Consider the following 69,977-nt stretch of genomic DNA (forward strand, 5'->3'; position numbering starts at 1 on the left):
AGTTATTGCACATTTTTTGGCATACAATTCTTCTTCTTTTAGTTTCTTGTCCTCCACCTCTTAGGTTTTTGACACACAATGAAGAATTTAATATTCACCATGTGCAACCAAACTAGCAGCACCAAAAAATGTGTAATAACTACGTTTTAAAACCCACCACATTTCATTTGCATATTTGAACCGGTTTTAAAGCAATAAATAAATCGTCGGTTTGTAAGAAAAATTTTAACACCCCCTATCTCGAAGCGAAGCATTTACGGCCATACGTTTATAAAGCAAACTGTCATTTTTTCATGCAGACCCCTTAAAATTTGCCATACTTATTTAGAAACCCCTGTATTGGTGAAGAACATGTTATTTCAGTATTTTACAAATGCTAGAATATTCCACAGGATGATGCGAACTTTGAGAAAAAAACACAGTTTGATTCGTATACCCCTGAAAATTTACCTGTTCAGCAACAATATTATTACAGCGATATTGTTAAAGAATAAGGCTATAACATATTTAAAAAAATCACTTAAATCGGACAACAGCTTTAGGAAATTCGAGACATCAAAAATGACCAATTTTTAAGGTGGGCGGTTAATTTTGCCCCAGAGTGTATACTGTATAACGTCATCAGTTTACAGTTTGAGGTAAAGTGTGGTTGTTCATTTGGACTAATAGACATGTTTCTTTGCGATGAGAGAATGTGATGTGTATCGATTTTGTTTTGTTGGCTTTTATGCGTCATTTGGATAACAACTTGTGAATTTTGTTCAAACTAGTTAATGCCTTGATGGTTTCTTTTGATTCTTATAAATTAAGATCGGTCCTAGAACGGTGGTTCTAGGACCATTAAGGTACTCTAACTTGATATGTTTACCAACTAAAAAGTGAGGATACGGGAATATCTTCACGAGCAATAGCGTTTTCCATTGAAGTCACATTGGATTATATCAACTATTCTATGGACTTATTCTATGGTGTCCTGGTTACTACGAAACCCAAATTGATGGTTCGGAATTAGATGCTCAGCTCATAGCCTGTTGGCATAGTTTTTCGAAGTTTCATTGGATATAATTTGTAGCTAATGACTAATTGAGCTGTAAGAAGTAACGTAAAATGACTAACAAGAGAACAAGAAATAACCAAAGAACTTAAAGGGAATAATATTGACACCTGTGCATTTCAAGAGACAAAGAAAAATGAAAAGGCCAGATTATGTTAGATAACTACTTAGTGTTGTACAGTGACGTTGCAAAAGAAACCAGAGCCAAAGAAGGAGTCGCCCTGTTAGTATATCAGAAACTTGCAAACCAAGTAGAAGACTGTAAATATATCTGAGAAAGAATATTTAGCACAATATTAAACTAGACATAGGCCTTAAATGTGATAGCAGTTTATGCACCTGAGAATAAGAGAGATGTAAGATACAAGAAAAAGCTTTTATCGAACACCTCCAGAGCACAGTAGGTACACGAAATTTCACAGAATGAATATTTGTTCAATATTGGTGACTTGAACGTCCGTGTTGGTGATGACATAGTACCAGACATTCAGACATAAAACAACGATATAACAAGGATGTCAGAAATGAAATCGGTTATCTTCTGACGAACTTTCCCCCATAGAGAACTCACAAGTATACCTACCCTTAAAAATATGTACCAACCAGATAACGAAAATATATGATCGGCTCTATTCTTTTAAATACTATACTATACTAAATACAGAAAGAGCTACTTTCTTCCCAAATTTTCCCAAATCATTTTAGTATTTTCATACGGTACAAGTTTATTCACATTTAAGTTTTGCAATAGCCGTGAAGGAACAAATCAAATTATGGATGATAAGGCCTAATTTTCCCGAAGACGTCCAGGAGAAATATATGATAAGGGATGAAGAATTGAACTGTATGTGGAATAAAAACAGACATTCCACCTCAGTAATGATCTGGTCTGTTTTGAGTGGCAAATGAATAGAACGTTTATAATATATGTGGTAGAAGGAACCATGTGACAGGACCAATATAAGAGTCTTGCAGACAAGATTAGTTCCACAAATGAACAAATGGTTTGGTAATAGGGGAAGGGGGGGTATGATGGGGTAGCTAAGGAAAATAACAAAAATACAACATAATTACTACGTTTATTACTATTACTAATTGATGGCACGTTACGTCATTAATCTAACTATGATTTGGTACAATCTTTGGAAAATCAACCTATCACATTTTTCAACAATTAGTCATTAATAAGAACATTATGAAAAACCATCTTGCCATATACTATGGGGTATGATGGGGTAATGGAATTGGGGCATGATGGTGATGCTAATTAATTCTCACAAAACAAACAAAAATGTGTATTTGCTCTAGATCTTCATTGTCCACCCTAGCACAAGCATTGTGAGCTCAACATCCACAGATCTGGCAGCCTACCCAGGGTTCTGACGATGTCACTTTATCTATGGCTGTTTTCATAGCATCTCTTGACCATTCTCCTCTTTTTGTTTTTTTCTTGTAAGTACATACCATGGTATTATCTAAAATAATAATCCAATGTTATTTATTAATAAATTTAAATTAACCCAGACTTACCACCAATGTCCCATCATACCCCGCACCCAATACCCCATCTTGCATCAAAAGGTAACTTTGAACAAAAAAAAATTCACTAATTAAATGTTTAACGTATTCACACAAACAATATGCCATTATCAAAATAAGAATACTAGTAAACAACGATAAAAAAGACATTAATGAGGTGATCATAATTACCTTAAAATAACGATGGTTGTCTTTGCACAAAATTAGATCAACGGATCGCTAAAACAGTTTTCCGTTTGTAAACAAAAAACGCGTGCACTCTCATTCAAGGTTTCTCTTGCAGGGACCGTTAGTCGAATGACTCTTCCTATTGAGTTACTGCATGCTATTCACCAACGTGTAGTTTCTTGTTTGTGTGCGGTACCCCGTCTTACCTCGAGACCCCGTCATGCCCCCTATTCCCCTAGTCGGAAGATCTTTATGCATAATGGAGCACCTTGCCATTCGGTATTAAAAATTTTAGGGCTGGATCCCGCGTACCAAAAAAAGTTTATTAATAGCAAGTTGAAAATGTGTTAATAGCTTAACGGAGTCTAGTCGGACAAACTCTGATGTACAGGAACACTGGAACAGGGGAAGTTTTAATTGTGGAACAGTTTAAAAATTTGGAACGTCAGATTACGAAAACGTCCCATGTATTTTGTCGGACAGAACTTCCAATTGATTTGTTGCGCTTTCATTAAACTATCATGCAAAAATCAACTGCTATTTACCACCAACATAATTCCTGTCATTTGACATGTTATACGTGTCGGACTTATTAAAATGTCCAACATATTTGTCGGACAAACATTGTTTCATATATTATATAAAGTTTGCTATTGAATAAACTTAAAAACAACCTGCTAGTTTTCACAATCATAAACTTGTCAGAATGACACGTTCCACAATTAAAACTTCCCCTGTTCCAGTGTTCCCATACATCAAACTTTGTCCAACTAGACACCGTTAAGCTATTAACAAATTTTCAGCTTGCTATTAATAAACTCTTTTTTTGGTACGCGGGATCCAGGCCTATTTTTGATATGGTAAGAAATTCCTCTATTACCATGGCCCGGCAACTCAACAGACATGATCTCCATCAAAATACAGATTTCCAAAAATGTCTGGGACTGTCTAAAAATAAAATTGGCCAAGAAAGGAAAAGAAGTAATAAAAATGTTCAGTTAATAGAGAAAATCATTTTTAAAAGGTTAATACTATCATTTATCTAATCCTCATTTATAGCTAACATAGTTGTATTAGATTATGCAATAAAGAAAGGATTAACTAAGTGGGTCTAATAATATGAGCAAGGACTGTATCTTCCACATATACAGGGAAACACTTCTTTGTAGTAATGTAGTAAATTAAAGAATAATTTATATGCCACATTGAGTAGTGTTCTCCTTCTTGAGGATCATCATGACTATATGTGGGTTGAGGATGCTCTAAAAAGCTGGTTAGACGAGCAATGCAAACAAAGCAAAAATTCACACGTGGTGTTTGTTTTCGTTTTTATAATTGGAATATATTGCTTGTAGTATGTTTAATTTTTACATAATGTTAGGGCCGGTTGTTCGAACGCTAATCAACAATGATCACTATCAAATATTTAATTACTGTCAATGTCAATTTTGGTTGGGTTGTTAAAAACATAATTGATAATAATTAGGAGATTAGTTAATCAATTAACGTAAAATTATTAACATAATTGATTAACTAATTTCATAATTGTAATCAATAATTATGTTTTCAGCAACCCAATCAAAGTGACATTGACAGTTGTGACAGTAATTAAATATTTGATAATGATCATTTTTGATTAGCGTTCGAACAACCGGCCCTCGGGCCGGTTGTTCGAACGCTAATCAACATTGATCACTATCAAATACTTAATTACTGTCACAACTGTCAATGTCAACTTTGGTTGGGTTGCCGAAAACATAATTAATGGCTGCGTTCACCAGAAATAATCGGTTTAAGTTTCAACTGAACAGCTGTGTTTCAGCGCTTTAAAACTACGTTCAGTCTGGTGAATGGTATTTTTCCGTTTGACACTTTCATAGTTGGTTTTGTTTTGTGTTCTCGCATGTTTTATGAATTATGAACTTAACCTAAACGAGATTAGTTGTTTTTGTTTATTTTTATATCGTGCTATCGTTCAACGATAACTTGGACGTGTCTTATATTTGGACCGTTCACTCTTGTTAGAGTATAGGTCGCTCAAATACTATGAGCTCTTTTAATCCATTTCACGCGGTGGATTAGTCCGCAGTTTCCTTTAGGTTGTCGTTCACAGGTTGTGATGTTTTTTTGCCTTCTCTACTATCTTCTTTCACTCACTCCGCTCCTGAATCTTTTCTCTCCAGTTTGCAATTTCCATCTTTGGTCTAGCAGTTGGTCTTCCCATCTTATTTCTGGTCTTCCTCTTGGTCTATTTGTTACTGGTCTCCAGTTCATTATTTTCCTGATCAGTTCTTCTACCCCTCTTGTTTGTGTGTGCCCAAACCATCTGAGCCTTTGTGCTTTAATAAATTTTACTATAGCTTCTCCTTCAGTTATATTTATTAATTCATGGTTCATCCCCTGTTTCTGTCTTCACTGGGCCATGTATTCTTCTCAAAATTTTTCTCTCAATTATTCTTAACTTTTCTTCGTCTTTTTTCGTAAGGCACATTACTTTTGCTTCTACTTCTGGCCTAATTGCTGCTGTATATATTTTTTGTTTTGTTTTTTTGCTCAGGTTTTTGTCCTTGAGTAGTCGGTGATATTTCCAATATACTATATTACCTGCTTTAATTCTTTCGTTTATCTCTATACTCCTTCCGTTTTTGGACGTGTCTTACACAAATTTAATTCAAAAATGGATAATATAATACTATCTTTATTGTTGTTTGATAATGAAATGAATAAGAAATAATTTTTAGTGCTGCTGGCTGTGCTGTGTGCTGGACTTGGCAGAACCATTGGATGATGATGAAGTATTCCCACCATAAATAAATAATAGTTGTCACGAGAAATATGAACTATGTTGAAAATAGTGTTCCTAAATACACAGATTTACAATTTTGTGAACGTATACAATTATGTATCTCCTAAGTTTCAATTACTTTATAATTTAAACCATTGTAAAAGTAAATATTTTCAAATCAGCGCGCCATTACAATATATTTCTTAAACACGTTCAATATTGAAGCGATGCAAATACTTCGTTGAATAAAATGGCGACCGCTTCGTCAACACGTTGAAGTTAAGCCTAAATTGACATGACGTTCACCCGAAAAATCTTAAACAGTTTCAAAGCGCTGACATAGCGCACTGGTCTGGTGAACGCACCCATTGATGACAATTATGAAATTAGTTAATCAATTATGTTAATAATTGTTATGTTAATTGACTAACTAATCTCATAATTATAATTAACTAAGTTTTCAGCAACCCAACCAAAGTTGACATTAACAGTTGTGACAGTAATTAAATATTTGATAGTGATCAATGTTGATTAGCTCAATCATATAGAACTGGAAATTACGACTCTTTATAATAAAATTGCAAATTTAGGAAAAAACATCATTATATCATGGATAAAGGGACACGCAGGCATTAGGGGTAACGAAATAGTAGACAGGCTAGTCAAATCCGCCCTAGAAATAGGCGAAGAACTTCCCATGAACTTACTACCCATTTCGGATATTGATATTATTAGTAGACGACACCAAAAAGAAAATTGGCAAAGGTATTATCGAAACACGAGAACTGGTAGTAATTACAAACAAATGCAGCCTGAAATTCCCATTAAAAGATGGTTTCATTCTGTATCAAATCGCCATTTCATAAGAGTTATAAATAGATTGAGATGTAATCATGCTCTTACCCCCCTTCATATGTACAGTTTGGGTCTCACAGAGTCACCTAACTGTGAGTGTGGAAAAGAAGGTGATCTACTACATATTCTCCTCGAATGTTCACATCAATCAGTAAATATAAACAAATTTTATGATTATCTTAATATATTAAAAATTCCACTTCCCGTCTACCTGAACAATTTGATATTTTCTGCAGATATTAATATATTAAAAACAATTTACGAACATATCAAAAACTGTAAATATAGATTGTAGCATTAAAATTTACCCTGTATTTAAGAAATTTTGTTAAAACAAAGCAGGCATGTTTGTTAAAACAAAACAGACATGTGTGTTTTGTTGTTATTTTGTTTTAAACTCTGTAGATTTAAGTAATTATTGTATATTATAATTGAAAAAAGAAAAGAACAAAAAAAGAGAAAAAAAAAATAAAAAAAAAACAGAAAAAATAAAAAAAGCAACAAAAAAAAAGAAGAAAAAAAAACTAAGAAGATGTAAACCTCCGCGAGGTTCAATCCGGTTTACGTCTTACCGTAGTAAAAAAACAATTTATAAAAAATAACAAAAAAAAAATAATAAAAAAAAACAAATTAACAATATAAAAAAATGCAACAAAAAATACAAAAAAAAATGAACAACCAAAACAGAGTATTATTTAGATAATAATTGTAGATAATAATGTTAGTTTGTTATGTATTTAGAGTTAGAAATATGTACAGAAAAAATTCCTCTGATTGAAAAATCAAATTTGTTTGTTTTTAAAATAACAAAATGTCTGGCTAATTGGCTCGGCAAAGGCCATCAAATTCATTAAAAAAAAATGTTGATTAGCGTTCGAACAACCGGCCCTAAAAGTCAGATCAACATAAATATTTTTATTTTGGTCTGAGCTGTAGAAATAAAATATTAAGACGATGATTAATATAGCTTACCCTTCGATAAGGGCTTCCTTTTTTCCAGTAACTCCCGAATTCCCGCAAAAAGAATATCGAAAAAAATGGAAGAACTGTAACTTATTAATGAAAGGCTCTTTAAGATATTAATCAATTACGAAGTGAATTAAATATCTCCAACGAAAGAGTACAAAAATTAGAAAGAGAGGGAAGAAGGAAAAATATTGTGATTCAAGGACTGCAGATTGACACCGATCAACCACTCTTGCTAGGGAATGAGGTAGAAAAATTCATAGAAAAGAAAATGCGAGTAAAAGTAAACGGTAATGAAGCAAGAAATCTGTGAGACAAAATATATTTGGTAGAGAGGATAGCAAGACAGAAAAGACCAAAGTAATGCAAAATAAGATGAAACTCAAGCAACTGAGAGAAATAATATGCATAAATGATGATCTGACGAAGGACGGATAGGGAAATAATGGCCAAAATAAGAATTGCTAAGGAAGAGAAAATCAAAGGAAATAGCAGGATACCAAAGACCGACAATAAACAATGAATTGTGTGAACAATGAATTATGGAAATGGAATAAAGAAAACGAGCGGCTGGAAAGAATAGAGGAAAACATTGCAAAAAACTAGAAATGAATGCAGTATTAGGAGATCCAACAAAGATGACCCGGCAAAGAAAACGGAAACAAGAATCGAAAAATAATAAACGAGATAATGGCAATAAAGAAGAACTAGTTAAAATAGCGACGTGGAATATAAGAGGATCATTCCAGGGCCTAGATTCCGTGCACTGTAGATATCTACATGTCGCTTTCTATCGATATTTGAATATCAAAATATTTGAATTTTTAGCTTTAATTGAATTATTTTCTAGTTTTGCTAGGTTATACTCTAATTGATAAACTAGAAAATAATTCAATTAAAGCTAAAAATTCATATACTTTCGATATTCAAATATCGATAGAAAGCGAAATGTAGATATCTACAGTGCACGGAATCTAGGCCCAGGAAGGAAGACTGAAGCATCTAGTAAACGAAGCCAAAAAATATATATTTGATCTTGTGGCAACAAGAGACTAAGAAACTGGGACAGTGGAAGTTAGGAAATAAATGGCTATAGAAACAGTGGAGGCTGTTAAAGGGTTTCCTTTTTTCCAGTAACTCTCGCATCCCCTTCTCCTCAATTCGTTTTTCAACGTACAAACAGTCCCAAGATTCGTATTTTCTACCATAATTTATTATTTATTCAATCGTAAACAAAAACACCATATACAACCTTCACGAATTGTCAAAACGTTGAGCCCCCCGCCCCCCACCCCAACTATACTAGCGCCGCCAAGCGGGAGCAACGGCGTACCTGCCATTTTCAGAAGAAACAGAACTCGATTCCCGACCAAATCCCAGGTGCAAATTATCGGCCAAATTTCTTAAGGAGGTTATGATTTGAAATTTTCAATTTTTTTATTATTTTAGATGAAAGTGCGTAACTTAAAGAATGCTCTGAAAATTTCAGATTGATCGGAGTAAAATTACCAGAGAAACAGCATGTTAAATAGTTCTACCTTCGACTCATTTTGCCGCTGTTTCGCGCCAGCACGCTTGAGCGTAGTGAGAAACGTTCAACTGTTCCCCTTCTCTTTTGTAGATTATTCCGCGATTCAAAAATATACTCAGGTGTGCATTACTGTATGACTTGACGAACAAGACGACAAAGTTGTCAAAACTTTAAGGCCCTTTTCTCAAAGGTGGTGGACATTGTAACTTAAATACTACTTAACCAATCCACCTGAAATTTTGCATAGATTTTCCTTAGACATTTCTAGAAGTAACGCTATCGAGATATATTTGATTTTATGTTCATTTTTTGTTGAACAATAGTAAATATGTTGATTTTCACCCTTTTGTTACAAAGAATTTAGTTTTTTTTACTTCCGGCTGATACCAAGGACTTAAAAATCATTAAAAATAAAAAACTCGACAGCGTTACCCCGAGAAACTCATAAGCATATAAAATCTTTTTCAATTTTTGTTTCACATGATCCAGTGATGAGTTCTGATTTCCACAGCAAAATCCATTTTTTGGAGTTTAGAGGATAGTGTCAAAAAAAAACAAGAATGCACAAATTTTGATTTCAATTTCAAACCCCCCTCCTTAATATCTCGTTGAGCATTCTGATTCTTTTGGCTTATTTACATTCCACATTACCGTAGCCAACTTCTTTCATCTTCATCACAGATTAATCTGCGTCGATATTGCCATATTTACCATTTTATGAGAAGTCGGTATTTGATATCTTAGAATAATTCTTATTATTGTTGCTGCAGACTAAATTCTGTCATAGCAGAACACTCGTTAAGAAAAATAAAACAATGTTGCAGGGAATGCTTGATTTATTTTTTACAAATTTAAAATAATTTAGAGCAGAAAATAGAACCTAAGCCAAGAACACAATGATAACAGTTTCCCAAAACAGCTTTACCAATTAATCCATGATCACAGTAGCAAAAATTAAGTAGATATATTTGAAAGGCGAATCTCTTAAGTACAATTTGGTGAATATTATTTAATGATTTTACAGGTGTTAAAATTATTATTTTGTCATAAATATGTCTTCAAAATTTCTTCAGGTCAATAATAATTGTAGATGCTTACCGTTAATATTGTTTGTTCATTTTCGTCTATTTGAATTTAACCAGTTAAAAATTATTTTATTTTCTATTCACCACTCCCAAAATTGTATATATGGTGACGGTAGTTATAATACAATTCAAATATTTACAAAAATTTTTGTAAATATTTGAGTTGTTTAGTATTATAAACAAATTGTATTGGTAAACTTAAATCTCATACCAAACAGCCCACGAGATAGATGCTAGATAAAGGAAGATTCGGCCGGAATTGTAGATGGTGTATTCGATATTCATCATCATGAAGGCGTTTCTTTCTGGATGGAATGTTTGCCACTCTTACTTACAACTCTCCCATTCGCTTATTGCAGAGAATCACTCCGCATTCCTCTTGTATGTTGTCAAAGTTTGTTGTATAACTTGGCTTTCTTTCACTCATTTTAATATGTGCATAGTTCCCTCCAGTTTCTCACTTTCAGGATGTTGATATCTCTCTCTGGGTCTTCCCCTTGGTTTCTCAGATCTGGTGATCTTAATCAGTTCTCTCTATCTCTGTGTCCCAGCAATATGTATTCGATAATAATTTATTAAAATTCTGGAAAAACAAACTTGAAACCTGAATCAGTCAGCATGACAGTGGAAGATTCTGCAGCTTTAGTTGTTTTATTTCGTTCTTCTGGGCTGACAGCTAGTGACGAAAGCAGGAGCTACCTTCTTCGGATTCATTGCTCGTCTGTTTTTTTGCAAAAAAAGGGGCGCTAACTTAGTTCTAGAAGCAACTTTCGTATGTTCCAATAATTAACAATCTATGATTTTAATTTTGTTTTAATGAAGGCTTTTTTGTTATTAACTATGTTATACTTCCTTTTAGTTTGAGAGCAGGATAACTGTGCAGTAAAACAATATTTTAGGTATAAGGCAAGATGACAAAACAGAACAAGAATGCTCTCTTAAAACAATGAGAACAAATGTGGTTAAACTTATGATAAGCTATGACTGATACAGTCGTAATTGAATAATGATTATGATCTAATAATGAAATTTTTAGAAAATAGCTCCCTATAGTACCCTTTCGCGACGGCAGTTTTTAAACGTGCCGTGCCCCATATATGGTGTTTTTGGGCCTTGCTCTTCCGTGCGCTTCAGTTTAACACTTCCGCGCATCTATGCATTTCCCGACTTTTGTGGTAAACAAGTTCGTTAGTGTAGAATTTAATAAACAAGCACACAAGATAAACGTTTTATTAATTATTTATAGAAATGAATGTGTTTCTCGCTCTGAAGTACATTTTGATGCAAGTGAATATATGCGTCTCTACGTTAAAGGGTTAACAAATCCACGAGGAAAAAATTTCCTGTATACCATTTATTACAAAAAACCATGAAATCCTTTATAAAAGGTATATTTGTTAAAATCCCTATACAGGGCTAAATCATAAAACAAACAGAACTAGTTTTCAATCGGTTGACCGATCATCAGTGTTTTTTGAATCGAACATGCTAACCACCAAAGTAAAAATATTAGGGTAAAAACCCTTTAAACTTAATCCGTTCTTGCTTCTACACAGCCATGATGTGATCAAGTCAAATTTAGCTCAATGGTACCTCGAGAGTGAAACATTGGATATTTTATACATCCATGTGTAAAATCACATCATGGCCAAGTACCTAAGAGGTGGAGGCCATGAAACTACAAGAACAAGAAGAAATCACATCATTTTTATATGTTCCCATGACGGATTAAGTTTAAAGGGTTTTTACCATAACATTTTTACTTTGAACCGATTTCAACCAATTGAAAACTAGTTCTGTTTGTTTTATGATGTAGCCCTGTATAGGGATTTTAACAAATATACCTTTTATAAAAGATTTCATGGTTTTTTTAAAGGGTTAACACTTTCAGCTCCGGGCCAATATCAGATGTCTGTCTCATGTGCCCATTTATACAGCAATTCAAAGAAAGTGTTAAGTCAACGCTCTTAATATATTTTAAAAGTAATTCCTCCTTTTGGTAAACATAGTGTAAAACTATTACTAAAACTCGTCAGGGGCATAATTCAGTCCTCACTTGTATACAGAGTGTCCCCGAAAATAGTGCGTTCCTTAAAGGTATAGGTAGAAAGCACCATGTAGAGCAAAAAAGTCTACAACAAAAACATTTTTTTCTAAACGTAACCGTTTGGCTAAAAAACCAAAATACATTTTGGTATGCAAATTGAAATCTGGCAACTATGTATATAAAAATGTAAACATAGACAATCACAATTCAAAAATAGTTGCAGCATTTTAGCCAAAGTATTTACATTAATACTGTCTTCATCCTAAACAAACAAACAAATTCTTGTTTTGTTGGATTTTCAAACATGGGGTGGTACATTTATGTTGCAGGTGTACCTGTCTGACCTACATTTGTGGTGTCAATAAACTAAATCACAAACAGTTCTTGTAGAGTGATGCCAAATTAGTTAATTTTATGAAAATAAAAGTTCGCTTATATGGCGAACAATGTAATTTTTTTTTGGAAACGGTAAACTTTAGAAAAAAACGTTATAGGACTTTTTTGTTCTACATTGTGTATTATATCTATACCTTAACGGAACGCACTATTTTCGGGGACACCCTGTATATTTGTTAAGTTTTAAAAAGTTCTTCTTAGATAATATTGTACTAATAATCACCACAATAGAAATTTTAGACAATAGTGTATTGACAGACTATTTGTTGAAAATGTCTACCTAGTAAAGCTACTTTGGGAAAGTTGTACTGTAGTGTGTATTCATTATCAAACTTTACAAGATATGTATAATTAAGTTAACCAATTATAAAAAATCCCTGCTTTTTGTATTTTTTTGTAACAAAATTATGTTGTTATACCAATGCAAAAATCGTTACCCAGTTTGTGTGAAATAAATAATAATGATAAATGAAAGGAATTTTCGCATAAGTGTAACAACTTTACATACATTAACTTCCCCCCAGTAATAAAAAAGAATAAGTTGAGATTGTCTAGAAAATAACAAGAACAATTGAAAGGTTTTAATTTTGAAAGTTGAATTTATAACGTCCTCATAAATATCACAAAAAGGTGTTAAATATGTCTCGGATATTAAAAATATTAAAAAGAATGAAATCGTTTGAATTTTAGACATATTTAACGGTTGATCTTTTAATAATCACTAGTTAAGTAATAACCGAAAGATCTGACAGTTACTACACATAAAAATCTCCTGAAATTCATTACGTATGAGCGTACACTATCACATAATCCCCCATAAACAATTGTCACTTTTAATCACTTTTTTGGAGTCTCTTCTCTCCCCCACACTTTTTTATAGTCTTTCGTTCATAAAAAAAAGTGAAAATCCACCACTGATCACTATGATAATCGTAACACGATAGTACTGAAAAAACGGAGATTTTGTTGGACTAAATTTCTTCAGCAATATCATAAACAATTTTAAGTTAGCATTTTTCAAGAAATTAAAATAGAAAGTTTGAAACTACATGGGTAACTTTGTTGTTTCAAAATGACGATAGAATAATTGCTCATAATACATTATTATCATATATATCAAATTTTATTTAACATAAAATTTATTTAAAGTTACTTTTCTGTCAAGTTTATAGAAGCAAATGAAAAGTACGGATTTGTATTTGAACAAAATATCACATAAAATCTATTTTTTAATTTGCAACATTAATACATACCTACACAGCACTAGACCAAAAATTAAACATTAACTGGTCAATAAATAGAATGCACGCAAAGAACTATTTCTTGTATTCCAATCATTATTACAAGTTAGCAGTTCTTAGTTGTACTCAGAAAAGGTTTTATTTTTTATTATAAACCATGGGTCTTGTCTAACCCCCCAAACTGGAGGCTGAGTATCAATAAATCGCGGCTTGGAAATTGTTCTACGAGGTACAATACCTTGCCATGCACGTCGTCTATAGACAATTCCTAGTTCCAACATGAAAAGATTATAATATCCATGTTTGTCCGTCTAAAGATCTGGTCTACTGGCAAGGATCGATGCCACCGTAAACCAATCATCTCAGCGGAAATAAGGGCACATGCGACAATTGCCTAGTAAAGTCAGATTTTTTGAGCCTTTCGACTCTCAGAACTCTAAGAGATACTGCTGTCACCTTTGACTAGAAACGATAGAGCCTTAGAAGCGTTCAAGGATGATCGCAAGGATGGTAGCTTCACACCATTATCCGCTCAAGTAAGTACGTTAACCAAATGTCCGAACCTGCGGTTCCTCACGTACTGAGCATGATTACTATCGCAACAACGAATCATCAGTAGGGTAAAACTAACCTGTCTCACGTAGTAGTCAACAAAAATGTAAGTATACTAGTATTACTTACATTTCAAACATTTATAAATATTTAAGTTTGATCACAGACACAATAAATATTTTAGATAAAATAATCAATAAGACAATAAAGAATCAAATAATTGTCTAATTTAAAAAATTATCTTTTTATCTTGATTTCACTTTTAATAAATTTCCGGGGATATGTTATTAAATATATTAAATATGATAAATTAATAAATAATTATATTAAGTTATGTATGGATGTGTAAGTATGATTTAATATTTTTATTTTAATTTGATTAAAAAATAGTTTTAATACCAACAGGTAGAACCTCGAATTTCGACTATGAAGCAATTATTCATGTCACAGTCTATTTTTCAACTTCCTGAAAAAAATTAACCCCATAATGATATAAACAACCTTTAAATATTACTACAGATCGACGTTTTAGCTGCTACACATAAGCAAATAGCTGGAATTATTAAAGTTTTGTGTTTATTGACTTATTATTAAATCAAATAATTCTTACTTTAATCTTTAAAATGTACGAATACTTACATTTTCTGATAATTTAAACCTTTTTAAATAGTGGTATTCAGTCATTTTGGATAACCTTAATTTTTTTCAACATTTTGAAGTTCCTTGTAGACTGCTTTTTTTAAATTTCTATATTGAATCATTTTTATTGTAAATTTATTATCACAATAATTGATATATTACAATATATCTATTAAGTAAAGATTTTATATCAATTTAGAATCAATAAATTTGTTTATATGTAGCATTAATTTAACAATCGTTTTGTAATAAATATCACAAATGAATTAAATTATCATATTATCATTTATCATTCTGTATAAACATTCGAACAAAAAATATCTTCTTTGAAAAAGAAATTAAAGTTACTTTTTCAGTTTTGCTTTTGTGTCCTCTAAATATTTACACGATTTTGAGTCATCGAGTCACACTATTAATATTTGCCACACTTATTATTTTCCTGTTTCGATTTCTTCATCATCCACTTTTGGTACGTATAGTTTAGGATCGATAACTTTAGGAATGGGTTTGATTTCAGTACCAAGTTCTTGTTCAATACGGTGAAGGGAGAACCTATCGTCATAGGTGATCAAATTTATTGCAATACCCAGGTGACCAAATCTACCAGATCTACCTATACGATGTAGATACGTTTCAGCCATTTTCGGGAAATCAAAATTTATTACGACGTTAACAGCTTGTACATCGATACCTTGAAAATAATAAAAAAAACATTAAAATTGTATTTGAAATTAAATCGACGGTTGAAAGGCAAAAGTTACCAAACGCCAATTTGGGCGATATTGAGTTATATTATAGTGATATATTATATCACTGAAATCAGAAAATTTTTCTGCATCGATTGGTTATATCCTCATGTGGCTACGATAAATTTTTTGCCACTTGGTAATCTAAAATAATTGACATTTTTAACAATTTTCGGCGACCAAGCGAATAGAATTTTGTAAATTTAAGAACAACTTTCATTTGGTACCTATTCTAAGATTTTACGATTTTAAGAATGTTTAGGCTGAAAATTATTACTTTAACAATAAAGATTCATGGCCTGCCAGATAATAGATGGAAAACTCATTTAATTATCTGATTTTGAGAAAAGGTACTTGAGCAAAGGATAATATCTGATTTTGAGAGAAGGTACTAAAAAAAGTGAGCAAATGATAAAAAACGTGGTTTCTAAATATGGTCTTTGTCCTTGTAAGAGTTAAATAGGGACTTTTACAATAGGACTTGATAACGTGGAAAGAAAAATGTTGTAAAGCGTTTAACCCATTAAAAGAACGAAAAAAAAATCTATCTAAAAGTTGGCCAAAACATATAAACTAAAAATTTATTGAAATGTTCAATAATTTTTCCTAGGCCCAATTTTCAATATAAAAATCTGAAAAAAATCAAACTGTTTTGTAGGTACTCAAAAGATACATTTTCTTTTCTTGAAATTTCTCAGATTTTTTAAAGCAAAATTTCGCCAAAAAAAATCGAAAAAAGCTTCTTTCCTCAACTCAAGGGGTTCTATGTCTCAGGGAAGCTAAAAATTTGTATGAATGAGTGATTTTACATTCTTTATCGAAAACATAAGTCACGGGGCTGATCGGTGCGGGGGCATTTTTGACCATCTTATATCGCTATAGTCTTTCATTAACAATTTCTACCTGAACCTACCTCTTGTAAACAGATCAGAACAAACGAGATTCCGGCATAAACCAGACCTAAAATCATGAAACACCCTGTTTCTGTGTGCTTGTGCCATTTTTGCATGGATATAATAACATGAGTAACCCAGTTCTGTTATTTTCTTCGCCAGCAATTCTACTCGTTGTGTAGAATTGCAAAAAATAATACTTTGATTAATTTGTAACTGCAATAAAAAATAAATTATTAAGAATAGACTATCACTTATGATATACATAGATTCATGATACAGACTGTTTAATGTTTGATTAGATATACCCGAATGAAGGACGAGCTAAAATCGGCAACATTGCTTATGAGAATGAGTTGCATTGCCTTTGTAGAATGACGAATGACTGAATGAATTGTCGCGAATCTGGTGCATTAGATGGAGGGGAAACAGTGTTGCCATTTACAGTGCGTATATCTAATTTAAAACTAAACAGTCTTTATATAGGTAAAAATAGATTTCCTACCTTGGAAAATAGAGTATTTAAACAGTGCACTTTCTGTCTTTCCTGGACAAATGCATAATACTGTGTAACACCTTTTAATGTAAGTTCTTCCATGAGATTTATCTCGTACGGATCTCGTAAATGCTTTCTCATAAATTGTTCAACTGTCAAAGGGAAAGTTGCAGAAAATAGTAAAATTTGCCTCTCTTGTGGTAAATTTTTAATCACAGTGTCAAGCATTCCCTAAAAAAGTAAAATTTGCTTGTATAAAATTTTGTAATTTTAAAAGTAGGTATGAGTTACAACACATATCTAACTCAAAAATAATAAACAAAAACTAATGTATGTAATACATAAAATGCAAAAAGAAATAATTTGTTAAACTATCAAATAACTACTACAGTAGGAAAAATGAACGATCACATCAATCACTTATTTTGTATTTGCTGTCTTTTTCTATAAATAACAAACATTTGTTATAGAAAAAGACAGCAAATACACAATAATATAAGATGATGTAACAGAGATGTTTTTTGAATCGTCTGAATCAAAACTTGAATGCTCGTCAACTTTCTGCAGGTGCGGAAGTTGTATTTGCAAACTCTGAACGTCTAGGAGATGTACAATCAGACCTAGAAGCAAGTCATGATAACGATTTGAAAAACGTAAATAGTTCTAATTTAGTCAAATATAAACTAATACAAATCCCCGAATGGTAATTTCTCTGCCAGAATTATTGCATATAAACAGAATTTTCTTTTCTCGGCGCTAACGGGTTAAACTATCAAATAACTACTACAGTCAGAAAAATAAACGATCACATCAATCACTTATTTTGTATTTGCTGTCTTTTTCTATAAATAACAAACGTTTGTTATAGAAAAAGACAGCAAATACACAATAAGTAAACTTTGTATCTAGGGCTTTTCGTCTTCCTTGTATTACGAGAGATGTCACTGTTTTTGCGTCTCAAAGGTGGAATCATTGCATCGCGATGTTTTCCCTTAAATAGGCACGGTGTTAATATTTGGTTTAGAGTTGTGACTGCATAGCTTCACTGAAGATGCATAGATGCAGAAATAGCTATCTGGAGATGGTGGTCCAACTCTGAATAAAATAAAAACAAAAACTGCCTTTACTTTTTACAAAATAAGTTATTGATGTGATTTTCATGGTTAATCTTTTATTTTTCAGACTGTACATAAATATAGAGTATATGCAGGGGTGGGCCCATTGAGAAATCCCTCGAACAATTGTTTTAAGAGCGTAGGCACAATGCTTTAGAAAACTAATATTTTTGAAAAATTTAAACGCAGAATGAAATATTACATTATTACTGAGGGCCGAAAGTCCCTGAAAACTCCTATAATGTTTATTACAGAGTTAAAAAAAAGAGAAAATTTAGTATGGTTTTTAATTTCAAATATATCATTCAAAGAAACTTTTCGTTTATTCTAAGGGACTTTCGGCCCTCGGTAATAATGTAATTTTTCAAAAATATTTATTACCTTTCTCAGGATTGAAAAAAAATGAATGCATTTAAAAAGCATTGGTTCGAAATTTTGCGCCTACGCACTTAATCTCTTTTATGCGATTTTGCTGAAATCAACAGTATTAGTGTTCGTATAAATAATGCATATCTATCTTCTGCTTTCTTGAAAGCGTCTGTGTGTTTAACCCGGTCCAGTTGCGAATATTTTTCGGCCAGGGTATTTGTCGTCTACCAGGACCTCTTTTTCTTCCATTTACCCTTCATAATCAGCTGCTGCAACAATTTACAACAACTTACTTATGTTATCATTTCTAAGTATGTGCCCTCTCTCCTTGCTGTCTTTCTCCTTTTAATGATGGTAAAAAGTTCTCTGTTCCTTTTCCACTCTGTGTAATACCATTTTGTTCGGAATATGATCGATCCATGGTATTTTCAAAATTCCCCTAAAAAGCTACATTTCAAAAGCTTGCAGCTTTTTCATTAAGTCAGCATTAACAATCCAATAAAGAAGAATAGAGTGACATAATATTTTTATTATTATCCCGAATTTTTAGTGTTCTCCACCTTCCGGTTGTAAGTTTCCAGCTTCGTCTGTTGTTGCATTCGTCAGGATGAAGGTTCCTTTCCGACATTGCCTTCTGAATGCCGCCTAGCCAGGATTGTTTCGGCCTTCCTCTCTTCCTTCTTTTCCTTGGCGTCCATTTTAAAATTTGTTTTGGCAGCCTGTCATCTATTGACGTCGTACATGACAATACCAGATCAGTTGCCTCCTTTGAATTTCGTCTATGATGGTTGACTTGACATAACATTTTACCATTCGATATCAGATTTGCAAATTGAATCTTTGGTTACTCAAAAATTTCCTCATCTTCAAAAAGGCTGCTCTTGATTACTCTATTCTTGATCGAATTTCTGAAGTTCATTTTTTATCTGGATCCTTGTTATGGCTTAATAATGGACCATATTAAAAATTTCGTTATTTTACTGGGAACAAATTTTTCGCATGTACACACCAGAAAGACAATTTATTATTATTAACAGTCAACTGTCTTTATCCAAATGCTTTAAAATGATATTTATAGTATTTTTGTCAAAAAAATTTCTTAGTTAGAGAAAAATCTCCACAAAAAACATTAGCGTACATACTGGGTATTTATAGTCCTCCGGGCCAGGAGACATTTTGAAAATTTCATTTTGGCCCGCGCTTTAAAGTATTTGCCCACCCCTGGAGTATATGGTGCTTCTCAGAGACTTTTTTCAGTGCATCACAGTTTGTCGATTTCTTTCTAACGCATTAAGTTGGAAGTGATAGAAAAAACGGTAGGTACGTCGGTGATTATACCCATTTGTAACATTTATTCTAGTTGTTGAAAGATGGTGCTATAATAAAAAAATGATTTACATATTACCTATACAAATATAATCTGTACGATTTATACGACTATACAAATCAAAGAACATACCTTTTTATAAATTCAATAAACATGATTAATTTGATTTTTTACTAGATTGCAATCATATTACAATAAAGAATTTTTTTCCGATTATAGCGCCATCTATCAAAAACTAGAAAAAAGTTATAAATATGTATAATCATAGATGTACCTTTTTTTCTGTCACTTGTGACGCACTGAAAAAAGCATCTGAGAAGCACCATATAAAGTTTTTCTCAGAGCCTTCTTTCAGTGTGTCATTAATTTTGACGGCATAATATGTAATTTTATGGATGTCGAGAATCATTGGATGACATTTTAGTTAAATCTGACAGAATCGTAATCAGCCAAATATAAAAAGATTATTGCATTATAACCCTTTTATTTGAAATTTGATATAAAAACAAATCAATAGTGTTTATTGTATTGTAAGTATTGTATTATTGTATTGTAAGTTCTGTTCTTTGATTTGTATAGTCGCATAGATTGTAGAGACCAGGGTTTTTTAAACTTCTTGATAAGTGGAACCCTTTTTAGTAGTCACTTTTATACTCTGGGCTAATTAGCAAAATACAAGGAAAAGTTATTTACCAGCAATTTTATTGCTGGAATCGAATGTATTAATAATATAGGTATGCAAAGTCCGCAGATAGTGTGCTACTTTTTTTATAAACAAAATGGCGCCCGAAAATCGTGTTTTTTTTCAATTTTTGCTCTATAACTCCAAAGATTTTAACTTTACACCAAAAACACCCAAATAAAAATTTACCGCAATTAAATTCTGCATAGAGACGTGTTTTTCCCGATTCACTTCGACGAAAACTTTCCCCGGAAAAAGCAAGTTTTTCCAACAAAATCTTTAATTTTCAACTAAAATTTTAGATAAGTAATTGTTAATCAATAATTAAATATCTTGGTAATGTAAAAGCCCTTTTCGTATAGATTATAATTCCAGAAGCCGATGGAAATCGAATGAACAGTTTAGCAACAATTGAATTGTTAATTAAAAATTTACGGTCGCTATAATAACGACAATGATTATGATGCATAAGAATAACTATGATTTTTTCATAAAAAGACACTATACCTATCTAATGTATTTTACAGAATTGAAATTGGACTATTTAAACGGCCTCAGGAATATTTTAAAATTATAAACAATTTTTTGGCTTATAAACAAATAGAATATCTCGAAAAATATTAAACTAAATTAAATAGTGAAAACGGTATTCGAAAAACAGCGGCAGGACGCTTCTTTCAAAAGAAAAAACGTTTAATTATGACGAGTGGTTCCTGAGATACAACCGGTCAAAGTTGACCGGAATTTACGGCAAAGATATAAACAATATGATGATAATTTTCAAACCATCACCTTTTTATTTTTGTCCTCTTTCTCCACACCAATTTTAATATCTTTAAAATACTCATGACATATATTATTATAATAAAAACTATCGATAATACGTGTGAAAATTGCCAAAAATAGCAAAATTCCAATCAAAAATTAGGTTGGAGAAAATGTAACCCTTAAAGTTCAAAATCGGTATACGTTAAAAAAATGCATTTTCTCGGCCTCCCATGGATCAATTTCCTTCATTCTTTTTTTGTTCCCTAATAACTCGAGTAGAGCCATCGAACTAACGTATTATTAAATGTCAAACTTGCTTTTGTTTTGTTATAATAGATTAATTTATTTATAAGAACAGAAAACTACATATTTTTTCCAGTTATAGGCTTTTTTTTAGATAAACTTACTACAAGTGTACCTTTTAATGTTAAAAACATAAATATTCTCATTTGAAAGCTGTATAATTATTTAAACAATTTTTATTTAAACAAATTAAAATTTTGTTTTATAATAAATAAATTAATTTATTATAACAAAACAAAAGCAAGTTTGACATTTAATAATGCGTTAGTTCGATGGCTCTACTCGAGTTACTTGGGAACAAAAAAAGAATGAAGGAAATTGCTCCATGGGAAGCCGAGAAAATGCATTTTTTTAACGTATACCGATTTTGAACTTTGAGGGTTACATTTTCTCCAACCTAATTTTTGATTGGAATTTTGCTATTTTTGGCAATTTTCACACGTATTATCGATAGTTTTTATTATAATAATATATGTTATGAGTATTTTAAGGATATGAACATTGGTGTGGAGAAAGAGGACAAAAATAAAAAGGTGATGGTTTGAAAATTATGATCCTATTGTTTATATCTTTGTCGTAAATTCCGGTCAACTTTGACCGGTTGTATCTCAGGAACTACTCATCATAATTAAACGTTTTTTCTTTTAAATGAAGCGTCCTGCTACTGTTTTTCGAATACCGTTTTTACAATTTAATTTAGTTTAATATTTCCCGAGATATTATATTTGTTTATAAGCCAAAAAATTCTTTATAATTTTAAAATATTCCTGAGGCCGCCTAAATAGTCCAATTTCAATTCTGTAAAGTACATTAGATAGGTATAGTCTCTTTTTATGAAAAAATCATAGTTATTCTTATGCATCATAATTATTGTGGTTATTATAGTGAACGTAAATTTTTAATTAGCAATTCAATTGTTGCTAAACTGTTTATTCAATTTCCATCGGCTTCTGGAAATATATTCTATATGAAAAGGGCTTTGACGTTACCAAGTTATTTAATTATTGATTAACAATTACTTATCTAAAAGTTTAGTTGAAAATTAAATATTTTGTTGGAAAAACCCGCTTTTTCCGGGGAAAGTTTTCGTCTAAGTAAATCGGAAAAAACACGTCTCTATGCAGAATTTAATTGCGCTGAATTTTTATTTGAGTGTTTTTGGTGTAAAGTTAAAATCTTTGTAGTTATAGAGCAAATATTGAAAAAAACACGATTTTCGGGCGCCATTTTGTTGATAAAAAAAGTAGCACACTATCTGCGGACTTTGCATACCTATAGTATTAATATATACAATCATAAGATTCGATTCCAGCAATAAAATTGCTGGTAAATAACTTTTCCCAAAAATGGCCTATTCTCCGATAATCTATTATTGCAGACTATTATTGCAGAAATCCTGGATTATATGCAACAAGGATGACAATTATTATAAAAAAAAATTATTTTCTTCAAAAAGTAATTTAAAATTAATACACAGGTTCTTAAAACAACTTTAATTTACATTTACAATTTTTACAGAACTTTTAAATTTTCGGCATCAAGTCTGTTCTGGTATTTAGCCTTTGTCGACAAATAAGTTGAGAACCATGTTTGATACATATATATGTGGTTACAAATGGTAAAAGCAGTTTGCCTTTGCGACAATGGAGGATATTCATCTTTTATAATGCACCAGAATTCCGTTAATGGCATTAATTTAAATCTATTTTGCAATGATGAATCAGATATTTCAATAAAAGTTTCGTTTCCTACCAATGACATGGTGAAAGGACCTGCATTCAAAATAAATGGGTTTTTAATCCACAATTCATTTTGATATTTAATCTGCTGTTCATTTGGAAGATACCTACTTATTAAAAGTTTTTCATTTCAGCCCCTTCTGCTTCTAAAAAGCCTTTTAGAAGAAGGGGTTGTTCTAAAAAGCCTTTAAGAAGGGGTTGTTCTAAAAAGCCTTTTTGTTAGGAAACAATCGAATTCGTTGGAGAGCATACAAATTGTCCAAAATTCTATTTTTTTCTTGAATGCAAGAATTTTTTCATGAGCAATAAATAACTTTGTTTTCCCTGGAAGGTTAAATTAAGTTCATTTATCTTTGTAAAGATGTCACCTAAATAGGCAATTTCAAGTAACCAATTACTATCAAATAATCAACTTATCAATTCAAAATTGTGTTCTAAAAAAAAAGCATTCACTTCGTCCCGTAACTCAAGAAAACAGGTTAGTACCTTTCCTCGAGATAACCATCTGACTTTAATATACAAAAGAAGAGATGTATGTACACTACCAATCTCCTCAGAGTATATTAAATACAGTTGAGTCCAGGATTATTTACCTGTGCGTCATCATTTAAATTTAAAGCATACGAAATAAGTCGGAAATTTACTAAACGAAACAGCAAGTGACAGAAAGTGGGTACTACTCCGATCACGGGTTATAGTATAAAATTTGACATTATCAAATAAATAGAATGTCAAATGTAAGTTTTGCTTTAAAATTTTGGTGCATAATTACAGCTACATTTGAAGTAGCTTAATAAATTCTTTTAATATCATTGATTTTATTCATTGATGAAACAATTTATAAAAAAATTCAATAACATATATTTTCTTAATGTTGTTCTGAAGCTATTTCCTTTAGGCCAGGGTAATAAGGCAAAAATATACCCTGTTCGTGACACTCGAGCAGCCAGGGTACTGAAGCGTTTTTTCGACAGGTAATACCTATGAGAACAAATTGTAACTATTTCCTGCGTAGGATCTGGCGGCCATTTTTATTTATAAACAATTTAATGTCGAAAAACGGCATTTTTTCCGTTTTTTCTCAAATCAATGGAAAACAGTGTACCTTGTGGTTACATTAGTACAAACATCTTCGTGAGCATGGAAAAATCTTTAAAATGACGTATTACACAGATTGATATACTGATTTATTGTTAATATAATTGAGAAAAAAGGTCTAAATTGCAAAAAAAATCATTTTGCAATAACTATTGTAAAAATTAGTATATGGCTTTGAAATTTTTGTCAAATGAGGGTTCTGTAGTGCGTAATATGTGACAAAAATTTCGAAGCGATTTATTCAATTGTTTATATTTTATTCAAATTGTTTATCCCAGAGAGCTTTTTTTTGCAATACAATAAGTCAGAAAAACAGAATGTTAGAACCATTCTGCAGGTGTCAAGGAAAATATCATAAGCTAAACTTTCAAACTTGTTTAAAAAAAGTTAATAAAAAGTGTATTTATTAGTAATAAATAATTATGCAAAAGTCTCGTCAATTTTTCCTTATAAACAATTTGAATAGCTTTTTTGTTATGGCCGGCACAAACATTTTTTTACATATTCTACAAGATGGTATTTTTACACGAACTTTAAAAAAAATAATTTAGCCTAGGTCAATTAGGGCCAAAGTTAGCAACATTTTTTAAAATATTTACAGCTAATTTGTTTATAATAAATAAGGATCTAAAATAGCGCTTTTTCACCTTTAAAGACACGAAGTATTCATAAAAAAATTTTGGCTCTATTTGCTTTTCAAGGAAGTCCTCAATAAAGCTTTAGAAATGAAGTATGTAAATCCATGCGACCTAAAATTGAAATATTAACTTCAAAACCCTACAGTTTTTTGTATCTTGGGAACCAACCAATGGATTTTAAGGTTTTTTTAATTTGTATGTATTTTAGCGTACTTTACAAGTATGGACTCAGTTGATTCATAAATTATAATAATCAATTTAATTTATTTAAACAAAAAAAAACAATTTATTTAATTTTTTACCGTGTTTTAGGTGCAACTACCAAGTAATGTTATGTATATAATAATTAATAAAAAATTGTTATGAAAATATATAATATATACAGAGAGGGGCTAAATTATGGAAAAAATTAATTTTCTCTAAAATGGAGGATTGTGGAGAAATCCCGAAACAGGTCGACTTTTATTTTTAAATTACAATGTTTTGGCATATATTTCATATTAGTGACGTCATCCACCAGAGCGTGATGACGTAATCTATGATTTTTTTAAATAGGAATAGGGGTCGTGTGACACCCCATTTGAAAGGGTGTTCAATTCTCTATTCAGTAATATAAACATTAATATCATTATTTATACAGGGTAGCCAAAAAAATAATTTTTGAATTAAATTAATTGACGAAAAAGAAGAATGTATACAGTTTATTTATCTCAAAATACTTTCTATCGCTGTCAGAAAATTGAAAAAAATGTTTATTTGGCAAATAAACATTGATTTTCGCTCAAATTAAATGTTAAAAACTGCAAAGAGGTTGTCTGTGATTTAATTTAAGCGAAAAGAAATGTTTATTTGTGAAATAATTTTTTTTATTTACTGGCAGCAGTACAATGTATTTTGAGTTAAATAAATTACATACATTCTTCTTTTTGCGTCAATTAATTTAATTCAAAAATTATTATTTTGGTCACCCTGTATAAATAAGGATATAATTGTTTATATTACTGAATAGAAAATTGAACACCCTTTCAAATGAGGTGCCACATGACCCCTATTCCCATTTAAAAGAATCATCGATTACGTCATCACGCTCTGATGGATGACGACACTAGTATAAAATATATGCGAAAAAAAATCGACCTGTTTCGGGATTTTTCTTCAAAGTCGTCGATTTTAGAGAAATTGAATTTATTCCATAATTTAGCCCCTCTCTGTATATATTACATTATATAATAAAAGAAAAATTTCTATAAAAGTGTGACTTTTACTCTATAAGTTTGCTTACAGTTGCAGTAATTTGAATTTTGTGATTCATTGTTTATCAAATCATTTTTATGTCTTAGATTTTATATTTATATGAATAAATAATAATATTACCTGGGGAATAGTCCGATATTCCTCTACCAAGGCCATAACTGTACCAAATTTTCTGGATGCCTGGGATAACGGAGAATAGCTCTTTTTAATTCATCCCATAAATGCTTAACAGGATTGAGATCTGGGCTGCACCTCTATTTTATGAGTCAATCAGTGTTTTACTTACAAAAAATGATACAGCTCTTACACGAAAAGAGATATTCGGATAATTCAAAAAACAAAATGTTAGTGATGTCTCTGGGATAATATGACAGGACTATGACACAAAATGAGCCCTTCCGTTTTTCCACAGAATTTTTTAAAGTTAGTAGAAAATACAACGGTTACATTCACCCCTGTATAATGCCACGCAAGCAATTTTTTTTCTTACCGGAAAAATACGAAACGATATCAATATATGTATCTACAAATTGGTGCAAAAATCTTAAAAATCGGAGCACAAATAATAAAGTTATAAACTATTAAACTTAATCAAAAATTTTGGGTGGCCGAATTTTGTGCCGGTGAGTGTAGCAATAATATATTTATTACAATTGTTTATCAATTATTACATATATACCATTGTAGTTGTTCACCTAAAATACGGTAAAAAAAATTTTTTTTGAAAAAATTTTTTTTTAAACAAATTAAATTGTTTATTAAATAATTTATAAATCAACAGACTCCATATTTGTACAGTACGCTAAAAGTACATACAAATTAAAAAAACATTAAAATCCATTGGTTGGTTCCCAAGTTAAAAAAAATTGTAGGATTTTGAAGTTGATATTTCAATTTTAGGTCGCACGGATTTTATGCTTCTACTTCATTTTTGAAGCTTTATTGACGACTCCCTTAAAGAGCAAATAAATCCAAAAATTTTTCTGAATACTTCGTGTCTTTAAAAGTGGAAGAGCGCTATTTTCGATTCTTATTTATCATAAACAAATTAGCTGTGGATTTTTAAAAAAATGTTGCTAACTTTGGCCCTAATTGACCTAGGCTAACTTATTTTTTCCTAAGTTCGTATAAAAATGCCATCTTTTAGAATGTGCAAAAAAAATGTTTGTACCGGCCATACCAAGAAAGTTATTCAAATTGTTTATAAGGAAAAATTAACGAGACTTTCTCATAATTATTTATTACTAATAAATGCACTCTTTATTAACATTTTTTAAACAGGTTTGAAAGTTTAGCTTATGCTCTTACATTTGACACCTGCAGAGTGGTTCTAACATTCTGTTTTTCTGACTTATGTTACGGCAAAAGAAAGCTCTCTGGGATAAACAATTTGAATAAAATATAAACAATTAAATGAATGGTTTGAAATTTTTGTCACGTATTAAGCAGTAATTAATCTTCATTTGACAAAAATTTCAAAGTTGTACACTAATTTTTACAATAGTTATTGCAAAATTAATTTTTTTGAAATTTAGACCTTTTTTCTCAATTATATTAACAATAAATAAGTGTATCAACCTTTGTAATATGCCATTTTAAAGGTTTTTCTATGCTCTCGAAGATTTTTGTTCTAATGTAACGAGGAGGTGCACTGTTTTCCATTGATTTGAAAAAAATCGTAAAAAATGCCGTTTTTCGACATTAAATCGTTTATAAATAAAAATGGCCGCCAGATCCTACGCAGGAAATAGTCACAATTTATTCTCATAGGTATTACCTGTCGAAAAAACGCTTCAGTACCCTGGCTGCTCGAGTGTCATGGAAAAAACCTTATTACCCTGGACTACTTGTGGCATTTTTATAATTAAGTTGATGGAGATAATTTTTCAATTTATTATAAATGTTGCATAAAGAAAGAGTGCAAAATAGTAGTGTGCAAATGGTGTTACAATGTGTTCCACCCAAGCTGCGCAAAAAGAGGTGGTTTAGAAGTTTGTGAGAAGAACCTGACAAAATGCTGTGAAAAAACTGAACAGAACCTTAATGAAGTAGAAGCATCAGAAGACGACCAAAATCTATTAAAGGTAGAAAATAAGTTGCTAAAACGACTGATTACTGAGATGGAAGATAAAAATGGTATTCTAAAAGAAAACAATAGATTATTGTTGCAAAGAATCAACTTTTTAGAAAAAAATGTAACTGTAAAAACCACTGATCAAAAAACTGTAAACAGTAATTATCAACAAAGTGAGAAAAAAAGTGAAAGTGAACCAACAACAAGTGAACCCACTTCGATGTCGACACAGAACATGCTGCCTACACAAACAGTAGATAAAACATACAGTCAGATGGTAGCAAGCAGTAGATCATTTGCACCAAAACAGTTGACAGCTGACAACGTCAACAACAAATCTAATAAAAATAAACCAAAAGAAGGAAAAACCTTTAATTTGGAGAGTAATGGAGTAAATGATGAAGTGCAAAATGATAATGAGTCATGTGAAAATAGTGGATTTGTAGAAATGGTAAACAGACGAAGGGAAAAATGGAAAACAAAAAGAAATATTGGTACTGCAGAGATAAGTCTAGATGAAAATAACAGAGGTTTCCTGGGAGAACAGAGTAAGGTATGGTTATACTTGTACAGAATTAGAAGAACTTCCACAGAAGATGATATTTATAAATTCCTAAAGGAGAAACGGGGTATGGAAGAAACTATCATCACAGTAAAAGAATTGCCTAGCCAGGAACATATGTTAAAGCGTTTCGTAGTATCTGCTCCTTTTAACCACAAGGACAAGATGTATCAACCTGACTTCTGGCCAGCTGGTGTAGGGGTAAAAAGATTTCACATGAACAGGTATAAAGATTTATTTGACAATAGAGGTGGAAATTTTTAAAAGTAAAAGCAAGCGAGTGTGATGAGGTCATAAAACCAAATGCTGTAGATGACCTTCCATTTAAAAAAGATGCTGCATCCAAGTGTCAAGAGCCTGATGGTGGTGCAAAACACAAGAATAAACTAAAGCTATTTCACATAAATATACATTCAATGAGGAATAAAACAAATGAATTTGAAATGTTCCTAGCTGACAAAAATTGTGACATTGTTTGTGTAACAGAGCATTGGCACACAAATGGAGAGATTGAAGCCTTACATAACCGACTATAGATTGGCTGCAGCTAGTTGCCGAGACAGCATAGGGGGTGGTTCAGCTATTTTTCTTAAATCCATGTATGATTTTAAATTAATAAGTAAATGTCATGACTGTTGTAAAATGCGTGGAAATATGTTGTATTTTCTTAAAAACATCTAAATTATATGTAATTTCAGTTTACAGGAAACCATCTGCTTCTTTGGATATTTTTCTGGAAATAATGGAGCAAGCATTGACTATAGTTCATGGTAAAGGTAATCTATTAGTTGTGGGGGACTTCAATATGAATTTTCTGTCTACGACTCGAGAATGTGTTGAAGTATGTAGCTTGTTTTCCTCTTTTGGACTATCCCAGTTGGTCTTTGAACCTACAAGGGGGAATAATTGTCTGGACAATATATTTCTGAGTTTGGATCATCATGACTGTAATCTGGAGGTTGTTGAGACTGCACTCTCTGATCATTGTGGCCAGCTTCTGGATTTTCTTGTGCCTACTAGTGGTAATGATCCAGCACTTGATAGATCTGTTTTTAGACCAATTACACAAAAGGGTAAATGTTCTTTTTTCTCATATGTTGAAGGTTTAAAATGGGAGTTTCTAAAAGATTCTGACTTGTCTGCTGAAGCTAAATTCTTTGCATTTCATAATAAATTAAGTAAGGCTTTCTTACACTCTTTTCCTGAAAAATCCTATAAAAAACGTAGAGATCAAAGTCGACTAATAAACTGGTTCAACGATGATTTGAAGTCCATGAGGGAAACACTCTACTTACTAAAGGAGCAGTATGATGAGTTTCCTACATTGGCTCAGAAAACTCTATTAGCAAATCACAAAAAAGATTACAAATTAGCAATAAAATCTGCTAAACAAAAGGCCAATGATAACCTTATTTCAACTGCATCCAATCCAGTTAAGTGTATGTGGGATATCATCAATGAACACAGAAACAAGTCTAAAAGTAAGTTAGAAACAAAAATTACACCTAATGAATTTAATGACTTCTTCACTAATGTCGCCTGTAACTTGCAAACCCAGTTTCAACCCTCCTTTTTCAATCCCTTGGATTTTAATGTCACCATGTTTGGGGAAGAATTTTTCTTCCAAGATGTTTCTCTCGTTGAAACCAGAGACATTTTAACAAATATGGTGAACAAGAAAAGTAGAGACTACTTTGGATTCTCGGTTAACATAATAAAAGGAGTGAAACATCTCATTGCTGGTCCATTAACAACACTTATAAATCACTGCTTTAAGGAAAGCATCTTTCCTGATCTGCTCAAAAAAGCAGTGGTGGTACCGATCTATAAAAAGGGTGACAATGACGACCCATCCAATTATAGGCCAATATCACTCCTTCCTATAATATCAAAGGTATTTGAGAAATGTATGGCAGCAATGGTTATTAAGTACTTTGAATCCAAAAATTTGTTCACAAATAGTCAGTTTGGTTTTAGGAGGGGTCTAAATACGACAAAAGCCATCATGGACTTAGTGATGAAGATTCAAGAGGCTTTTGAGCAGAGTTGCTATCTGTCGGCTACATTTTGTGACCTGAGCAAAGCTTTTGATTGTGTTTCACATGAACTGCTTCTCAGGAAATTGGAGAGATATGGGTTTGGAGATAGTAGCATTACAATGATCTCCAGCTATCTCTCCGATAGAAAGCAGAGTGTGCAGGTGGGTAGAGTGAGGTCGGCAGAGAGAGCTATAAATATTGGATTACCTCAAGGCTCAATATTGGGACCACTTTTGTTTCTAATTTATATTAATGATCTTCCACAGATGGACCTTACCAGTTCATTTACTCTTTTTGCTGATGATACTACTATTACCTGCAAAGATTGGGATTGTAAGGCAGCAATAGAGGCATCAAAGCAAGCACAAGATAATGCAGAACAATGGTTTGCAGCAAATATGTTGCTTCTAAACATCAATAAAACCCAGTCTTTGATTTTTTCAACAAGACAGCTTCCATCCGGAGATGCAGACAAACAAATAAAATTTTTGGGAGTTTACTTGGATGCAGGATTATGTTGGAAGGCTCATACACGGTCCCTTGTTGCTAAGTTAGGAACTACAACTTTTCTGATTAGAAGACTTTCTGAGTGTGTATCTCAGTTCACTTTACAACAGGCCTATTTTGCACTGTGTCATTCACACATCAGCTATGCAATTTTGGCATGGGGTCACAGTGCTGGAGCCAAAGATGTCTTTCGTATTCAGAGAAGAATAGTAAGGATAATTGCTGGCCTGTCCTATCAGAAAGAATGTCGGCAAGCATTTGTTGCACTGCACATACTGACTCTGCCTTCGCTATTTATTCTGGAGTCTTGTTCATGTGAAACAAAATATAGATTGTCATCAAAGACATGAGGATGTACACCAATATGAAACCAGAAATAAGCATGCCTTAATACTGCCCTACACCAGGCTCCAAAGAAGTAGAGACGGACCAAACTCATATGGTTTAACATTCTACAACAAGTTGCCTACTGAAATTACTGAATTGCCAACTTTACAATTTAGAAAACAACTAAAGAATTTTCTCATAGGCCAGGCATTTTACAGCAGTGATGAATTTTTAAATTTTAACTTTAATGTTTGGAACTGGGTTGTGAATTGTTGAATTGTACTTTGTTTATTCTTAGGAACCCAGAAAGTGTCTGTCTTAATTGATGTGTGTATTATTTCATATTATGCCTTGTGTTTTTATACTTGTATTTTATATCTTGTGATTTTATATTTGTATTTTATATCTGTGAACCAAAGTTGTATACTATTTTTCGACGTATGTAAGTACTTTTGTATATTGACATGAATAAATGACTTCGACTTGATAATTACGTATTTTTTATGGGAAATAAGCCACAATTTTACTAAAAAATGAATTTATTAACGTTTCGAAGCCCAAATCGGGTTTTGTTGTCAACGAAACCCGATTTGGGCTTCGAAACGTTAATAAATTCATTTTTTAGTAAAATATATTTTCTTTTTGTTATTTTATTCACTTTGGCGGAGACTTAAACACAAACAACCATTCCTTAACTGTGTCAATGAAGTTAGCTTTGTACATTGTAAAAATTAATCGCAAAATAAAATGGTACACTTACCATAAAATTTCAAACTCCAATATAAAATTCGTTGCGAAAACAACTGTTGTGTACTATAAAAAACTTCAAAATACAAAAATTCGACAATGTATAATAATCTCAGAGGTACTTTTTTTCTGTCGCTTCCAACTGTAATGCGTTAGAGAGAATTCGATAATCTGTGACTCACTGAAAAAAGGGTTTGGGACGGATTATCCTTTTTTTCAAAAACCGTCACTTCCAACTTAATGCGTTAGAAAGAGGTCGAAAAAAACTGTGACACACTGAAAGAAGGCTCTGAGAAGAACCATAGAACAGTATTTTGAAGGAATATAAATATGTAGAATAAAAATAATCAGTTGAGTACAATACAATACCTTAAAATCTTGAGACAGTAATTTGTCAGCTTCATCTAATACAAGAATTTTACATTGGTCCATAACTGCTACTCCTTTTTCCATTAAGTCAAGTATACGCCCTGGAGTTGCTATGATAACTTGCACTTTTTGGTATATACGCATAATGTCATCTCGTAAGTTTGTTCCACCTGTTGTCACCATAACACGTACCTAAAAAAAGAGTGATCAAATTTAGTAAAAAGAATTATGTTAAAATATGTCTGCTTTATTGTTCAACTTGAATACTAACCTCTAGGTATTTGGCTAGTTCTATGCATATTTGTGAAGTTTGTAATGCTAATTCTCTCGTTGGTACTATAATTAGTGCTTGAATACAGTCTTTTTTAGGGTCGATTTGCTCTAACACAGGAATACTGTAAGCACCAGTCTTACCTAAAAAATGAACCATTACATACATGTCTTATGTTTAGCAAATGTTATACAACTATTTGATAATGCTAGATTTATCGTATCTTTTTTTTAATACATTAAGGGCCGGTTGTTCGAACGCTAATCAAAAATGGAATCAACTGATCATTATCAAATATTTAATTACTGTCACCAAGTCTCTGTTGAAAAAGTATATATTCGTTACAAAGTACTCGTTACTTACTAATACTGAAAGTAACGGATCCTATACAGAGAAGCAAATCGTTACTTTGATCACTCTGATTACTTCGTACCAATCTATCCGAGCGAGTAATGACTATTGTATCTACAACCAGTACACTTGATTACTTTCTACCAATCGTATCCCAGCAAGTAACAGAGGGGACTGGTATTTTATGAGTGTTATCGAATACCGTTATTAGTATGAAGCGTTTTAAGGGGGTCAGGGTGAGGAGAAGATTGAAGATGAAACAGAGGGAGGTATAATGGTATACTTAAAATATGTAATGTACGTCATTAACAAAGATCGAATTCGAGAACCTTATATTTTTATCTAGATCTACGCCATTTGCTGATGTAAATTAGATAGTAGATCTTGTTATATCGGAATACCTATACAAAATACCCACCTACCGAGAAATACGATTCTCGATATGATTACCGGTAGTTAAATACAAAAATAATCATAGTAATCAAATCATTTTTATCCCTTAAACAGATCCGATCGGTGAAGGTTGTTGTTATGTCGGAATACCTATACAAAATAGCTACCTACTTAAATACAAAAGTAATCAAAGTAACGAATACTGTAAATGATTACTTTATACAAAAGGTACAATTTATAACGAATACTCGAAAGTAACTATAATCAACATCACTACTGTCACTGTCAACTTTGTTTGGGTTGCTGAAAACATAATTGATTACAGTTATGAGATTTTTTAATAAATTATGTTAATAATTGTTATGTTAATTAATAATTAATTATTATATAATCATAATTAACATAATTGATTACAATCAACTGATTGACGTACAAATGAGGGGTTTTGTTATTTGATGGCTGTTAAGGGGACTTAATTATAATCAACTTCTTGATTAGCGTTCGAACAACCGGCCCTAAATATTTAATGTAAATTGCATGCATGAATACATGTTGCAATATTCCTATGCCTGGTTGCTCGAATGTGAATCAAGTGTTGATAATAGTCAAGTCCCCTTAACAACCATGAAATAACAGAATTCGTTGTTCCTACACCAATAAGTTATTTGTATTAATTTTCTTGATGGGAATCAAATCGAGATATCAAATACATGTAAAACACTAATAATTCATTATGATTCATTGTGTGAACGTCAAATAAGGACTTGCTTGCTATCAAAACGGATTTTTATTGACAATTACTTAATTGTAGGAAAATCAGTAATTAAAATATAACGGCAGTTGTCAAATTATTAAGTTGCTTATTCGATTTGTAAGTAAAAACAAGAAATTAACAACAGAAATTGTTTAATCATGGTTTATTTTAGATTAAAACGCAATATTTATAAAATGTTGATGTCTCTAACATTATCCAGCTCCTTTGATGATATCCAATACCTCTTCCATCTATTCCGAATTGGAGTCAAAAACGAACCTTACGGCGAGTGTGGTTAAGTGGGAGGCTTAATTCACATCTTATTAAATACAATGTCACTTAAATCAAAGCCCCATTTTGACTTGTATGCTGAATTATCAAAAACCAAATTTCCCACTCAAATAAATATTTGCACAATCTTTACAAACATTGATGAAAATATAATAAATATTTTATGTAACTTTTTTTCTGCCTTCAATATTAAGTTATAAACCATTAACTTCCTTCTGTCAGTTCTGGTTGCTTTTACTATATCCATTGGTAGCATTACTGGTGTGTGAAAAGCTTGGATGCTATCCTCAAGTGAGAAAAGTTTATATTTACCTCTGTTGTGTTATCTTTCTAACATTTTAACCAGAGAAGAATCCAATACAAACAAATGATGAATATAAATGTAGACAATGATTGCTGATGCAAGACAAAAAGTGTCTACCCCTGAGTAAAATGGGTAAATTGTCAAGGACATAGCCCAAAAGAAAAAAAAGCATTCAACATAAACTCAAAATGTGACATGCTGCGTTGTCAGCTCAATCAAATAGACGCATGATTACGATCAGTTAATTAAGGAGAATTTTTGTTTTCTCAAATGTTTTCTCAATCAAAGTTGATAGTAATTAAATATTGATAACAATCAGTTGATTCGATTTTTCATTACCGATTGAACAACAAGTAAGTATTGCTATTGATTACATTAGACAAAAACCATTTTAGATCTTACAGGAAATTCTTTCTCTATCAATAGCGAGCATGATTAACAAATTTCAATTTGAACAACTGAATTACCAATGGATTCCATTCCTACAGCAATAACTGTACGCATAACGGCATAACAAATGAGGTACGAGATTTCTTGTGTCTATCTGTTATCGACTGCCAAATACTTGAATTTTTTGAATTTGAAATAATGGCAATTTTTATTTCAATAATAAATGTTTGAAATAGACCTGTAGTCGTCACATTGAACAAGTTATTATGTTAGTCAGGAAATGTGTGTTCTTCCGGGACTCTTGCCAAATACTTTCCCTCAATAACCAATTAAAGTAAACCCTAACTTTAATTATTTATCATAATACATCCAAAATACTCTACTTTCTGTTTTATAGCAAATATTCTGGTCAAAGCAAAATATCGGTAATTTACCGTGTTTTTGGATTCGCAGTAGGCCGCTTTTAGAATTAAAAAAATTAGTTAAGTATCTTAAAAACTGTGAACTTTCAACCTGTATGGACTGCAAAAGTTCAAATCTGTATTTATTTTGATATGCATATCTATGTACTTACAGAGATAGAATTGTTAACAAATAAACGACACAAACTTTGGTAATACACTTTTACAGTTTGACTAACTATTTTTAAAATGATATCAATACAATTTGACTAACTATATTATGAAATTATGAATTATGATATTATAAAATGTAAATAAAAAATGGTCAAAAAAGTGGGGCCTTAAATAGATTTTTTGCGGATTTTTTTTGCTAGTGCAAATTTGTCTAGATATTTTACAGTTAGGTATAGCCTCCCCTATTGTAAAAATCACGAGCCGCCACTGATTCAATTTATGTAAAGTACAAACTGCAATATTATTCATTAAAAAGGTATAGTTTCGATCCAGTACATTATTATTTAAAACATGAAGCATAAGATGTTTACAACTTCTAAAAATACTATTTTTCTTATCTTTTATAACTTTACTGTGCTTTAAAGTATATACATGAAAATATACAACCATTCTTATCTGAATTTAGTCAAGATAAGAATGATTTATCAATTATAAAACAATTCAAACTATACAAATCTTTTATATTTTACTGAGTTAAAACTATAAGAACTTACTACATAAAAATAAATTCTATCAATTTTGTCTAGGCTTTGTTACAGCTTAAACGTTTACAGAGAAACTAAGAAAGGGAAACAAAAGATATAATAACAATGTGTATATAAAGGACAAGGAAGGAAGCTTATTAGGCGACGAAGAAAAGATGAAAGAGAGATCGAGAGAATACTTCTATGCATTGCTAAACGAAACCCCAGGGGAAGGAGAATGGCAGACAATAGGAGAAGATGATATTGAAGTACAAGAACTGACAGAAGAAGTAGAAACAATCTTAAGCAACATGAAAAACAATAAGAGCGCCGGACAGAATGGAATAGCAATTGAAAATATTAAATAAAGAGAGAGCCGGCAGAGAGATCAAACGTAAACTGTATGAACTAATTGTGGACATATGAAGAGAGGAGCAGATGCCGAATGATTGGGAAAAAGCAACAATAATACCGATTTTAAAGGATGGCGATGATGGAGAGTGTAAAAACTATCGGGGAATATCACTGCTAGATGTGGCCTATACAATAGCGACAATCATTAAAATCAGGCTGGAGGTAGTAGTTGAACCAGAGATGGGGAATATCAAGCAGGGTTTAGGAAAGGCAGAGGAACAACCGATCAGATATTCATAATGAAAGAGGTATTTACTAGCTGCTATGAATACAAAATCCCGGCAATAGTATTATTCATAGATTTTAAAAAGGCATATGACTCTGTCAAGAGAGAAAAAATTGTGGAAGTTATGGAAGAATTTGAAATACCTACGAAACTAAAGAAACTAGTGACGATGACATTGAAGCATACGACCTACAACATAAGAGTAAAAGAAGGAACCTCAGAGATTTTGCAGTCAGATAAGGGCTTAGGCAAGGAGGCCCGCTATCAACGCTAATATTTAACATGATACTAGAAAAAATCATTAGGAATAGCAACTTAAATAGAAATGGGCACATATTGTACAAGAGTCGTCAATTATTGGGATATGCAGATGATGTGGCAATTATAGCGACAAGTGAAAAGATACTAAAAGAGATAACAGAAAGATTAGTAAATGAAGCGTATAAGCTGGGTCTACAAATAAATCATAAGAAAAGCAAGGTTATGAAAGTAGGAAGAGAAAGGGGGGAATGGGTCAAAGTTAAAGATAAAAACACAATTAGGAGAGTTTGAGTTTGAGGAAATAGACAAATTTGTATATCTAGGATCAAGGATAACAAACAAGTGTGAAGAAATGAAAGAAATTGATGCCAGATTGAGTAAAGCCAATCGATCTGCGGGATCCATGAATTATTTACTAAAATCAAAGCAGCTGTCATGGAATACGAAATTCAGGATTTATAAGACTATAATAAGACCAACAGTTTATTTATTTAGCGTATGGCTTAAGTATATCACAGAACATATTTAGATTTATGCATTATACAATGCATCACAAACAGATGTCCAATTTTTTTATATATTCGATTGACCCTTCGGTTGCCATTACAAAGTCTATACGGTCGCCTGTGTATGCTCTGCGTGGGCAGTCCTGAACAATGTGACTGATCGTCTGTCTTGCAGCGCCGCAGTCACAAGAAGGCGAGGGGAGTTTACCCCATCTGTGGAGGGAGTCGGCGCATCTTCCACAGTTTGTTCGAATTCGATTAAGGGCTGCCCAAATCTTACGGGGACGTTCAAATTCGCCAGGTTTCCCTATGATGTCCGGTAGACTATGGTAATGTGGATCTGTCCTACTTTCCCAATCTTCTCTCCATCGGGTATTTAAGTCAAAGTTGGATTGCTGCAGCGCTTGAGCAGATTGTAGAGGGGGTAACCTGGATCGGAGACGGTTTCCAAGAATATCGGGGATGTCGTTGTGGACTAGAAGCTGGCGACTGTCCATTATTTTGTTATATTCTTTAACCAATGCATGTTCGCGGCGTAGGTTGGGTGGTGCTATATTACTAAGGGTAGGGGTGGGCTTAATTGTGCCAACAGTGATATATGGATGTGAGACATGGATACTCAACCAAACAACAAAAGAAACAGTAAAAAGATGGGAAAGGAAAATACTCAGAAGAATATTAGGAGGGAAGAGAACAGAGGAAGGATTATATAAGAAGGACAAATGAGGAAATTTATAATATTTACAAAGAACCACACATAGATAGAGTAATAAAATCAAGAAGGTTGCAGTGGCTGCTCCATTTAGAAAGAATGAACGATGACAGAGTGGTCAAGAAAATACCATGGAGAGTACCAGATTATAAAAGAGAGGAAGACCACGAAAGCGATGAAGAGAGGAAAATTCCACCTTTCTCTAACTTGGCTATATCGTACTGATGATGAGTAACGAGTCAGAAACACGTGTCTGCGATTGCATTACATCATCTCATATATTTTGTGTATTCTTTATACCATGTTGCGAGCCTTGCCAATATTTTTTCCTTTTCTGTACATATATGTTAAGGCCTTGTCCTAGCAAGCTGAGCAACAGCGATGTGCTGGCGACACGATAACAGGTGGCATGGAGTTCTCTCATCAAAGCAAAGTGTTTTCTACATCTCTACTACATTCCGCTTTTCATTATTTGATGATTCCCCTTTTCATTATTTGTTTCTGTCTGTTGTATTCATTTTAAAGTTGCTCAGCAACAAGATACCGACACGTAGCTTGATCGTCTCTTTGCCAGTTGGTTGGTGTGTGTATAGTGTATAATAAACCATAAGTTAAACAACAAAGATACATTGTGACAACATTGAGTCGCCATTGCATTGCTTCACGTAGCTTTGATGGGACAAGTGTCTTAATAGACATAATGGATGCACACAAATATCACCTGAAAGTTTCTATAATTCATACTCTTTATTACCTATGAAGTCAGTTAGTGTAGAACAAAAATAAATGTTCCATGAATGTGTGACAGTAATTTGTTAATCAAAATATAAAAAAATGATTAATATACCTGTTCCATTTTTTGCTCTAGCAAGTACATCTTTTCCAGACAGTGCTATAGGGATAGAGGCTTCCTGTATAGGGGATGGTTTCTCCCAGCCTTTTTCGAAAATTCCCATAAGTAGTTCTCTTTTTAAACAAAATTCTTCAAATTCATTGCCACGTGTATCAGTTACATCCTAAAAAAAATACTTGGTTAAAGCATTGGTATTTATAATATTGTAAGTTTATTTATATTTTAAAAATTTATCAGAAAGATTTATCATTTATAAAAAATGAAGGGGAATCTCATGTCATCATAATAAATACTTTTTCAAGTTTTACAGTAAGGGCCACAATACTAGACACATAGGAACATTGAGCTATTACAGTCCTGGACCCTTCACTTGTTGCAATGTTTATTTTTATATCTAGTGACGTTTAGAACTTCAGGAAATTTATAGAAACTGAATATTAGCATAGAAAGTTGACAAATTGTATTAAATAGAGCTGATCTAATTTTGACGTTTATAGTTGTCATTTTGTTAAAGTTGTAAAAGTTTTAAAGTATTATAATATTCTTGGTCTTTGAATATTTGAATAAAGATATTTTAAAACATAGTAATAATAATATTAACTAACATATTTTTTATTTCAAAAAATTATTATTTTGAATAGTCTCTTGACAGTAAGATGACAGACATGAAAGTCACATCTGAGAACGGACCGGATTAGCATATAAGCATAGCAATTAGGTATAGTACCCTCGGAGATCCGTGGAAAAAATTTACACCCAAAATAACAAAATTCAGTTTGGCAACACTGTGCGAATGTTGATACTAACATATCCTTTTTAAGATAAGCACAACGTTAATTTAGTCCAAACAAATTAATATATTTTTTTTGCCAACAAAAATGAGATTTTTCAACCAAATAATATTTCAAATATGATGTGCAAAATAATTTTTAATTGGGTTCTGCTAATGGGCTTGCTTTTTTTGTCATTAAAATAAAAAAAAAAACTAAATTTTACTCATTAAATCAATGTTGTCCGGTTATCGTCTTAATTATTTTAACTGTACTAATATCCGTTGAGTAATTATGAATGATTAATATGTCGTTAAAACATTTTATCTATAGCGGCTTCTGGAATATGTTAAAAATATCGAATTTCATTGATAAAATGCGCATATTCCACCGATCTTCGCTTCGACAATACCTACCCATGTGTCTAGTACGTTGGCGTTTACTGTATATTATACAGAGGGGCAAAATTATGGAATAAATTCATTTTCTCCAAAATGGATGATTTTGGAAATAAATCCCGAAACAAGTCGATTTTTGTTTTTAAATTATGATTTTTTGACGTATACAGGGTGAGTAAAACTTTAAGACTATAATATACGTAATATTAATTAAAAATAACTCATATGTTGTTATTTGATTTTCATTTTGTTTCCGAGATACGGGGTGTTAAATTTTTTCTTACAATCTAACAATTTATTTATTGCTCTAAAATCGGTTGAGGTGTGCAAATGAAATTTGTGAGTTTACTGAAGATGAGAGTAATCATTTAGACCCTGATAATTGCCATTCTTAAAATCAAAATAAAATTCCTATACTTTAAGTGAATCTAACATTTCATTTTTTCCTATTCTAAAATCACAGGTATAAGAGGTGTGGTGAATAGAGTCACAAAAAAGTGGATCTAAAGACTTACAACATTCCATTGAATCATCATTGGTAAAAAGAAAATCTAGAAATACATTTCTGCTATTTGGTGTATTAATCATTTGGAACATATTATAAAAACCATATGTTTGTGCTAGATAAAGAGCTGGAGAACTCAAAGAACAGTTCACTTGAACTCTGTACACTAGGCAGATTAAAGTCACCAAATATATTATGTAAAGCTTTGTACCACGATATGTAGCGCAGATTTCTTCAACAGCCAGACAGTGATCACTGTATTGATCATCAGATGATCCAGGTGGTATATATACACTGCCCACCACAAAACTTGTTCCAAAGTACTTACATAATATAAACAACTGTTCGATGTGGCTTTCAGTTTTCATTATGATACAGGTAGTGACATCATAATTGATATATTATAGTATGAGAATAGAAAAATGTATATTATCACAGACTTATCTTTTTATCTATCATTTGTGACACACTGAAAAATGCCCATGAAAAGGACCATACATACAATTTAAAACAAAAAAGGTTGTATACATAATTGTTATAAAATCAATGGTTCCAGAGTTACGGAGGGTGAAAAGTGGAGGTTTTCGATACTTTTTATATATTTTGTACAATTGATGATGATTTTGGGTGGTGAGGTTGACATATCTTCAAGGGCTTATCACTAACATACCATCGGCCACTGAAATAGCAAATTTTATTTACAAAACACAATCCTGTTAAAGAAAATTTCTTTCATCAGTAATAATATTATAAATTGCCCAAAAAATATAAAAAGTATCGAAACCTCTACTTTTCGTAACTCTGGAACCGTTGATTTTATAACAATTATGTATAGGACGTTTTTTGTTTTAAGTTTTATGTAGAACATTTTTGTATAAAACATTGTTTACGCTAAAGCATAGTTTTAGAAATACTGACGAAGAACGTAAAAAAACAATTTGGTGTTGGAGGAAAACTTTTACTTTGCATGTCTGGGTTAGGCCTTTTTTTTGGACCAATTATACTATAAATACTACCTCCTCAACTTTGGAACCGTTCATTTTAGAAGGATTATGCAAGGGCTTTTTTTATTTCAAATTTAATGTAGAACATTTTTGTATAGAAGGTTGTTCATGCGAAACCGCATAGTTTTAGAAATATTGACGAAAAACATAAAAAATATGAATTTACTGATTTCCCCCACCTACCCCCCAAACCCGACGCTTAAAATGGTGTGACTTTTTCTGAACATTATGTGGACCATTTAGAACAATTTGGTGTTGGAGGATAACTTTCACTTTGGATGTCTGGGTTTGGGTCTAGTTCTACCATACTAACTAACTTTTTCTTAGCATTCACACTATTTTCACAAAAAGTTGATCAGTACAGATCATTTTTAATCCAGGATCGTTTTTTTTGCACTTGATCTAAAAACATTTTCCACTTTGTCTCACCCATCTTCACCAATACTCATAATTTCAAACACCTCTTGGACCACTTTCCTGTCATCCTCAATCCTTCCTTAGAGATCATCCTTATTTGACTCCTTTGCATTGTCAATTATTAAATTTCTAGATCTAATTGTTCTTTCCTGCACCTCGTTGAATTAGTTTTCAAATTTAATTCAAAAATTATTTTTTTGGTCACCCTGTATAAATAATGATGTCAATGTTTATATTACTGAATAGGGAATTGAACAACCTTTTAAATGAGCTACCACACGACACCTATTTCCACTTGAAAAAAATCATCCATTACATCATCACACCCACATGGATAATGTCACGATAAAGTGTCATGATAAAGTATAATTGAGGCGCTCAGAGCAACAGTGGCCCAAACCCAAAAACGAAGTTTTGAGATAAATTCAATCTTTGCATTCGTATTTCCATTATGCTTATGGAATGACGTTACAAATTATGTAGTGCCATTTTGCCAAATATAGAGGCAGGTTGTGTAGACCCTTGTTAATCCAAAGATTTAATGTTGCTGCTTTTATTAATACCTATATTAATCTAAACCCAACTATAAACAAACGCATGTGTTACTATTCGCCGTCTGATTCATCAAGAGGCTGTTAAATGTAATTGATTGCCCTAAACGAGGCGGATTCTCATTTTACAGGTCCAAACTGGTCAGTCTGCAAATTCAAATTGTAGGTAGTGTGTTGGTTTTTAAGATACACTTCAGGACCACCCTCTTTAGCTTCCATGCGCGTTTGTTTACAGTTGGGAATCTGTAAATGAATGGACTTTAAAAATGCTCAATTTGTTGCTTAGGCTACTGTTGCTCTGAACGCCTCAATTATATATGTCAAAAAATAATAATTAAAAATAAAAATCAACCTGTTTCAAAATTTATCCCCAAAATTGCCCATTCTAGAGAAAATGAATTTATTCCATAATTTGACCCCTATAATACATAAATCAAAATACTTACACTTGTTTGAATTCTCCGATCCTTTGGGGGAATTTTAAGTTTTGCTTTCCATCCCAAGTCATCCACCTTATTGTCATAATCCCTAAAATACCAAAAAATTGTTTTAGTATAATATAGTATTTTATAAAAAATACAAGTAGAAACATAACAATTATAAATAAAATGATGCAGTATTTCTGTGGCTTGGTACTAAAAGGGCAAATGTTAACTTTTTGTTTGCTCTGTCAATGTCAAAGGCAACCAAAAAATCTGTATGTTAGTGTAATGGTGCTTCTGCTTGCTCTTATAATTATAATTATATTATTACACTATGCATCAGACAAAACGGGAACCCCAAAAAATGGGTCATATTTGATGTCTCGTACCTCCTAAACCAGTTGTCCGATTTAAGTAATTTTTTTAATAAGTTGTAGCCTTATTCTTTAACAATATCGCTGTAATAATATTGTTGCTAAGCAGGTAAATTTTCATTGTATATAGGGTGTACGAATCAAATTGTGATTTTTTTCTCAAAGTTCGCAACACCCTGTGGTAGCATTTGTAAAATACTGAAATTAAAATCCAACTATAGACTCAGGTTTTCTTAACATTCTGTTTTTTGATTCATTAGATTTTGTTGGATAATACAAAAGTTAGGTACTCTCTATTCGGTAGGGATACACCGGTCACGGATTAATAAAGAAACAAACGAATCGGCAGGTCGATTGTAATATTTTAGGTATACCAGTAACATAAGCGTAGACCTCGGGTGCGTAGAGGGCCAATATCTATTTAATTATTGAATTTTTAGTAATTTTTTGATTAAAATTTAATAAACAGGATAATTTAAGGAAAAATAATAAGATAAATAATAAAATACAATGCACCCTTGTTAGAAATACCTTTCTTAGCAAAAACTTAATACTAACTTAGGAGTAAGATTATGCAAAACACCTGACTAGAACATTTTCCCGAGCAGATGCGAAGAGACTTCCTTGACTAAAAGAACAATTAGGATTTACCCGCAAGTAATATTTTAAATACGAAAAAATATATAGATTAGTGCCGATTCGATATGCGGTCTACCATCCAATATGCGGTCTACCGCAGAGTAACTAATTCGTTATGTGGTCTATCACAGAGTAGTTATTTCGATATGCGGCCACCACTAAATAATGTTAATGCATTCAGTAAATTTTGCAACTACTCGTATATACAGTATGGTGCAAATGAAAGGAATAAATTCTTTATTTCGTAAACCGATGACATTAGGGAAAATCCCGAAACAGGTCGATTTGTTTTTAAATTATGATATTTTGAATGAAGTAAAAGACAGACGTACTCTCAATCATTTATTGTAACTTCCGACGACCGGTTTCGCTCTCTAAACTATGCAGAGCATCTTCAGGTCAACGGTTACAAGTAACTAAATGATTCGGTTACAAGGAGGTACTACCTCAGTATTCATTAACATGATATATCTGCTTAAGTTATGCTAACGGGATATGGTGGAATAGACGGAGAATGTTGCAAAGGTAAACAAGTTTATGGAATTTGGGAATTTTTGAGGGTGAAGAGATAGTTGGTGAAAGACAACCAACAAATCTGTACCGGTTTTAAAGATTTTTATTTCTATTTATTAAAAGATTTTTGTTTTTATTTATATTTATTAAAGACTTCTATTTATTAGTGTATGTGTTAGTGTAAGACTAACAACGTTTGGATCAAAACGGGTCGATATCTAATATGTATGTTAGATGTGGACGTGCAGCTGTAACCTAAATTGTTTAAGTCAATACTCCTTGATGTTTTAATGAGAGGAGTAGTGGTCGTAAAAAGAATGAAAAATCGGAAAGCTTAAAAATTGTAGCTAAAAGGGTATATTAGCAGTCATATAGTAATAACAGTAATAAATGTGAATTGATAGACAACAATGTAGGTACATGAAATTGAGATATAAATTAAAGGGTGAGAATTAGAGTAGAAAAGAAAAGAAAGGAAGGGATTAAAATTCAGTTGAAAGTAATTTATTGTAAATTGAGACTATGTATTATTGATATAAGCAGTGAAGAAACATTAATAAACTATTGAAACAGATAAAAGAAAGGAATAGTAATAAAATATATTTTGGGGGTATACCTACATTGTGTTTTAAAATCTGTCAATAAACCCATTCAACATATGATATTTTGGCATATATATCATACTAGTGTCGTCATCCATCTGGGGGTGATGACGTAATCGATGATTTTTTTAAATGAGAATAGGGGTCGAGTGCTAGCTCATTTGAAAGGTCATTAAATTCACTATTTAGTCATATAAACATTTACACAATTATTTGTACAGGGCGTGCAAAAAAATTTTTAATGAAATTATTTGACAAAAAAGAAGAATGTATGTAGTTTATTTAATTCAAAATACATTTTACTGTTGCCCAGAAACAGAAAAAATGTTTATTTCAAAAATAAACATTGCTTTTCGATTAAATTCAATGTTCAAGCCAGCTCCCGCCAGCCACCTGTTTCTTAGGAAGTTTGAACATTTAATTTAAGCGAAAAACAATGTTTATTTGTGATATAAACATTTTTTTACTGATTTCTAACAGCAATAAAATGTATTTTAAATTAAATAAATTATATAGATTCTTCTTTTTTTGTCAAATAATTTAAATTAAAAAAATTTTTTGGGCGCCCTGTATAAACAATTATGTAAATGTTTATATTAATAAATAGAGAATTGAATGATCCAAATGAGCTAGCACACGACCCCTATTCTCATTTAAAAAAATCATCGATTACTTCATCACGCCCATATGGATGACGTTACTAGTATGACATTTATGGCAAAATATCATAATTTAAAAATAAAAATCGACCTGTTTCAGGATTTTTCCTTAAAGTCGCCGGTTTACGAAATAACGAATTTATTCCTTTCATTTGCACCATACTGTATAGTATCAAAATAAAGCTCATTTTTTGATCTAGGTATTTTAATTACGGTACTGTCTTGGCATTTTAATTATTCAAGTGAAAGTACTTAATTACCCAAATAGGTGCAAAACCAAATTAGAGAAAGTATGACAAACTAATGCAATTTTAATAGGTAATTTAACTAAATGGGTCGACAAACAAATCAGGAATGCTATAAGAAACTATAAGGACATTTGTTATCTTCCAGTTGAATTTATTCTGTCGAATTGGTAACGCCTTATATTGTTAATTTTGTGAGAATCTGTTCGTGCTGTTTAACCGAAAATGCCAAGACGTGTTTTAGATGTAGATACTCATAATTTGTAACCTACATAAGTACTTTATTGCGGAAAAAAACAATGGTGGTCCTTTAAAATCGGTAACGTCTGTACAACAACGCGTGTGCGATGCTTTAGAAATTAGCGAATCAAAATTAAGATCTACAATTAAAAACGAGAATAGTGAAGTGCCGGAAAACGATCACCACCATACTCGCCTGTTATTAAAAACGAACAATATGTTAGAAGGACGAAAATTTCAAATTCGTAATATCATATATCAAATGCGTGCAAATAAGGAACATGTGACTTTAGGTACAATTTTACTTAAGTTAAAAGAGAGGAAATTTGGTGACATCGGCAGAACAAGTTTATGGCAAGTCCTACATAACATAGGATTCAAATTTAAAAAAGAGGATAACAGAAAAGCGCTTTGTGAAAGAAGTTCTGTTGTACACAAGAGAATTGAGTTTCTGAGAAAATAAATATAACATATTTAAAGAAGAAGGATCAACTTTTGTATATTTAGACGAAACATGGATATTTTCTAAGGGTGCTACCAAGAGAACATGGCAAGATGACAACATAAAATCGATCAAGCATGCTAGTGGAGAAGGGAAGCAACATATAATTCTGCACGCGGGAGGGAAGACAGGCTTTATAGAAGGTGCTGATTTAATATTTTCGTCTACATCAAAAAACAGTGACTATCGTGACAATATGAACACGGAAATGTTTGTGAAATGGTTGCGTGAAAAACTTCTTCCCGGATTAAGTGAGCCCAGCGTAATTATTTTAGACAATGCGCCTTATCATTCAGAAATACTAAACAAAAGTCCAACAAATTCGTGGAATGTAGATAAGATTAAAGAATGGCTAACAAATGAACGCATATCTATTCCACAGCATATATTAAAGTCTGAGTTGTTACGTTTGGCAAAAGAACATGCAAAACCAAAAATCTTTGTGGTGGATCAGGTTACTGAAAGTTACGGGCATCAAGTTTTACGTCTTCCACCATACCACTGCCAGTTTAATCCCATCGAATATATATGGGGAATAGCAAAATAATATTACGACAACCATATTGGGCCTAATGGGTATACAGACGAAGCGGTTTGGGAAACTTGGCGAGAAGCACTTTCAATTGCAACTCCAGAAGTATGGCGGAACTGTATATACAAGTGCGAAAAATTAATTGAGGATTGGTGGATTCGTGAAAATAAAATTAACGAAATAAGCCCAATCATAATAACAATTAACGGTGACGACAGCGATGATGATGACAGCGATGGCGATGATAGTGTGAACAATAACGACTAAATCATTTTAGTAAAAAAAATTGGTACGTATATTGACTTAATAATATTTAGCATTTTACTTAAATATTTGATGTTTACATAATGCCCTGCTGTAGGATTTCCGGATCCTTTTCAAGGCGTGATTTGTTTGAAATCGAAACTATTTGTAGATATTGTAGGTACATACGTAATATTATAATATTGTTTTTAATAATTTTTATTTACGGGAAAAATACCCCATTATACATATAAACTATAAAATATACATGACTAACATAGAAAACATGCGATCTGATAAAAGAATAAAACAAGCTCAAATTAGTTTACAATGTCATATAAACGCTTTTTACACGCGTCAATTGACTTTAATTTAAAAACATCCAACGTCAATATATCACTTAAATTGATTGTGACTTTATAGAAAACCATTTTAGAGATTAAATTAAAACATCAACAATACAGCAACGTTTAGCCTTCTACCTTTTATAAGTTATAATTTGTTTTATTTTTATTATATTGATATTCATGCAACAATTAATATTAGGTATACTGATTTTTGGCTACGGAACACGGGCCTACGGCTCTATTGAAATGTTAGCTATCCTGATCCCCAAGTATATGTAAATCAGGTTGGCAATATTGACAGTTGAAGTAGTCTAATAAAATGGTCGTCACGAAGCGTTGCATATGAATTATGTCTCCCAGTAAATATACCTAATTAATAAGTACTCGGCAAGCTTCCTTCTCCAAAAGGTTATGGACTCCAGTTTTACATGCCAAGAGTACATTCAATAAGAAGTAAAGTTTTTTAGTGTTGCTGTTTATACCGACCGGCAGTGTTGTGAGTGACCGCAAAAAAATGGCAGTCCAAGGTTTAAATGGCGCGAATTCAACCGTGAGTTTGTATCCGCAATTAACATCTACGAACTTTTCGTCATGGAAATTTAGATTAGGCAATCTTCTAGATGCCAAAGGTGTTAAAGATTTTATTACCACTGAAGTAACTGCAACGCAATTCACACAATTATCAAGAGACGAGCAAAATCAACATAAAAAGCATGATGCAACAGCAAGATCGATCATTGTCACATGCATTACAGATGAACATTTAGAATATATTCGTGACTGTGACTCAGCATTCGAAATGATAAAAAGTTTAGAAAAAGTGTTTGAAAGAAAAAGTATTCTTTCTCGTTTATATGTGCGGAAAAAGTTGTTAACGTTGAAATATAAACAAGGTATCGATTTACAAAAATTTTTCGTTGAATTCGATTCTTTAATCCGAGAGCTTGAATCGACTGGAACTACAATCGAAGAAGATGACAAGGTATGTCACCTTTTGTTGACAATGACAGATACGTTTGACACCGTTATTACTGTCCTAGAAACTTCAAATGATAAACTATCTGTTGATTTCGTTAAAGCAAAATTATTAGATGCAGAATTGAAGCTGAAAAATAATGTACAAGAAAGTGAAGAATCCTCTTTTTATACGAAGCAATACAATAAAAAACCCCGATGCTCATTTTGTGGACTTGAAGGCCATCTAGTGTCCAATTGTTTCAGAAAAAACAATAATCGAGGTAGATTTTTTCGAGGAAATAACTATTCCCGTGGCAGAAGAGCCAATAATGATACACAAGGTAAACAGAATATACATGTAGCCGAAGACGAAGTAAGTTTTATCACAGCCCTACCAGCTGAAAATCTCAAGAATGATGACAGCCAAATTTCGTTTATAATAGATTCTGGAGCATCACAGAATATGTGCAGCAATAAATATAAACAATTTATAAGTAATATTATTGAAATTGAGCCTGTTGGCATTAAAATAGCAGATGGAAGAGTGATGACGGCTCGTACAAAAGGTAAATTAAAAGTTTATTACAATGAAACTCCTATTAACATTGATGTTCTCATTTTAAATGAACTAGAATATAATTTATTATCAGTCAGTAAACTAAACAGTTTAGGTTTCACAGTAGTATTTAAAGAAAATAAGGCTGAAATAAGAAAAAAGAACTTTAAACTTATTTGCTATAAACATAAGAGTAACTTATTTGCTGCAAATTTTCAATTAAATAATTTTCAATCTAGTTTAGTAGCAAAGCATAGCGATAAAGACTTATGGCATTTACGTTTAGGACACGTAAATAGAAGGGGACTACAATTGTTGGGACTTCCCTATTCAGATAAACTATGTGACTCGTGTCAACAAGGAAAAGCCACAAGGCAACCTTTTAAAGAAGTTATATACAAAAAATCCTCTAGAGTTGGGGAACTTTTACATGTTGATACTTGGGGACCATCCAAAGATCCCACATTTTCTGGTGAAAAGTATTACTTATCAATTATTGATGATTTCTCACATTTTAGTGTTGTATATTTAATGACAAGAAAAAGCGAAAGCGAATCACATCTTATTAATCATATTGAAAAATTAGCTGCAGAAGGCAGGAGAGTATCTAGAATAAGAATGGATAAAGGTGGAGAGATGTCTTCTAAATATTTTAAAAACTATTGTATACAACATGGTATAGTACAAGAATTTACTGCAGGGTACACACCTCAGCAGAATAGTATAGCTGAACGATTTAATCGTACTATTTTAGATAAAGTAAGAGCAATGTTTGTAGAAACAAATCTTCCAAAGAGTTTGTGGGGAGAAGCAGTTAGAACAGCTGTTTATCAGCTTAATCGAACTCCATCACGAGCAATTGAATTACAAGTACCAGCAGAAATATACTTAGGCAGACTTGACTTGTCTAAACTTAGAATTTTTGGTTCAAAAGTATGGTACTACAACCTACCAAAGCAAAGTAAATTAGAACCAAGAGCAAGTAAAGGTGTAATGGTTGGATACAGTGGTGCTGGTTATAGAATTTGGAATCCACTGACCAAGCAAATCAAAATTTCAAGAGATGTTGTTTTCGATGAAACACAGTATAAATATTCTCCAGAAATATCGTCGAATAATCAAAATGTTGAGGAAATTTTACCAAGCCAAAATGAATTGGAAACATTTGAAACAAATTATGAAGAAAGTACAGTCCAAACATTAAGAAACACTACTGAAATTAATTCACAAGATGAAGAACCAGTAAATTTACAAAATACCAAAATTACTTCCTCCAATAGAGAAATAAAACAACCTTCGAAGTTCAAAGACTATGAACTTTATTATGCATATTGCTTAGTTACATCAACACCAGTAACTTATGAAGAAGCAGTAGAGGAGGATGAATGGAAGCAGGCAATAGAAACAGAACTAGAATGTCTTGAAAAAATGAACACGTGGAGTGAAGCCACAAAAATACCTCATGATCAACAAATCATAAATACAAAATGGGTATTTAAAACAAAAAGTGATGGCACGAAAAAAGCTCGCTTAGTCGCCAAGGGTTATGAAGAAGAAGTGTTTTTAGATATATATTCACCGGTAGCTAAGATGGCAAGTGTAAGAATTTTATTATCACTGGCTCTCAATAACGACTGGAAGGTATACCAATTAGACATTCCTTCAGCGTTCATCAACGGAGTGCTACAACATGATGTTTATATTCATTGTCCTAAGGGTTATAAACGACAAAGCAAAGTTCTCAAACTACAAAAGGCTTTATATGGACTAAAAGAATCACCCAAATGCTGGAACCAACGATTCAACAAATGGGCAATCAAAATTGGTTTTAAAAGTGCGGAAAGTGACTGTTGCGTTTATACAAAGAAAAATGTGTGTATGTGTATATGGGTCGATGATATCCTATTGTGCGGTGAAGATAGCGATTCGATTCAAAAAATTATTGAAAGTTTAAAAAGTGAGTTTAACGCAAAAAATCTTGGTTGTGTAAACAACTTTTTGGGTATTGATTTTGAATATTCTGTAAATAAAAATGATGTAAAAATGTATATTTCTCAAAAACCCTTAATCAATAAGATAATTGAGAAATTTAATATGACGAATTGCAATGTTAGCAAAACACCAATGGAAACAGGTTTTCAGGTTGACAAAACTAATGCTAATAATCAAATCTCTGTCAATGTGCCTTATAGGCAATTAATTGGAAGCTTAATGTATATTGCAGTGGGTAGTCGCCCTGACATAATGTTTTCAATCTCTTATTTGAGTCAATTTCTCGATTGTCCTGATGATATATTATGGAAAGCTGCTAAACGTATTATTAGATATTTAAAAAATACAATTAATTTCTGTCTTATATACAGTAAAAATATAAAAAGAAAACCTTTAATATTTGCATATTCAGACTCAGATTGGGCAGCAAATGTAAATGATAGAAAAAGCATGTCAGGAGGTATAGTATATTTTCTAGACAATCCAGTTTCATGGTATTCAAGGAAACAGAGCACTGTTTCATTGAGCAGTACTGAGGCCGAATATATTTCATCAACTGTTACATGTTGTGAGTTATTGTTCACAAAAAACTTAGCAGAAGAATTATTGAACGAGAAAATAACTGGTAGTATATTATATATAGATAACCAGGGAGCTATATGTATTGCAACAAATTCATTTAAAGGTAAAAGGTCTAAGCATATAGACACAAAATATCATTTCATTTGAAATTTAATTGAAAACAATGTAATTACTTTACAGTACATAAATACAAAATCAAACTGTGCTGATATTTTCACTAAAGCTCCTTCAAATGAAATATTCTCATGTCTCAGAACTTTGATCAAAATTCAAGAATGTTGAAAGTTTTTATAGATTAGTACTTTTATACTTTAGGCACAACTCATGTGAATTATCTATTTGCTTTTTTTATTTTTTTATCATATTCTCATGTTAATATTTTTTGAGTTAATGAAAGTTATTTTTTGAATATTTTTCTATATAGGTATGAGTTGTAACCTGAGTAATGTAGGATGTATAAGTATGTTTTTATGATTTCATTTTGTTCAATTATTGTCAAGACTTGGTTAGAGTCAAGATTGTTGTTTAGTCGACAATTCATCCAAATTTACTATTTATGTAAATGTTGTATAAATTGAGAGGGGGTATTGAAATGTTAGCTATCCTGATCCCCAAGTATATGTAAATCAGGTTGGCAATATTGACAGTTGAAGTAGTCTAATAAAATGGTCGTCACGAAGCGTTGCATATGAATTATGTCTCCCAGTAAATATACCTAATTAATAAGTACTCGGCAAGCTTCCTTCTCCAAAATAATGAACTGTTATAAAGAATCACGAAATTATGTCGTTTAGGCTTCTGAGGCTATACAAACACCTAAAATTTAAAATTATTTGATTTATATAAGAACCTCCTCAAATAAAAAATTACTGCGCCCATGTGTAAATAGTTAAACTACAGCGGACCAGTAAATTCGTTCATTTCTTTCTTAATCCATGACCGGTGTAAGTCTACCGAATAGACTTTACTGTAACAACTAGCCATGTTCCTCATCAGCACAGGGTGTTTCTAAATAAGTGCAACAAACTTTAAGAGGTAATTCTGCATTAAAAAATAATGACAGTTTGCTTTATAATCGTATATTCGCAAATGCTTCGTTTCTGATATATTATGGGACGTTAAATTTTTTCTTACAAACTGACGTCTTATTTATTGCTTTAAAACCGGTTGAGATATGCAAATGGAATTTGATGGGTTTTAAGATGTATTTATTGCACATTTTTTGACATACCATTAAGAATTTTATATTCGCCATTGGCGTGCATACGGGTAATATGATTGGTCATATTACCCATATGCGTAGCAGTTATAATGCGTAGACCAAATATTGCTACCATATTCCAAAACTGATCTAATAAGGGAACAGTATTCTCCTTTTCATGAACATTTTTCAGTGCGTCACAAATTATAGAAAAAAAGGTAAGTCCGTGATAATACACATTTATGACATTTATTCTAACGTGACATTTTAGTTAAATCTGACAGTTGTCAAATTTTATTTTCAATTTGGAATAAAACCAAATCAATTGTGTCTATTGCATTTATAAAATGGTATTTTCTTTCATTTGTATAGTCTTATAAATTGTACAGATTATATTGATAATAGTATTATTTTATTTAATAAATAATTCTTTTTTGATTATGGCGCCATCTATCGACAACTAGAATAATCACTAAACTAGAATAATTACCAAATTATTCACAGACGTGCCTTTTTTTCTGTCACATACAATTTAATGCGTTAGAGAGAAATCGAAAAACTGTGACGCACTGAAAGATGATCATGAGAAAAAGAATAGATATTTTTGAGACAATAAATATTATCAAATTCAGAGAGACTATGTTTCATGAAACCTAAAAGTTTCATGGATCTATTAGATACATAAAAAAGTGGTTCCTGAAGCTTACTGTAGGGTCAAAAATTACCCCAAGATCCTTAAATGTTGTGATTACCTCCAAAATATTTGGTCCAATATGGTATTCAAATGAAATCAGATGTTTATTTCTAAAAAATCGCATTACCTTACATTTATTTATATTCAAATTCAAAGCATTTAAGTTACACCAATCCAATAATCTACTTAAATCATTCTGTAATAAACTACAGTCATTGGAATTTTTTATGACTATAAATTTTTAGATCATCAGCATAGAGAAGAATATTACTATGATAAAAACAATTTTTTGTATCATTTACAAAACAATTAAAAAGCAGATGAGATAAATGTCCACCCTGTGGAACACCAGAGGTTACATTGATAGTAGATGACAAAAATTGGTTAATTTTTACAACTTGAGTTCTATCTGTGAGATAGATCTCCATCCAGCCAATAATCTTCCATGTAAACCAGCATTATAAAGTTTAGAGATTAGGACAGTATGATTTAACTCTATCGAATGCCTTCAAAAAGTCAGTATAAATGACATAAACCTGGTCATACCCTTCAAGAGCATCCAACAAAAATTCTTGTAAAACTAAAAGATTGGTAGTAGTAGAACGTCCTGGAATAAATGTTGGTCGGGCAGTAAAGTAGGATTCAATAATGGACCAAGTTTTGCAGCTACAATCCCTTCAAAAGATTTAGCAAAAACTGAAATTTTAGATATAGCTCGGTAGTTTTCAATATCTTCTCTATTACGAGCTTTATGGACTGGGTAATATAATTTCTCTTCCATATCTCTGGAAAGACACCCGAGCCTGAGCCCAATGAAAAACTAAATATTTTTTGTAGAATATAACTCAGAATAAATCTACAATTAAATATGAACAGAGGGGATATATTATCAGGTTCAGAACTTGCTTTTAGATCAATCTTAGATATAAATTCAAATACATCTTATACAGTAATATCACAAATTTCAACACAAAGACTATTATCAGAGTTTACAGCTAGATAATCTGTATTACTATAGTTGATTTTTTAACCAAGAGGAGTAAACTAAAAAGACAGATTTACACCCAAGAAAGTTACTAGAAAAGTCACCAAATTCATCTTCTTTTTTCGTTGATCATATCACCTTTCGATGATAATCCATACATATTATATTATACAGTGGAACCTCGATTATCCGTCTCTTCATTAACCGTCACCTCTGTTAACCATCAGGGTACATACAGAAGTTATATTGACTACATAAGCAAAAATTTAAAGACAGATAAAGAAATCGTTGAAATGGCAACAAAGGTGGACCAAACAGATTCAGAAGCTGACACAGACTTGTAATTTGACTGTAGCTATGTTTATGAACCTATTGTAACTGACAAAGATTTGCGTAAATAATCTAATAGAGAAGCTTCATCGCATATGCAATAATTCATCGAGTAGTATTCTCAACAAGAAGAAGCCAATAAAGTAGATTGCATGATCTGTTAAGAAATTCAGCCGTCGCAAAATGTGAAGCAACAGTAAAACTGTCACAAAATGTGAAGCAACAGTAAAACACACAAATCACTCTTATTTTGTCAAACAAACCATACAAATGAAATTTGAGAGTTGTACTATGAATTTTTTTTTTTTTTAATTTTATTAACTGTCTTCGATTATCTGTCATACTCTTGGTCTGGTGCCCTGACAGATAATTGAGGTTCTACTGTACTAACACATCGCTAAAGAGTTCTAAAACAACTGTTTTTATATAAAAGTAGACTAAAAATCTAAAAATTAAAGGAATAATGCAGAAAAACAAAAAATCGCTGATATACTTAATTAACCTATAAAATGACAGAAGTGCCAAACAAAATTTGATAAATATCATTAGTGTCAAAATTTAATAACAGTGGAGTAAACTTGCCTGCAGTTGGACCAATTAGAAACAAGCATTATGGCGCAGTAAATTTGAATCACTCCTCTTGGTTAAAAAACAAACAATAGTAACATAGGTTGAATTAAAAAATTTACTAAAGAAATTTGCTTCTTCTTCTTCTTCTTCTTAAAGTCCGTCTCCTATCGGAGGTTGGAAATCATCACAGCTATTCTTATTTTACTGGCGGCTACCCTAAATAGGTCGATGGAACTGCAGCCGAACCATTCCCTCAGATTTCTTAACCAAGATATTCTGCGCCTACCGATACTTCTCTTACCCCTGATTTTACCCTGGATGATCAGTCTCAGCAGCGAGTATTTGTCACCTCTCATAACATGGCCAAAGTATTCAAGCTTTCTTGTTTTAACAGTAAGTACAACTTCACATCCTTTTCCGATCCGACATAAAATTTCGGCATTCGTCACCTGGTCCACCCAAGATACACGGAGCATTCTACGGTAACACCACATCTTAAAAGCTTCAATGTTTTTAATGCTGCCCATCTTCATGGTCCATGACTCAACTCCGTATAATAAAGTGGAGAAGATATAACACCGCAGCATACGCACTCTCAGATTAAGAGAAATTTGCTATATTTTGGGAATTATCGGAAGTTATATGCTCATATTTCATTGTGTTTGGCAAATCAAAACATTTTCTTTTATTATTTACATAATTCCAAAAATCTTTTTTATCGTACATAGCAGTTTTTAAATTATTTAGGTGAATCTGATGACATGTTTTGTAACAATCCCTAAATTCTTGACGCAAATTAGAAAAAAGATCATAATCCTTCTTAGATCCTGTCATTTTGTATTTTGCATGAGCAATCTTCTATTGAAATAATATATGTTTTAAATGAGGAGTGTACCATTTCGGAAATTTTGAGTTTTTGCATCTAGTTTTTGGTACAAATACAGTAGAACGTCGATAATCTGGACGTCAAAAATCCGGACTGTCAATAATCCGGATTTGTATTTAGCAAAAATATCTGATTCTTTTAAAATAAATTAAGAACTTAGTTGCAAAAAACGAACCTCTACCGCAGTTCAAAAATATTTTACAGATTTTTTAAAAGCCCAAATAGTGTCTGATGTTTTTACTGTACACATGGTGCTATTATAAATTAATTACAATACAGTGTTTAAACGTAAAAAATGTTTTGATTAATTTCACCTCCTAGACACTTTACTGTACAAGAGAAAACATAAAATTTTAAAACGTTTGTTGTACTTTAACCCTTAAACGCCCAAGGGTGGGTAAAAAATGTCCACCTAATGCGTATTCCCTTGTAACATATTTATTACGTGTTTAAAAATTTTTCAAAAATTATTTATTGTTAAAAAGACAGCCTTTTATCGAATGTTAAATTGTTTCTACCGATATTTTTGAAAATAAAAGTAATAGCTAAGTTAAATATGGGCTGGCATAAAAAGTACACCCTTGGTAAAACTTGTTACTCAAGGTTTCTATATAATTTCTCGTTGGTAGCAACATAATCCATATATTATCGACGTATAATTACATAATCGACATAATTATCCGCCAATGAGGAGGCTGAAAGGAAGAATATGGAGAAAATGGACAAATTTGAATTACTGCCTTTTACTGGTATGTTAATTTTGATGTACATTGTAATTTTGTTGTAAGATTTGTAAATTGCTTATATTAATATTTTACAAGATTCTGTGTTTATTAAGCATAAGATCCTTAAGTTTAATCCATTTGCAACAACTCTCAATAAATATATTAGCTATTTTCGAGGTGGACATTTTTTACCCACCCTTGGGCGTACATGGAACCTAAAAAAGGTTGGGTGTTTAAGGGTTAATGTGTATACTGGCCTTTTTTGAGGTAATTTCGATAATCCGGATAATTTGATAATCCGGATGGGGTCCGGTTCCAATTAATCCGGATTATTGACGTTCTACTGTAGATTAATACAGGAATCTAACAATTCATAAAATTTATCAACTCTAATTATTTACATCTGTCTCATCAATAACCCTATCCCAGTCGACTGAACCTAAATATTCATTAATAAGGATATAATTAGCATTTTTAAAGTCAAAAGAGAAATAATCATAGCTAAGAGAGTCTAAAATAATATTTCCAATAATGTCAAAGGACAAGGTTGGATGATAGCTATCACATTTTAATAAAGATTGATCAGCAATTTTTAAGTTTGTTATTATTTATACTAGAAAAAATAAGATCTAAGAAACCCCTATTACAGTTTGGAACATTATTTAATTGAAAGAGATTTAAAAATGCAAAACTTTCTGAAATACATTCAACTTTGTTGGTAATATTTCCAATTGCTCTTGAACCATATTCATCATTTTCCCAATGAATATTTGGTAGGTTACAAAACTGTACTGTGTTTCATATAAGATGTTTAATGAACAGATAAGAAAAATGTTTTTAATAACATATTAGAAGATTCTCAACAAAATAGAAACTAAATTTTACCATTACAAATTGTTTTAAAACAACTTGTCAAGTGAGAGCATGGAGCTGCAAAAGTTACTACAGTACTTAAAAAAAATGAAATCTACAGTTACTTGAAGAATGTATTAAATCCACTAAATTTTCTCTTCTTTTTCATCCCTGTAACTTATTAAAAGAAACATTATAGAAGTTTTCTTTTCAGGAACTTTTAGCCCTCAGTAATAATGTAATCATTATGTGTTTAAGTCTTTCAAAAATACTTATTAGTTTTCTTAGGATTCGAAAAAAATGAATGCATTTAAAAAGTATTGTAACAAAATTTTGCGCCTACATTCTTAAATTAAAATGAAGTATTTTTTATTTACCCAAAAAAGTTGGGACTGAGACCAGAATTCATTAATATAAATTTCATATCCGTAAACTGTCTACACTTGTTCAGAACTAGGACCTTCCTTTTAATACTTTCAGAAAAATTTATTACTAAAAAAATTACTATGTTACTAAGAAATTAAAAGCAGACTAAAATGTTTTTAGTTGAAGCTATTCTAAGTTAATGGTAAAGACAAAAAATAGTTAGGCAGGTATGGTATAGGTCAGCGGTTCTCAATCTGTGGTACATGTACCACTGGTGGTACATTTCATTTTTTGAGGTGGTACACAAAACGCAAAAACAGCCAAAATCAGCACCACTATTATAGTTAATTAGATCACCTAGTTAGATATGTATTTCAGTTAGGTGGTACCAAAAATAATAAAGTATTTGGTGGTACATGACACAAAAAGACTGAGAACCGCTGGTATAGGTGACATTAAAAAAAGTGCAATTAGTAGACACAAGAAATTTCAAAAAATACTGGTATTCACTGCCACAGGTTGACATTTTATTTATAAATGTTCACTTTTAAAATGTAGCTAATATTTTTATCATGCACAAGAAACAAAAAAAAAGACACAAATTAGGAATATAATTTTTAAAGTAAAATTTAGTTAGACTAGCCATAGGCTAATATGAAACTTTTAGCAAGCAATAAAAAGAAATAAATCGGAATACTTACACTGTGTTGGGAAGTCCCATAAGGTGATTATTGTTTGATTTTATGGTTTCTGTCATATTTACTGTCCAATATAAAAAGTCTGGGTTTATAAAACCCAAAATTACACTACAATATGTAGGATAAGCCTAATATTTGTTTAATCCCAATACACAGATGGACTTGACTGATCTACAATATCCAATAACAAGATTATTAGTTTTGTTTATTTGGCATCAAAATATAATATTCATATTAAAGAGATAAAACAAAACAACGAAATTTAAATATAACTGTAACAGTATAAAAATAAAATTTTTATAATTTAATAAAATATTATATTCTAAAAATTATAAAAGATGTTAAATATTATTAAGGATCCAAGTATAAGTACTAAAAATTAAACAAGATGGCTTCCTAATGCCCCCTTCATTGTGTGAGCAATACTACGTTATTTTAATATTACCTGATTGTTAAACAAAATTATGTCATTGAATTCTTATTATCTTGGTACATTTCTCAGCCAAATACCTTTTAGAACTTATTTTAATGTTTTAATAACACGAATTTCAGATAGAAAATCTTTTTCTCTGCTTTTTCATTTACATTAATGAAACTAAAATGTCTAAAACCTATATGACATGAATGACAGCAGCAGCATCTGGCGGAAGGTAGGAGGGGAACTGGAGAACTCGAAATTCAAACTTGGCGGCGATGCCATTTATTCAGCAGCTAAAAATCCGTGTTTTTTAAGAAAAATAATTCGAGAAATCAGATTCTCGTAATCGAAACAAAAAATGTAAATTTCTAAAAATGTAACGCTTTTAGTAAAATATGAATATAATATAACATTTTGCTTTCAAAAAGTTTAAAAAGGTTGCAGAATGTGTAGCTTATAAGGAAGAATTACAATCCTCCACTAGAGTGCACAATTTTTATACATAAGTTATTTTAATCATATTTTTTAAATATAATTTAGTCAGTGGCGGCTTTTGAGGGTAGACAGGATAGGCCGGGCCTACCCAATAATTTTAAGAGCTTTAAAATTGAAAAAGATACAGAAATTATGTTCTTCTTCTTCTTCTTTTTGTATAGACATGACTCTGTCTGTTTTTTTCAATGTGCCTCTAGTAAGTTGTCGTTCCATCGTTTTCGTGGTCTTCCCACTGATCTTCTTCCTATTAGGGAACCGTCTCTCGCTGTCCTGACTACTCTATTTGTTGTCATTCGGCTTATGTGGTCATTCCATTCTATTCTTCTGTTTCTTACCCAGTTATTAATGTTATCCACCTTGCATCTCCGTCGTATATCTGTACTTCTAGCTCTGTCCCATAGAGTCTTACCATCGATTTTTCGAAGGGTTTTCATCTCCGCTGTTTCGAGCAATATTTTTGTCCTCTCAGTGTCGGGTCGTGTTTCTGCCGCGTATGTCATTATTGGTCTGATGACTGTTTTGTAAATTCTGCCTTTCATTTCTTTTCCGATATTTTTATTTCTCCATATTGTGTCATTCAGGCAACCTACGGCTCTGTTTGCTCTATTCACTTGATCTTCCACTTCTGTTTCGAGCCTTCCGTAGCTAGATAGTGTGATGCCTAGATATTTAAACTCCATCACTTGTTCTATTATCTGACTTTCCAGCTCCAATTTACATCTTATTGGATCCGCTGTTATAACCATGCATTTTGTCTTTTTTGAGGAAATTAACATGTTAAATTTTCTGGCGATTATGTTGAATTGGTGCAGCATACGTTGTAAATCATCTTCACTTTGAGAGATTAGTATTGCATCGTCCGCATAGCAGATTATTTTAAGTTGTTTTTCTCCCATTTGGTATCCTTTTTTAGTTCTTATTTTTTTATTATTTCGTCCATGATCAGGTTGAACAATAAAGGACTCCAGGAATCCCCTGTCTTATCCCATTGCCGGCTTCAATTGGGTCAGTTAGTTCATCTTTCACTTTTACTTTTATTGTGTTGTTCTGGTAGATGTTAGAAAAATCTGGTTAGAAAAATTATGTTAAAGCATGTAAATAACTTTTAAATGTACTAAATCACTCAATACATCAGCGTCCGTTAAGACAACTTTGTTATTATATTATCACTGAAAGCATCGAATCGTATTCAGGCATTTTAAATATCATTAATAGGCCCGCTCGCATCAGGCCGACCTAGCTCACATAAGATCTCCGTACAAAAAGCGTTTGAAGTTAAGCAGCTTGTCGGACAATGATATTTGTCGTGTTATGCTTGGTGTATAGGCCCGAATCGAACTGGCCTTCGCCCAGCCTCGTATGCCACTTTAAACATAATTATCGAATTCTAATATAAATTTTCTTTTAAATTTTGATAAAAAAATGTGTAAAATAACCTATAATTGTAACATATTTTTAGACAAACAACACAATTGTAAACAAGTGCACGTTTGCGCAAATAACTTCAAAAAAATTCGTAAAATTCGAAAAAAAATTTGTTTGATTTTCACTGTTATTACTAAATTTTTTCTTGGAATAGTGCGATAGTTTTATAATTGATACATAAAAATGAGTTTTTCTGAGGCTTTACTAAATCTGTTAAAGTTACCTTCTAAGTATTTTTTACATAAAAATAAATTTATATTTGCATATTATGTATTACACATACTTATATGCAATTTGCTGGCTTGGCCTACACAAAATCTTACCCCACCAGCCGCCACTGAATTTAGTATAGTGTCTTGACGGTCCTGTTAGCTGAGGCGCAGTCGATCGACAAGTTTAGTGGTTTTGCGATTTGCGATCGCTGGTTCGAGCCTCAGCTAGGTCATGAAATTAATAAAAGGCCAACGCCGTAGCAGTAGTATAAAACTCAATAGAGTCTACGACTTGGTCTGGAATAAACTGGCGTCTGGTAGCCTACCAGTCTGGTAGCCTACCAGTGGTAGGCCGATGGAGGAGCGGTCGGCAAGGGATATAAGGGCTTGCGGCTTGGTGATACTTCTCCACAGATCCCTACCGAAGGGCGTTGACGCCTAAGAACGGTGTATATATAATATATACAGGGTGTAAAAAAAATACAGGTCATAAATTTAATCACATACTCTGGGGAAAAAATAGTTTAACTAAACCTAACTTACCTTAGTACAAATGTGCACATAAAACAAGTTACAGCCCTTTGAAGTTACAAAATAAAAATCGATTTTTTCCAATATATCGAAAACTATTTGAGATATTTTATTGAAAATGGACATATCTTAAGAAAAGATTATAGTGAAATTTAGACATCCCATAAAAATTTTATGGGGGTTTGGTTCCTTTAAACCCCCCCCCCCAAACTTTTGTGTACGTTCCAATTTAATTACATATTATTGTAATACCATTGGTTAAACACAATGTTTTAAAAACATTTTTGCCTCTTAGTACTTTTTCGAAAAGTCAAGTTTTTATCGAAATATTTTGAATATTTGTCAAATCCACCACATATTTTTTGTATATGGTTAAGTACGATTATGGAGACTTTGTAATAATATGAAAATTTATTTATGATTTACATTTTTAGGTATATTTTGAACCATATTAAAAAAGAAGCCACACCTCGATAAAAGGTGCCTTACCAGAAAAATACAAAGAGGCAAAAAAGTTTTAAAAACATTGTGTTTAACTAATGGTATCGCAGTAATAGTTTAATTGGAACGTACACAAACATTTGGGGGTTTAAAGGAACAAAACCCCCATACAATTTTTATGTAAACATATTAAAAAAGAAGCCGCAACTCGATAAAAACTGTCTTATCGAAAAAATACTAAGAGCCAAAAAAGTTTTAAAAATATTGAATTTAACTAAAGGTACCACAATAATAATTTAATTGGAACGTACACAAAAGTTTGGGGGGTTTAAGGGAACAAAACCCCCATAAAATATTTATGGGGTGCACAAATTTCACTATAATTTTGTTTTAAGATGTGCCTGCCATAAGAATGCCCCATGTCCATTTTTAATAAAAAATCTCTAATAGTTTTCGATATATTCGAAAAAATCGATTTTTTTTATTTTGTAACTTCAAAGGGCTGTAACTTTTTTTGTGCATATTATTACTAACTACCTGAACATAACTTACCTACTAAGGTAAGTTAGGTTCATTCGAACTATTTTTGGTCCCAGAATATGTGGTTTAATTTATGACGTGTATTTTTGTTACACCCTGTATAATTTAGTATAGTCGATTCGCTAATCTGAGACACAACTGTCGACACTACAATCACAATAAAGATGCGCTAGAAATAAACAAACAAGAGGAGCACTCTCAAATCATGATTCGAACATTCAACGTGTCTTGATTTGTTTATTTCTATATACACTCACCGGCACAAAATTCCGCCACTAAAAATTTTTGATTAAGTTTGACAATCTATAACTTTCTTATTTGTACTCCGATTTTCAAGATTCTTGCATCAGTTTGTAGGTACATATATTGATAGGTCTGGATCCCGCGTATGAAAAAAAAGTTGATTAATAGCAAGCTGAAAATTTGTTAATAGCTTAAGGGTGTCTAGTCGGATAAACTTTGGTATATGGGAACACTTGAACAGGGGCAGTTTTAATTGTGGAACAGGTTAAAAATTTGGAACGGTCAGACCACGAAAACGGCACATTTATTTTGTCCGACAGAATAGACTTAAACTCTCCGAACAGAGATTAAACTCTCATGCAAAAATCAGACTGCTATTTATCACCTGTCATAATTCCTGTCATTTGACATATTCTACATGTTCCACTCATTAAAACGCCCATTTGGTGATAAATAGCAGTCTGATTTTTGCATGAGAGTTTAATCTCTGTTCGGAGAGTTTAAGTCTGTTCTGTCGGACAAAATACATGTGCCGTTTTCGTGGTCTGACCGTTCCAAATTTTTAACCTGTTCCGCAATTAAAACTTTCCCTGTTCCATTGTTCCCATATATCAAAGTTTGTCCGACTAGACACCCTTAATCTATTAACAAATTTTCAACTTGTTATTAATCAACTTTTTTTTCATACGCGGGATCCAGACCTATGATGTCGTTTGTTATTATTCCGGTAACAAAAAATTTTTGCTTAGATGACATTATACGGGGGTTAATGGAAGCGTTGTATTTTCTCCTAACTTTAAAAAATTCTGTGGAAAAATTGGAGTGCTGATTTTGTCTCATACTCCTTTTGTATTTTCCTAGAGGTATCACTAAGGCTTTGTTTTTTGAATATCTCCTTTTTTGTAAGAGCTGTGAATAAAAACACTGTTTTAACGGTTTTTTAATTAAAAGTATCTAACGCACTATAATTAACAAAACTAAACAAAATTAACAACAAAACAAAAAAATTCAAGAGCGGCTATGTATAAGTCTTGCAGCAGCGACTACTCGCAATCTGTTTGGCATCGAAGAAAGATGTGTAATCCTTGCCTGGGGAATAGCCCGATATTCCTCTACCAGGGTCGGGTCATAACTATACCAAAATTTTTGGAGGTCTAGGATGACGCCGAATAGCTCTTTTTAATTCATCCCATAAATGCTCAATAGGATTGCGATCTGGGCTGCATGCGGGCCATTCTAATCTTATCAATCCAACCTCTTTTTTATGAGTCAATCAGTGTTTTTATTTACAAAAAATGGTATAGCTCTTACAAGAAAAGAGATATTCGAATAATTCAAAAAACAAAATATTACTGATACCTCCGGGATAATATGACACGACTATTACGACTATAATATGGCATTTCCGGTTAGAACTTTTTAACCGGAAATTGTATAAAAACTGAAAATATACATTTGTTCTCATCTTGCTAGGGCACGACGAATAATAGTATATCGCGTATAAAATTTCGTTAAGTTTAAAACGGTACTTCTGGTTGCAACTCTAAAACCGGAAGTCTAAAGTCAAACTTCTCATCTTTAATGCCAATCTTGGGTTATAAGCTTTCATTTGACACCTCATTTGTAATTATAGCTGTATTAATAACGGAGGAGTTATATTGTCGGACGGACGGACAGGCAGACAGGTAGCCGTGAAACCAGAAGTATATAATTTCTTCTCGTCTTACTAAGGCGCGTCGAATAATATATCGCTTATACTATTCCGGCGACACTAAATTGTCATTCTACCTGGTGTAATGACGGAGAAGTTGTGTTTACGGACGGACAGAGGGATAATTCAACGTTTTCACATTTTTTCAAAATTGGGTGAAAACAATTATTCAACAATCCTATTTTTCTTCTCTCGAAATGACAATAGATAAAACAAATGACAATAGATGAAAAGCTCTATATGCTGTCTTTTTCTATAGGGCTTTTCATCGATTGTCATTTGTTTCGAGCTTCTGTCATGTGTCACATAATATTAATATATCTACGTCATATGTCTTTGGTTTGTATCATTGGTATATACCAATAACGTACGTCATAGATATATTAATATTATGTGACACATGACAGAAGCTCGAAACAAATGACAGTCGATGAAAAGCCCTGTGTGTGTGGAAAGATAATGGCATGGAATCAAGTCCATTTGCCACAGAAAGTTGTAAAAGGAATTTTCTTATAGTATAACTACAGAGATGTGGGTTATGCCGTTTTAAATTTGTATTTTATTTTCTTTAATAAAATTTACTAAAAGTTCCAAGGTGTTTTTATTGGCAGCTAACAAAATGTGTGTGAGATTTAATGGAAGAAAATATTTCATTTCAATAAGTGTACGAATTAAATCATTGGATTTTTTTAAATGTTTTTTGCAGCCGAAAAATATATGATTTAGATCTCCGTAAGAGTTCTGATCACAACTACAGGCCGAGGACTGTATAATGCCCAGCTTAGCAAGGTGCGATGGAAATCGCCCATGATTTGTTTTAAGTCGAAAAACACTTGCCGAAAAGAATTTTGAAGTAGAGTAGTTGAAAATATATAGAGGTGGGGATGGTAGGGTAGGATGTATTTTAAAGTAGGTATTTTGTGAGTTTTCTACAGTATTTTCCCACTGTCGTTCCCATTTTAATCTTATTTTATTTTTTATCAAATGAAAGACGTCTGGTAATGTATAAATATTACAAAGAACTCCGTTAAGTACTGCTTCCTTAGCCAAACTATCAGCTTTTTCATTACCTAGTATACCTGTATGACCTTTGACCCATACAAATGTTATATTTAAATCTGCTATCAAATTTTTTAAATTGCATAATATAGGACATTTCATTCTTTCAAATTTTATGCTTTTTATTGACTCCAATGCAGACTTAGAATCAGTTAGTATTACTCCATCTCGTAAATTATTTGATGTTAACCAAGTAATGCCCTTCCAAATTGCTATAAGTTCAGCAGTATATATGCTACATATTGATGGTAATTTAAACATAAATGATTGTTTTGTATTTTGGATAAAAACTCCACAACCAACTCCGTGTTTTGTTTTTGATCCATCTGTATATATAAATGGCTTATTGACTAATCCACCTAATATGGATTTTAGAAGGGTGTGATTTATATGATGGTATTCTGTATAATTGGGTATTATGACTCTGTGTGGTTTTATTAGTGATCTATAGGGTATGGTATACATAAACAATGTTTTATTTTTACCAAAAGAAATGTGATCAGCATTGGTCTCAACGAAAGCTTCTGCCAGTGGAGGAGAATTCTTTAATTTCCAAAAGCGGTTTGTTAAATCTTCTTTTGCAATATCACTTAATTTGTTGATCATGTTTGACTCTAAGGATTTTAGTTTTAAAAGATATTTTTGTGATAATAGCTGCCGACGCAAATCCAAAGGCAATTCATTACATTCTGCCAGTATTGCTTTCACCGGTGAAGATATCATTCCACCTATGCAAGTTCTAAGACATTTATATTGAACTCTGTTTATTTTGTTTAGATTGGTGTTACAAGCAGATCCGTATAAACAACATCCATAGTCAATGATAGACCGCACATAGGCTCTATAAAACAATAAAGCTATACCAGTAGCTGCGCCCCAACTTCGATTTGTTACACACCTAAGCAAATTATAGCCTTTCTCACATTTGTTTATTAAGTGACGTATGTGACTCGACCATAGTAACTTGGTGTCAACAATGATACCTAAATACTTAAACTCTTTAACTACCGACAAGGTACGCCCACACAGAGTTAATCTCTCTGGTGCACGTAGTCTATGCCTGGTAAAAAACATAATAGAGCATTTTTCTGTTGAAAGGGTCATACCAGTTTCTTCTGTCCATGTACTTACCTTATGCATAATATTATCAAGAGCCTCAGTGCATGCTTCATAACTATTTTGGATGGTGTATATACAGATATCATCTGCATATTGTATGCAATTTACGGAATTATGAAATAGTGAATGAATATTGGCAGAATATATATTAAAGAGTATAGGACTAAGTACGGATCCCTGTGGCAACCCATGATAAACAACCCTTGGACCATGTAACACATTTCTATGGTCTCTAATATAGACATGTCTAGAAAAATATAGTTGCAATATATTTAGAGCAGTCGTTTCGCTAAGACCAATCTTAACCATTTTCTGTTTAAGTATATTTATATTTACAGAGTCGTAAGCTCCTTTTATATCTAGGAATAAACAAGCTAGATACTTGTTGCCAGAAAAGGCAATCTGGATGTCATTTACTAAATGAGTTACTGCATCCAAAGTACCATATCCCCTTCTAAAACCGTATTGAGTATTAGGTAAGATATTGTTATACTCGATGTACCACTCCAGTCTTGTTTTTATCATTCTTTCGAACGTTTTAGTTATACATGACATTAAAGATATAGGGCGATAAGAGGAAGGCATATTTCTATCTTTAGTAGGTTTTAAAATTAAACAAATGGTAATTTGTTTGAGATGCTCAACATAGTTTGAATTCACCCACCAATCATTGTATATATTTAGTATAAAATTTTTAGCAACTTGGGGAAGATTTTTAATAATGTCATATGTAACATAATCATTACCCGGAGCAGTACATCTAGAGGTCTTAATTGAAGCTTCAAGTTCTGTTATATCAAAAGGTGCATCCATGTAGTGGCTGCCAATTTTCTCGTTCGGACCTTCAAGCATATTTGGCACAAAACTAGGTGCTACAATATCAAAAATTTGGTTTATTAGTTCTTCAGATAGAGGATGTTTTTTAAAAGTTGAGTTTTTGTTCGATATTTTTTTTATAGAACTCCAAATTTTTGATATTGGGGTATTTTTATTTAATTTGTTAATAAAATTTTTCCAGCATAGTTGTTGCTTTTGTTTAAAAAGTAATTTAGCTTTGGCCTGAATATGCTTAAACTTGAGGTAATTTTCATAATTCGTGGTAATTTTATATTCATGGTATGCGTCTTTTCTATCATTAACAATTAAAGTGCATTCATTATCCCACCAAATAGGATTTGGAGGTTTTTTACTGTTACCTGAACGAGATTTCATTGACTTAGAAGCTGCATCATTTATTACTTTCATAAAAAATCAAAGGAGTTATTATTACTGTTATTGTTATAGATTTGTGTTTCGATTAGGTTTTGAAAAAGCGTCCAGTCAGCTGAAGACTCAATCCATTTTCTAGAAGGTGTTTTGTTAGTGGGGGTATATTCCCGAGATATAGTAATATGGATAGGGAGATGATCTGAGCCAAGTGTATCATTCAGAGGATTCCATTCAGATAAACTTAAAAGGCTAGGTGAGACAAAGGTAAGATCTATGGCAGAAGGTCTTTCGTTAGGTCTGACTATCTTAGTAGGTCGTCCGTCGTTTAAAATAATTAGGTTAGTTTCTTCTATAGCTTCTACAAGTCGATTTCCTTGTGAGTTATCTATTGTAGAGCCCCAAAGACTGTGATGACAGTTAAAATCACCGCATATAATGACATCACCCTGTAGTTGTGAAAAAAGATTATTCCAGTCAGTCT

The 69,977-nt window shown here is 32.0% G+C and overlaps 1 protein-coding gene across 2 annotated transcripts; it reads right to left on the reverse strand.

Annotated features, from left to right (window-relative positions):
- Positions 1–9,716: 9,716 nt before the first annotated feature.
- Positions 9,717–60,737, reverse strand: LOC114343399 (ATP-dependent RNA helicase me31b). Of its 2 annotated transcripts, none has more exons than XM_028294216.2 (9): positions 60,604–60,737; positions 60,097–60,264; positions 43,828–43,909; positions 39,731–39,899; positions 33,183–33,325; positions 32,912–33,103; positions 17,003–17,224; positions 16,518–16,713; positions 9,717–15,549 (listed from the first exon to the last, which is right to left on the reverse strand). In XM_028294216.2, exons 2-9 carry the CDS (start codon positions 60,150–60,152, stop codon positions 15,290–15,292), a joined length of 1,320 nt encoding a protein of 439 aa, XP_028150017.1. In that variant the 5' UTR covers positions 60,153–60,264; positions 60,604–60,737; the 3' UTR covers positions 9,717–15,289. The 2 variants fall into 2 exon arrangements, with proteins under 2 accessions (XP_028150017.1, XP_028150016.1); XM_028294215.2 differs by having other exon boundaries at positions 60,539–60,730.
- Between the last annotated feature and the right edge of the window lie 9,240 nt (positions 60,738–69,977).

The sequence above is a fragment of the Diabrotica virgifera genome, chromosome 3, assembly GCF_917563875.1.
Source record: "Diabrotica virgifera virgifera chromosome 3, PGI_DIABVI_V3a".
Lineage (NCBI taxonomy): Eukaryota > Metazoa > Arthropoda > Insecta > Coleoptera > Chrysomelidae > Diabrotica > Diabrotica virgifera.

What these genes read in the sequence shown, in the direction of transcription:
- LOC114343399 (XM_028294216.2), bottom strand. Translation starts at nt 60,152, where the DNA reads ATGACAGAAACCATAAAATCAAACAATAATCACCTTATGGGACTTCCC. An exon ending in ATGGGACTTCCCAACACAGT is followed by an intron (nt 43,910 to 60,096) that starts GTAAGTATTCCG and finishes TTGGTATTTTAG; the next exon opens with GGATTATGACAATAAGGTGG. An exon ending in TAGAGCAAAAAATGGAACAG is followed by an intron (nt 33,326 to 39,730) that starts GTATATTAATCA and finishes TTCATTTTTTAG; the next exon opens with GTAAGACTGGTGCTTACAGT.